Here is a 72,089-nt window from a genome sequence, read left to right as displayed (position 1 = left end):
ATTAGAAAGTGATGATCTATTTGAAAAAGTGAAGTTGGGTTTATGCAAGTTAGTTGAGGATATCAATGCAATAAGAGAGCATTTGTTGAATATTCTTGCACCATCACCCTCCACTCAGTGCAGTGTCACTGAAGATGAAGTATGTGGCAGCAGTAGATCACTTGATGCCTTCCCCCTTGTACTTGATCCACCATGTGCACGAGCAGTTTGATGACTAAGGACTAAAAGGAGAAAACCTTCTTGGGAGAAAGGGCAAAAGACTTCTACACAAAAAACACAGTCGGAGGAAAGGCTACCCACTGGAAGGCAGTATAAAGTTTGCAATAAGAGCGGACATGACAGGCATAATTATCTAGTGAGGGCGAGTGGGATGTAAGTGCTTGTTTGCTTTATGTTTTGGATATAATAAACATAACTGTCTTTATTTAGTTTTAGTTCCCATTTATGTTTTGCTTTATGTATTGGACTGATAATACATCTTTATCTTACAGAGCCACTGAGGACCTCGAATCAAGTTGAGGTCATGACAAATGAAAGGGCTGCAATTGCATGGAGGATATGACAAATTGCGGGACTGTATTTGCATGGAGGATATGGCAACTTGCAGGGCTTCATTAGCACATATGCATAAAGGATTTTTTGTATTGACTAATTTTTGAAAATTTGGAGATATGTGAATACCTCTTTTTACAATTGACTTTCGGGGTTATGTGAATATTGAATAGTCATATAATTTTGGAGCCATGTAAATGACCTATTTATGGGGGCATGTAATGGACCTATTTTTAGGGGCATGTAAAGGACCAAATTATGGAGGCATGTAAAGGACTTATTTTGGGGTCATGTAAATGACCTATTTCTTGGGTCATGTAAAGGACCGATTTATGGATAGTGGAATCCATTTATAATGAAATGTGGGTTTACTTGGATGTGACCTATTTATGGGGCATATAAAGTACTTTTTTACAAAGGCCTTATTTTTTCATGTATGATATTTATGTATGCAATGTGGGTTTACATGGATAGTGAAATGTATTTATATCCAGATAATTCTCACTTTATTTGGTATGTTGAGTGTTTGATGTATTCATAAAAAATTTATTACACTGATGACCTGCTTTAGATAACCAGTTCTCTCTCATAGGCCTCAGATTCTCTCTCTCTCTCTCTCTCTCTCTCTCTCTCTCTCTCTCTTTCTCTCTATACCAAATAAATGAGCTTATATTGTTCATTGTAGTTGATAACCAGATCTCTCTCTCTCTCTCTCTCTCTCTCTCTCTCTCTCTCTCTCTCTCTCTTTCTCTCTCTCTCTGTATGTGTGTGTGTGTGTGTATGTGTGTGTGTTTATATGTGTTTTTTTTTTTAAAAAAAAGACAGAAACTGAATAATACCAAAAACCAAAGAATTCCATTCACAAAAGATTGCCATTAATTAAACAACGACCAATTAAAATCATTTACAATGAGGTTCAACACCTTACAAAATTTCTGTGATTGTGGTTTCCTCTCCTGTTTTTGGTGATTTATTAGGAAAACAAAATATAGGGTTTCATTGATACTCTTCAATTTGGGATCTACTAAAAAATTTTGAGTTGGTTTTTTAAAAAAGATGGGTTATTCTTGATTTGGGGTTGGGGTTTATTCAAAGATTGTGGCTTCATTCGAGCAAAACAAATCATAAAATGAGGATACAATCTAGAGGTCAGTCACCTGATTGATGCTCAAGAACTTTGCTGTTGTGGGCAGCATATGTTGTTGCCAAAAGCTTCGCTGAGATAAGCGAGGGCGATCTAGAGGAGAGTGCAAAGAGGAGAAAGCGAGCGAGAGAGATGCGAGCTTTGCAAAGCAGAAGAGAGGGTGAGCGAGAGAGAGGCAACCTTTTTGTAAAGTAGAGGAGAGGATGTTCGTTGAGTTCGCATAGCTTCTCGCGGAAGGGAGGGTACTCATTGAAAATATGTGAGGTTTGAAGCTTTTTTAGGCCATCACGGCCTTTCATTTCTTTTAAATTAAATGGACAGCGGACATGGGGTAGGCGAAATCACTGTTCTTATTCGCCTATAGGCCTTCAGACGCCCTTTTTTATATTTGTTTTCTTCCTTTTCTTAATAGGTTATGAAGAAGAGAGAGTGTGTGTGTTTGTGTTTAATTTTAGAAAAAATATAGATGGATTTAAAAATTTTACTAGAATTACTTTTTGGCCCATATTTTATCAAATTTTACATTGAGGATCAACTTTTTCATGTTCTTTTATTCCAATTTTGCCACGAACCCAATGTTGCAAATATAAGGATGCAATTTTTTGGATATTTTTATTATCTTTTTGGTTTTTGGGGCATTACAAGGCCTTGAATATCCGACCCATTATGGGGACATCCAATAGTGCAAGTATCCGATCACCCAATACGTAGCATTTTCTTTTTAAAATACACTTGTTCAATGTTTCTAGAATCACACTACATGTGAAATATAAAATAAATAAATTGGGTCGGTTTGATATCTCTAACATTGGTCCAATCCCTGATTATGCTAACTAACCAAAATTTGGGTTGTTACGATGTCTGAGTTATTAAACCAACCCCATTTCTTTTTTATTTATCTCATATACGGTCCAATATGGAGAAAAGGGAAATACATACTTCGAAAGACAATGATAACCACTGACAAAGATGATTACGTGGGAACAAGCCTAGTTGAGTTATATGAGAGTAGGGATCAATCGACAATGGTCATAAGTGTTCGATGAAATTGAGCAAAGATGTTGTGGCCAACAATATATGATGCTTTTTAGGTATTATAATGAAGGAGATTTAAGATATAGTTTTCTTTGTTTGATGAGTATTTACAACCAAATATGGGAAGAAATCCTCTTTGATTTATACTTTAACGTAAGCAATTAAATTTTGATCAAGCAAGGTGGGGGTCTGTCGAATTACAACATATAAAAAGATGAATGTAGACGATAAGATCTTCTCTGCATAAACCGTCACCAAAAGTGCTTGAAATCACACAAAATTCAAATAGAAACTAGGATATAGAAAATAAACATAAAATAAACTAAAATTAAATAAAAGAAAGGAAACTAACTTCAACCCACTCTGGCTGGCCTGGAATACCCGAATACCAAGAGTTGGGACACTATATCTGGCCCATGATTTACATATTCTTTTGCTTTCTCATTTTTTGAAGAATTTGTATCTAGGGCATGTTCATTCTAGGGTTTTGGTTCTTAGGGTATAGTCTTCCTAGGGCTTATAAATTAAAGCTTTTGAAAATTATAGAGAATAAGGGTTGTAGAGAATTGGTTTAGGCTTGAGTCTCCTAGGGCTTTCTAGGGTTTCTTGGCTTTAGGCTTTCCCTAAGCTCTAGGGTTTGTAAGGTTTGTTCTCTCCAAAGGGATTTTACCTCATAGAGTTTTAATTTTCTTGAGGTTTTTGGTTGTGAAATATGGGCGGCTAGAGGGGGGTTTCGTAAAGGCTTCAATTTGGGTCTTAGTTTAATTAGGATAAGGAGTCCTAGGCTTATCTTTAGAGTTCTAAATCTATTAGGATTAGGCTTCTGAGGCTTCTAAATGGATCACATCCAAAGTCAAAAAAGAGTTCAGAAGCTTCCAGAAGATTAAAAGAGATCCCCACAACCCGGTCGCTAGAATTTATGTAGTCCAGTATGTCAACCACTCGCCCCACGTCACTAAACCAGGCCCAACTCTAGATGATTCTGAAGGCTGCCTGGTCAAGTCCAAGGGCAGTCTAATTGAATTTGGACTTGTTTCAAGGGTCGTGGCTGTTTTCTAGATAGATATATTCATATTAGATTTGTTATTTTTAGGATACTTTGGTCAATGTTCCTAGGTTTTGTGGTTTTTCTAGAGGTTATGGACTACAGTCTGTGGTGTACAAGGCTAGCATGGTCCATATGGTTCAGATTTATAGGTTTAAGGTTTTTTAGGAATTAAGAAAATTAGTCAATTTTAAACTCAGTGTAAAAAATGACAGGAGAGAGAAATAGTGTGGTCTAATGGAATACAATGATCAGAGTTTATTCGTAGGGTTCAACATAAGTAGGCTCCAGAGATTTTGTGAAAGATGTATAGGAACGATAGTGCTAGGCCGAATGATGTGACCATTATAACTATTTCACCAGTTTGTGCTCATTTGGGTTCTATAGACATTAGGAGATGGATTCATACTTGTGTAAAATCCCTTGCCTCATGCATGTTGATAGTGTATCCAACGCTATTATTGACCTTTTCTTTCTTTTTTTCGTGCAAGTTGTGGAGAGTTAGAGTACCTCAACAGCCATTAATTATGGAATGTCTCAAAGAGATGCGGTCTCTTGGACTGATATGTTATCGGGGCATGCTGCTCATGGACATGTCAAAGATGCAATTTCTTTGTGGTGATGAATGTGAAAGGAAGGTGTATATTGTTTATCGGGTTAATAGAGAAAGTATATATTGCAATCAGTATTTATGGGAAAGGTTGATAGGGTATATGTACTTTATTATAAGTTTAGGTATAGTTTAGGTATCTATGATTTAATTTCAATTATTGTCATTTGTAATTTATCTATCAAAGACGAGTCTCTATATTCATATAATAAATGGACACAAGGAGTCTCTTAAAAAAAACATGAGTCTCTTCACAATGAAGGGGAGAAAATCGAACTAAATGGTTATACTTCAATTATGTTTTTAAATGGTTGCACTTTCGCATATAGGGATGCTGCAAATAGGTCAGACATTGCATGGATTTAGCCACATTATGGCTTTTCGGGCGATTTGGGTGTCTAGAACAAGCTCATGAGCACATTAAAGCCATGTCTATGAAGCTAATTGCTGCCATTTCTGGGGCATTTGCATGTGCTTGTAGAATTTATGGAGAGCTCAATCTTGCAGAATATGCATCTAAGAAACTAGTTGAAATTGAGCCTTGGGATCGAGGGAATTATATTTTGCAATCGAACTTTTAAGCAGAGAAATTGAAGGAGGTAGAGAAGGTGAGAGGAGCGTGCAAAGGGCACCTGGTTGGAGCGTGACTGAGGTGAATGGTGATGGAGGTCTTTGAAAGAGAAATAGGCTTGGAAATTTCTTCGACATTTTCTCTTTGGAGTACTCGTAATTTTCTTTGTACAAATATTTAGAACAAGCGAAACTTACATTTGTAAAACTGACCAATAGAAAATAAAGATGGTAGTAATAGAAATGACTAAACAAATTTCATTATCAATCGAAGTGAATTACAACATACCGTAAAAGAATGTAATGCATATTCACAGTGGATCATGCCCTGATTGTCTGAAAGTTCCCAAGTGAATCATGCCCTAATAGTCTAACTTAAAGTTACACATTAATAACAAAATCGCTTGACCTCACACATCAAGTTGCACTTAAGAGGAGCAACATCCATTACAGTCCTCTACTTGATTCCAACCCATGAGTCTCGGTTTGTGGCATTTCTCATTATTGCATTTTTCTAATTTCAATTGCACCTTATTGTTGACCCATATCATTTTAAGAATGGACTTTGTGCTACTTGATGAAATGGAGAGACTCAATCTTTTCCATGAATTTTATACCTTCCAGAAATTTGCACATCAAGCCAAGGTATACATAGATTCACCGTGACCCATTTTGATTGCTTTCCTCAAATATTCGTCACCCTCGTCTTTTTTCGTCAAGCTAAAGATCTTCCTCTACAAAACACACAAATATACATTTCTTTTAATTTTTTAGCACTATTTTAGGTACTGCATTTTAAATAAAAACAAGCAATTCATGAAGATAAATATGATGTTTTGCGGATCAAGTTGAAGTTATCAGTTCAATGGCTTTTATTACTTTCTGAACAACAAAATCCAAAAATATCTTAAAAGGACGAACTTGCATTTTCATTGTAATACACCAATCTTGTACTTTAACTTTCACTTTTATGCAACAATCCTGTACTCCTATTGTTGTAAAGGCATCTCACAAAAAAATGAGAGTCTAGTTATATTCAGTGATTTGATTGGATTGTTGGGTTTATGTGGCTTTTAAAGGCTTGATGAGTGATTGTCATGAAACATTTGATATAGTGGATCATGAACTTAGTGGGAGTGTGATCTCTCATGGATCATACTATGCAAACGATATTTGTAGATATTGGATTGTGCTTGACGGCTAGGCAAGTCGGTTGAAAAAAACCCATGTTACTCGGGCACAGAGAATAAACCGAGAAGGGTTCTAATGGGTCATCCCTTGATGAGGTCGGAATATATGCCCGGATTAATGAGTCAAAGAACTGTGTGACGCTTGTATGTGATGGTAGCCAACAAAGACGGGAGCCAAAACCTCATCCATATACCATCACTCGGCATGCATATTGATAGACCGTTTCGAGAAAGCAAATAAGTCACCTTTTAGGGTGAAGCATATGCATGTGTGAAAGATATCCCTATAAGCCATAAAGCTGAGGTCGCATCAGGTCTAGGTGACATTTACTCGTCTCTAAGGGCAACCTGAAATCCACAAACTGAGATTGCGACCCCTTGACTCATCGGTCAGGCTTTGGTGACCTACTAATGAGCCCCTTCTTGAACTGTGGGTCATGGGCAATGCGGGGTCGGTTTGATAAAGTAAGTGTAGTCTGTAGTCCATAATTGAAGGTGGAGTGCCCTATTATTGATTTAATTCCTTGACCATATGGATCATTTTCCCATCAAATTAATTTAATTATGTTTCTTTTATGGTAGATACTATTTTAAAATTATTATTTGAATTTTAATAAATCTCTGGATATTTTATTTATAAAATTTGGGTTTATAAAATTAAAAATATTGATTTAAATATTTAACTAATATTCTAAATTTTTTTTTTTATTATTCTTAAATATATGAAATTTTGGGGGGATGGGGGGCATTGTGCATATGGGCCCACTATAACCAAATTTATGGGGGCCCAAGTCGCTATCCCATGAGAGGCACGCCTTATGGATTGGTTGATTTTGATTTATCTTAAGTGCGTTTGAGATGATAAGTTGATATGAGCTTTTGATATGGTTTATCTAAATAACTTTGAGTTGATAAGTGTGCTCTATTTTTAAAAAATTTGAGTAAAAGCTTCTTGAAGTCCTGATAAGGCTTATGGATATATTAGATAAACACAATATTTTAATTATTTTATTTGATAGGATAATGGTCAAAGGAAATGGGAGATACTGGTTAAAGCACATTCGGTAGCATGTTGATGGTCTATCTATGGAATTGATGGTTCAGATCTTTCACACCACAAGTCACCCTTGATCGACAGTTAAAATTCAATCTTGTGAGGTAAGCAATGGGAACCCTTGACCCAACATTATAGAGGACCTCTCTCTCTCTCCTATCACACGAATTCCTCTCTCCCTCTCCTTTTCTCACGCATCTCTCTCTCTCCTCTATCACGTGCCTCCACGTCATCCTTAAAGAGGCACGCTCCATTTATCCTTCTCTCTCTCAACTTTATTATGAAGCACGCCGCATCTATTCTCCCCTCCTTCTTTTTGGCCTCTTATAAAAGGGGGGAGCACGTTTCTCTCTCTCGAATGAATTCCAATCTCTCCAAATTTTGTTCAAAGACCTAGGGTTTAAGAAAAATGGAGGCGGGAGATTTTTTTTTGTCTCAGTACTTTCGGGATTGATCCCAAGGATCTTACGAGTGTACAAGGGTTCAAATGAAGTGCTTGGCCGAAATTAGCTTTCCTGGTTGATATTGAACGAAGACCGTCAATCCCGCTCTATCGGATGGTGGTGACTCGTTGTTTAATGTAATAGGCCCGATTGAGGTAATCTCCAGTATTCTCTTTTTGTTTCTTGCATATTTAATTGTACAATCGTTATATTCTCAAGCACAAGAATTGTGGTTATTTTCTTTGATTAAAGAAAATTGGTTTAATGGCATCAAAGTTTTTAACATCTTGGATTTGTAAGTTTTTATTTTCTTTGAAGCAAGAGTTATTATAATAAGACTGCTTGTAAGTGATCTTTGCCAAAATAAAATAAAAAGTGAGAAAAATATATATATATATCTGAAAGAAAAATCACAGTGGTCGCACTTTCAGTGATATCAGAGCAAGGTTGATATTTGATGTTATTAGATGTCTTTTCTCTTTGTTAAGTCGAGATCAAGCTTGGGAATGAGATATAAGAAAGCTAATAATCTTTGTGGTCTAGTAATATACCCTTACTAAGAATTATTGAAATATTCAAAACATTGAGAAATGCACTCTGCAGAATGGGTATTATGTGCTATTCTAGAGTAGTTATATGAAGAAGATAATAATATATTTTTTTTATTGCATACTTCAGTGATTTTGTGTATCTTTGACAGTAGGATCTATCTACAAAATTTCAGTGGGAGATCCAAAGGGAATTGAGAGTTATAGACTCATGAATGAAAGGTGTCAGTTCTGAACCTGCAAAATCTAGGAACTGTCTAGTGAGTTCCGTGATTTTTACCACCAATATATGATATTTGTTTTAGCTGAAATTTGGGAATAACACATAAAATTGAATTTATTTTCAAACAAAATTAGTTTTATCAAGAAATTCCTGGTGGTGTGAAAGATATGATCGATTTATTGAAGGGTGCACAAGTACTATTTTCTGTAACCAAAACTATTTCAATGACTTAAAAGTCATGATTTTACTTTCATTTTTAAAAGAATGTTTTATGAACCACACCAGGTTTCTAGACTTCCATTTTAAGTCTAGTTTCTAATGAAATTTATTTGAGAGATAAATATCTATGGGAAGAGAGGAGTAAAAATTATGGACTAAAGATAGTTCATCCTGAATTTGCTGCAATTTTGTTGTAGTCTTCATTGAGATTTAAATAACTATAAATTATCAAGCCTACTTACCAATGTGATATGAGGTTTGTGGAAATATATGTGCTACCATTATGTGTCTACTTTTAAGCAAAATTAATTTGAAAAGAAAAATCCATCAGGGTAGAGAGAAAATGCAATTTACTAGACATTATTCATCATGGAATTCTGCAGTATGATTTATTTTATGATGTATATGTCGCCTTATTTATTTCTTTTAAGGAATGTATTATTTGGGATTCACACCATGATGTTATGATTTGGTTTTGAGTCTAGTTTTTAATAAAGATTTTAAGTAGAAATTCTTTAAGGCTTGGGAGAAACAATTTTTTTATTGAGAGATGTTCAACCTGATTTTCTGCTGAAAAATTACATTGTGATGTAAAAGTCACTAAAAGGTAGACTCATTGAATGGTGTGATTTAGAGATGGAATTGAGAAATATTTTATATTTTTTAATCTATTTCAGTACTCAAAAGGATTCGGAGAGAAACTCTTTATGAGTTGAGAGATATTATATTTTTATCATGGGATGCTCATATTCTATTCTGCAGTAAATTAAAAGATGTAGCAATGTTAAGGCACATCTTTGGATTCACAGTAATTGAGACATTTTTAGGGCTCATTAAAAGGGTTTTATAGTATGTCATGCGTATGGTTTATTATAATAAAACTTCAGAGAGAGGTAATACAGAGTTGGCAAGGTATGACACTCTATATGAAGAAGAAGAAACACAATACCTATAAAAGCATCTTGGTTTTTTTAGAAATGAAGGGATATATAGAGAGACTTGGAGGTAGCAAAGAAAAGCTAAAGATCAATGGGAGAATCAAATGTGATATTTGAAAAGATAGGATGAAGAAGACGTTTTTCTTCATAGTGTTTTACAAAGAAGAATCTAAGTGCCAAAGAGATAGACACATCGTGACATGTGAAATCGAAGATCAATATATTCTCCATCAATGTTGTGCTCTTCTAAGATCAATAAATGATTGTAAAAACAATGAATCAAGAAAGCCCAGGTACCACACTATATAGTTTTGAGGTATGAAATCTATCTCACATTACATGGTAAGGCCATATAGGAAAAGATGATTCAGTAACTTTTTATATGCTTCAGTTATATATTTTGGCTAATTGTTTTATGACTAAGTATGGAGTATATGGACATTGAGTGATAGGTGCTAATAAATTTGAAAGAGTAAGTTTAAGAATATCATGTGTTATAGTGCTTCATTATACTACGAGTACGAACTACTTAAGGTAGTGATACATATGGAGATGTGATTTGATCAAGGGCTTTGAGCCCTAAGTATGAGACACGATATATGCGTATGGCTCATTCAAATATGTAAGCACGAAGGGAGTATTATGATGGAACTTTGTCTTAGTGTCCATCCTCCCAATAAATGTCCAGTAATATGATGTGTTGCATGTGATGATGATCTTTTCATAAGGTCTCGATATTTGCCAAAAAGGAAATTTTCGTCAAGATTTTGATAACCATTCTTTAGTCATGATTTGTTTTAGATAAAATTGTAATATGGATTTTATGACTTGTTTTTGTAGTTGTAAACATGACTTAGTAGGTTAATGCGATAAAATGACTTTTGAAGACTAAACATGTATTTTAATATTAAATTGGATGTTTTGCGAAAAACATAAGTCTATGAATGTGGTTTTTTACAAAACCCCATGCTCTTGTTAGGTCCACTAAGTCTTTATAAACAAAAACAAAAAAAAAAATGACTTAAATTGTCATACTATTATCTAACCATTGCTTGTGATATATATACCAAGGCAATTTTTTTTTTAAAAAAAAGGAAGAAAACCATTATGCCTTCAAGGTATTTATAAAATTGGGAGAAAAACTGTCATGCACATGTTTTTAAATACTCATATACCTTGACTCATGCTTGTAGTTATTTAGAATCATCGATTACCTAAGGCCTTGAACCATAGAGAATGTTGTAGGAAGGTCATCTTGCTAGGCTTCCTTGACAGATGTTATGTTGATTAAATAACTTGGTTTGTATAAATTTACTACCAAGATGACTAGTGTGGTTGAACCTTTGTGGTTTATAAAGGTTTTGCATATTGTGAAACCAATGGGCAGTGAATTACTTATTGCATGAGACTTATTATGCTACCTCATGATATAAGCATAAGAATGTTGAGAATGTATATATTGTATGTGTATTAATTGAATGAAAGCTACTGCAGTCTCAAGTTTTTTTTAGCTGTTTGGATATTCAGATATACAGATGCAAGTTATCTCAAGGATCCAAATGATGTGAAGTCTACATCTGGATACGTGATCATCTTTGGAAGGAGTACAGTTTCTTGAAAATCAAAGAAACATGATGCAGTGGCATTGTCCATCCTGGAGGCATAATACCTTGCGTGTTGTTTGGTGGCCAAGGAGGCCATATGAATTAAAAAATTTCTTAATCGACTTGACTTTCAACCTGTACGTTGTAAGGCAGTAAGGATTTTCTGCGACAACACAATGGGGATATGCGTGTAAAAGGGGGTTATGATTCCATAATAACTCTAAGCGTATAAAACTAAATATTTCAGTGGGAGCATCTAGTGTTTGACATGCCAGCTAGAACAACAGACTATGGTGTTGTTCACCTATGGAACCTAGATGTGTAGCTCTGGTTGTATGGCTACAGAAAGAAGCGACTTGTTTGAAGAACTCCTTTGAGCACATGAAGATACGACCTCATACGATGACGATACGTGATGATCTTCTGTGACAGCAGGTCCATGATTTGCGCTGCGATAAGAAAGATGGACTCTGATGACTTTCGGGATGAGATTCGAGCAGCAAAGAGAAAGAGACATTGCCTTTATAAGTCCTTTTGTGAAAAGATTGATAATGAAAGCCATAATTAATGTATTAAGAGATATTGTAATTGGGAGAGATAGATGGGGATGAGAGAAAGTGAGAAAGAGATAATGTAAAGCCTTCAAAGGTCAAGTGGGAGATATTAGGTTTATGTGACTTTTAAAGGCTTTATGAGTGATTGTGATGAGACATTTGATATAGTGGATCATGAATTTAGTGAGAGTGTGGTCCCTCGTGGACAATACCATGCAAACAATGTTTGCAGATACCAGACTGTGCTTGACGGTCTAGGCTAGTCAGTTGAAAAAAATCGTTACTCGGGCATAGAGAATAAACTTAGAAGGGTTCTAATGGGTCATACCTCGATGAGGTCGGAGTATATACCAGGATGAGTGAGCCAAGGGACTGTGTGACCCTTGTGTGTGATGGTGGCCTACATCGACGGAGGCCAAAGCCTCATCCATATACCATCACACGACATACATATTAATAGACTGTTTCGGGAAAGCAAGTAAACCACTTTTTAGGGTGAAGCGTATACATGTGCGAAAGATACTTTTATGCATCATAAAGTTGTGGTCGCATCAGGTCTAGGTGACCTTGACTCGTCGCTCGGGGAGAACCTGAAATCCACAGACTGAGACTACGACCTTTTGGCTCATCGGCCAGGCTTTGGTGACCCACTAATGAGCCACTGCTTAGATTGTGGGTCATGGTCAACGTTAGGTTGGTATGATAAAGCAAATATGGTCTGTAAACCATAGTTGAAGGTAGAGTGCCCCATTATTGATTTAATTCCTTGCTTATATGGATCATTTTCCCATCAAATTAATTTAATTATGTTTCTTTTATGGTGGATATATTTTAGTATTATTATTTGAATTTTTATAAATCTCTAGATATTTTATTTATAAAATTGGAGTTTATAAAATTAAAGATGTTGATTTAAATATTCAAATAATATTCTAAAATTTAATTTTTATTATTTTTAAATATATAAATTTTTTGAGAGGCCCATTGTGCACATAGGCCCCCTATACCCAAATTTATGGGGGCCCCACGTCGCTATCCCATGGGAGGCACGCGCTATGGATTGATTGATTTTCATTTATTTTAAGTGGGTTTGAGATGATAAGTTGATATGAGCATTTGATATGACTTATCTAAATAACTTTGAGTTGATGATAGGTGTGTTCTATCTTTAAGAGATTTGAGTAAAATCTTTCACAAGCCATAGGACTTATGGATATATTAGATAAACACAATATTTTAATTAATTTTATTTGATGGGATAATGGTCAAAGGAAAACGGGGCTAATAGTTCCAGCATATTATATAGAATGTTGATGGTCCATGTATTTCATAAATGGCTCAGATCTCTTACCCCACAAGTCACTCTTAATCGACAGTTAAAATTCAATCTTGTGAGACAAGCAAACACCTAATATTATAGAGGATCTCTCTCTCTCCTATCACACAAATTTCTCTCTCGCTCTCCTTTTCTCACGCATCTCTCTCCTCTATCACGTGCCTCCACATCATCCTTAAAGGGGTACGCCCCATTTATCCTTCTCTCTCTCAACTTTATCATGGGGCACACCCCGTCTATTTTGCACTCTTTCTTTGGCCTCTTATAAAAAGATGGAGCACGTTTCTCTCTCGAATGAATTCTCATCTCTCCCAATTTTGTTCAAAGACCGAGGTTTAAGAAAAATAGAGACGGGATATTTTTTTTTGTCTCAAGGATTGATCCCAAGATCAGTGCATAATGGTTCCATTGAAGAGCTTGGCTGAAATTAGCTTTTCCGGTTGAGATTAAACGAAGACCGTCGATCCCTTGCCATTGTATGGTAGTGACTCGGTATACGGTGTAATAAGCTCGGTTGAGGTAAACTCTGGTATCGCTTTTTGTTTTTTTACATATTTAGTTGTACAGTTTTTATATTCTCAAGCACAAGAATTGTGGTTATTTTCTTTGATTAAAGAAAATTGGTTTAGTGGCATCAAAGTTTTTAAGATGTTGGATTTGTAAGTTTTTATTTTCGTTGAAGCAAGAGTAATTGGATTTGTAAGTTTTTATTTTCGTTGAAGCAAAAGTTATTGGATTTGTAAGTTTTTATTTTCATTGAAGCAAGAGTTATTGTAATAAGACTAATTGTAAGTGATCTTTGCCAAAAGAAAATAAAAAAGATGAGAAAAAGAAAAAAAAAATCTTCAGGCAAGATCACATTGGTCGCACTTTCTTGGATCACCATCCATTCAATAATTGGATGGGATTAGAGAGACTGACTGACAAATATGAAATCTTTTATGGTGATCACATGCCGGCTCCACCACGGGGTTTATGATGTACACTGATGACTATGGATCACCTTAGTCATCAGAACTTTGGTCATTAACTCATTATCACCTTCAATACTCAGGACCATGGGATCCTCATGGCCCCAAGGACTTTATTTTCTCTATTCATGGGGCAAAGTCGGGGCACATTATGGTCGCTTAACTTTCGAAAGTTAGACATATACACAATACATAGTTAGAGGCTATGCATTTCAGTGTTTAACTGCCCCATTTACTCGTGCTTAGGCACTTGCTGAGCCGAGTATCCGGTTGCAATTCTGGCATTATGAAAAAAATACAGTAAAAAATTCTATAAATTGGTGGGATCAATGCGTAAAAACTATATATACAATTAGGATTTTCTTGTCAAAATTTCTTATTTTTGTATTTTACTTTTTTGGATATTTTGACCAACTATAAGGAATTTTTTTCAAAATTTGTAGTTTTTATATTTTTTAGATTATTTGGAATTTTTATTTTATTTCACTTTTATAATTTTTATTTTTTTAAAACATTTTTTATTTTGAAAAATGTTTTAAGGTTTTCTGGCCCTTTGCGTTACTCCAGGTTGTGTTATTCATGCTCGGGCGATGGTAGAGTCTGAGGCCCAAGCCGAGTCTACAAACATTAATGCATGACATATCATCGCGGCCATCTTGATTACAACCGATGGTGGATATGGTCTGTACACCCTATACGCTATGCGACGTACTCTCCCTCTTCTAGGCGTCGTTTCCTATTTGTTAGTGAAGAGAGATAATCACCACCAAATCGCATTTTTTTGTTGTTGAAATGGAAACTAAAGAAAGACGTACAAAAAGTAAGAAAAGTTACACAATTAATGGAATCAATGTTCGATTACACGGACCAAGCTCGGAACCCTAGGATGATCCATGTAACCCGGAACCGATTTCGAGTAACCCAAAAAACGGGCAATGCCCTTGTCACGGCCAAAAATTATTAACTTTGATGTTAGTTCGCTGGTTTAGGTGTTGTGGTTAGGGATTAGGAAGGTAATATTGTTTTTACTTATGCTACTTGGGTAAAAACATAAAACCATAAAGAACTTTTGGTTCGAAAATTTGTTGGCAAAAAATTTAGGTCCCTTTTATAATTTCCGTGGCAAGAAATTTAAGTCTACTTGGTTAAAAACATGTAAGCATAAGGAATTTTTGGTTAGCAAATTTTGGTGGTAAGAAATTTTGGTCACTTGGGGTCAAAACATGTAAGCATAAGGAACTTTTGGTTAGCAAATTTTGGTGGTAAGAAATTTTGGTCACTTGGGGTAAAAACATGTAAGCATAAGCAACTTTTGGTTAGCAAATTTTGGTGGTAAAAAATTTTGGTCTACTTGGGGTAAAAGCATATAAGCATAAGGAACTTTTGGTTAGCAAATAATTTTGGTGGCAAGAAATTTTGGTCACTTGGGGTAAAAACATGTAAGCATAAGGAACTTTTGGTTAGCAAATTTCGGTGGTAAGAAATTTTGGTCACTTGGGGTAAAAACATGTAAGCATAAGGAACTTTTGGTTAGCAAATTTTTGGTTGTAAGAAATTTTGGTCCACTTGGGTTAAAACATGTAAGCATAAGGAACTTTTGGTTAGCAAATTTTGGTGGCAAGAAATTTTGGTCCACTTGCGGTAAAAACATGCAAGCACAAGGAACTTTTGGTTAGCAAATTTTGGTGGTAAGAAATTTAGGTCCCTTTTGTGAGCAGAAACCCGCTTTGGGTGACACTGGTGGTGCAAAGGGGAGCAATAGCCCGTTGGCTTACGACTGTGCTGATGCAGGTGGTGCAAAGGCGAGCAGTAGCCCGTTGGCTTACGACTGTGCTGATGCAGGTGGTTCAAAGGGGAGCAGTAGCCAGGTGCAAAGGGGAGCAGTAGCCCGTTGGCTTACGACTGTGCTGATGCAGGTGGTGCAAAGGGAAGCAGTAGCCCGCTGGCTTACGACTGTGCTGATGCAGGTGGTGTAAAGGGGAGCAGTAGCTCGCTGGCTTACGACTGTGCTAATGCTTGTGGTGCAAAGGGGAGCAACTCCTGCTTTGGGAGCTTAAGACACTGTTGATGTGGGAATTTAGGACTCTGTTGATGCAAATATATTTATGTAGGCTTTTCTCCTATTCTTGTGTGCATGTTTATCGGGAAGCTTATGTAATGGCATTTATGTAGGCCTTTCTCCTTCTCTTTTGATGACTGATTGTCTTGCTAAGGAGGACATTCTTGGATTTATGCAGGCCTTTCTCATTTTCTTTTGTACGTGTCTATCGAGGGAAATCAATGTGTGATGATTGATTATCTTGTCAAAGGGGACATCATTTTTTATCTGAGCCAATTGTAATTTCATTTTAGTCTTTTTTAATAAAATTTTATAATTTCTATAAAAAGAATCATTAAAAATGAAAAATAAATTCAATTAGTATGAAAATTATGTTTCGAGTAAACTTAAACAAAACACATTTAAATAAAGTTACATTTAAATAAAGTTAGAAAAGTAGTGGAAAAAATGGATTTTGAAAAAGACGGTTGCATTTTTAAATAATCAAGGGGAACTTTAGAAACAATCCAAAATGATAGAAAACATTAGAAAATAAATTACAAATGAGTTTCTTTTTTTTTTTTAGATTTTTTAATTTTTTTCGACATCATGGTACTTAAGGGGCAAATATGGACATTGATGGAGAGAGATTAGGACCACCTGAATATGACAAAAGAAACTTTTTTTTTGGAAAAATATTGAAAAGAAGAAAACGACAGGTAGAACCATGGAAACAACTGTAATTAACTACTCCCCTTTCATGTGAAAGCAAGGGAGAGATATATTACCATAAAACTAAAGCAAACCAAGAGCAAGAAAATATGCCAAGAAGCATGAAATAAACCATGAAACATCAAACTAAACTAAGAGGAATCGTGAATTTAAACCAAAAGCCATGAAATAACTGAATTTAACTAGAACCTCAAATCATTCCAAGAACAGTGAGATAACCGATGAAACCTCAAACTAAAACACAAAAACACATGAATCTACATCAAAAACCAAGAAATATTTAAATTTAACTAGTCTTTTATATAAAATAAAAATTTGAGAGATGGAGATTACCATTCCTATAAGGTATTGAGCTTCAGGGTTTCACTCATCTACACATCGTATGAGTTCGGTTTGTTTTTCTTTTCTTGCTATAGGCTTTCAGCAACTACCTCCCTTGAAACGCACAACCATCTACTTAAAACGCGTTGCGCGCTGCAGAACAAAGGTCATTTGAGAGGCCCTTAAACCTCGGTTATCTGAGAGGTCCTTAAACCTCTTACACCTAAATACAAGAACAAGAATCATACAAGTCCCTCGTACACTCCCGCGTACACCTAAAAACAAGAACAAGAATCATACAACTCCGTCTGCACCTAAAAACAAGAACAAGAATCATACAACTCCGTCTATCAAACAAGAACAAGAATCATACAACTCCGTCGGTCATCTGAGAGGCCCTTAAACCTCTTACACCTAAAAACAAGAACAAGAATCATACAACTCCCTTTTACTCTTACACCTAAAAACAACAACAAGAATCATACAACTCCCTTTTACTCTTACACCTAAAAACAACAACAAGAATCATACAACTCCCTTTTACTCTTACACCTAAAAACAACAACAAGAATCATACAACTCCCTCTTACACCTAAAAACTAGAGCAAGAATCATACAACTCAATGCATTCAAAACAAGAACAAGAATCATACAGCTCAATATATTCAAAGGGCGGAAGACAGAAAGAAAAAGTGAACAAAATTTACATAAAGAATTTAGAGAGAACAAAATTTACATAAAGAATTTAGAGAGAAAAACTCTTGTATTAGTGCTAACGACCAGGACTTTACTATGATCTGAGCAACCATTTCATCAAGTAGACAATCGAAAGGTTGCTTGCGCTTCACAACCATAATGCAGCAACAAGTGACTTGAAAGTATGTAACGAAACTTTATTTAACAAAATCAGACCAGGAAGATAACTTTTATTTCAATAATTCTTCAACCTGGATTTCTGGTTGATACTCTCTTTCTTTCTCTCTATGACTCTCTCTGTCTCACCCACTTACAGAGTTTTCACTTTCCTAATCCTAACTCATCCTCATTTTAATCGCAATGAATTATTATTTGGCACATGGACTCGTAACTTAAACCACAAGATATCCTCTTGTAATATATTCTTCAAATAACTTTGGAATTTTCTCAACCTTTCAATTGTCTTTCTGTTGATTGCTCAGCGTGCTAAAGAATATGTACTCTCTAAATTCTGTATGTAAATCTTATTTACCTGTTCTCTTCGCCTTCCTATCTCAGAATTTGTTGTGGAGTTGTATGATTGTTGTTCTTCTAAGAGGTTTAAGGGCATCTCAGAAGACCCTTCGGTTTGGCAATAGTGATAGAAATATCGGCCAGTTCAACTCGGAACAAGCTAGTTACATCAGAACCAGGCACTTGCCGATCCTGGTTAACTCTGGTTTCGGGGGTCCACTCAGGGTGTTGGACTCCCACCCACATTACCAGTATAATAAATCGGGCCATTAGGTAAAAAGCCTGCCAATTATTATAGGAAAAAGTTTATATGACGTTGCAACCTTAAAATCTAGAACTACAGGTGCACCTCAAAAATCCTCGGAAAAGGTTGTTTTAATGTTGAAAAAACCTCTAATTGATCATCTCAACATCGAGATGTATGAAAATGAGAAAAAAGATGATTTTGAGTCTCAGAATACATTATCTAGACCGTCCATTTTCAAGATTTTTATATGTTTATAGATCTATTTGGTTTTAACCATTTTTGGAATTTAAAACTTCATAATTAGATATCAAAATAGATTTTGAGATAATCTTAAGTATTTTTTTCACCAAAATTACATGTTATGATAAAATTTGGAGATATGCCTTATTTGGATTGTTTAAGGTTGCAACCTTATAGAAACCACACCTGTTATTAAAAAACCGGGCTACAGGATGAACTTTGAACATGGCCTTATGGGTTCGATTTTGGGTGGACTTTTCGGCTATTTCAGACCATTATTGAAGGAAATTATTGTTCTAAGGCTATAAAACTAAGATCCAACATAGAAAAAATCATCTAAAAAAATTTTGTGGCCATTTTTGGGTGGTGTTAGTTAACATGTTCTAAAAACTCCTCCAAAGAGATGATTCTCCTTTGTTTTTTATTGCTTTTTGTAACAATTTGTGCATTTTGAAGATTGTTTATCACACGATCAGTGTCATAATTTGGCCGATTACAACAAGTTTCATGCTCGATTTTGGTTGTTTAGGTGTGAGACTCAAAGTCTGAGCTCTAAGTTCCAAAATATTCTTCAAAGTAATGATTTCTCCCTCATTTCTAATGTTTGTATGTAAGAATTTGTATAATTTGATGATTACTGAGTTCATCACAAGATCGATGTGCTAATTTGGTTGATTACAACAAGTTTCGTGCTTGATTTGGCTGTTTAAGTTAAAGACTTAGAGTGAGTTTTGAGTTCATAAAAATCTGCCCAAACAATTATTTGTCCCTCGATATTGATTATAAAAAGTTTTGTGCTCGATTTTGGCTGTTTTGATATGAGACTTAGAGTCCAAGTTTTGAGTGCTGAAATATCTACCTAACTCATGATTTCTCGCTCATTTATCATTTCAAATATATTTTTATATGAATTTTTTATTGCTTGAGTAATTGTTTTTCAAACTATTTTGCTGAAAAAAATTAGGATTTTGACAAATATATATACTCTTGACACATTCAGTATGTGGAAAAGTATTAAAGAATTTTCTTTAATTTTTTGTAATTATCTTCAATTTTATCTCATGAATTTGCAATTATCAAGGGAAAATCTTGGATTTTTCAATTTTATCTTCGATTTTTGTTTTAATACTATAAAATCTAAACTTTGTTGCATGTTTTTGTTCTCCTTAACGACTTAATCTAATAATATGGTAGTAATTTTTATTTTGTTTTTTGTGAATCAGATTTTTTATGCAATATTATTGTGATATTTTTTTAAAATGTTAGAAGGTTTGTTCGTATACTTAGATGCATTGATGTGCAATCAAATAATGTTAAGTTTTTATCGACATTATAAAAAATTGTGTTGCTTGTATTTTTTCGATATGATCTTAATGTTCCAAATCTGAATGATGAGATGTTTATTTATGAAGTTTTGCAACTTGGTTTGCTTATTTCCATTCTTTTTATTTTTATTCTTTATAACTGGATAACAACATAGCATATAAATTTGGGAAAGGTTTCAATGCTTTCCCTGCAGCATAGAAGTTCTATCTTCCCCCTACCATCCGGCCATTCAATTTTGATCAAGCGAGCCACTCACCATTTGATCTTAGATTCGACGTCTCAAAGTATTTTATTTTTAGTTTTTTTTTATACAAATTGTATGAATATGAAATTTGGTACGCGCCATCTTCTCATTGGGGCACACCTATAAAAAATATTAAAAATAACTTTTCGATAAAATATAATGACCAAAATACCCCTTAAATCTTTCAGGGGTATTTTGATCATTTTATTTTATTAAAAATACTTTTTTATATATTTTTTGCTAGTACAAAAAAAACATTAAAAATAAAATAGTGTAAAGACATGACATGTGATTGGAGCAATCTTAGCCCTCCATTAAGAATGGACGGTTGGATAAGGGGGAGGATAGAACTTCTACACTATAGGGGAAGCATAGAAAGCTTGCCCTATAAATTTACCGATTAGGTTGTTCAATTTGACAGTGACATGAAAATCAGATCATAGGTTGCTTAGAAGCTCATCACATAGAATTCATACTTGTAGTCTTTTTTTGTTGACATGAAAATCAGGTCATAGGTTGCCTAGAAGCTCATGTAGTCTTTTTTGTTGACATGAAAATCAGGTCATAGGTTGCCTAGAAGCTCATGTAGTCTTTTTTGTTAACATTTTTATGTTGTTCTTGATTATTGATTAGTGATGAGTATTGTAACTCTAAAATAAAAGAGGTTAACAAAATCATAGAAAATATAAAAAAATCCAAAAAAAATAAAAACATGAAATGTATGCTCAAAGTAGGATTAAGCAAAACACTTCAAAATGATGTTAAAAAAGTAGTAGAAAAATGGATTTTAAAAACCAACTTGTGTGTGGGAATATTTTCGAAATAATCCAAAGAATGGGAAAAATGTGAAAACAAGAATATATAGCCAAAACCAATGTTTAAAAAGTCATTGACCCGATCCGGAATCGGGTATTGTCCAGCCAGTCCCAAATCCACTTTAAAAACAGGATCCGGCCGATTTGATACAAGAGCCGGTATTATGAAGTCACACAACAGACACCATGACATCACCCAACGGACACGTCAAATATTGATGTCATCAAACGGTTAATTTCTAAGTGAGCCCACCGAAAAGGAGAGGAATGGTTGCAGCCACACAATAACCGTTCTTGTCACGCGCTTACGTACAACATGAGTCCAATTCCTTTTATATTGCCATTTGTTCCCACATCTCTTCGATGTGGGACAAATCCTTTACAAGCCCATTTCATTTTTTTTTTTTTTGACAATATTACTATCACTTTATTAATATAGTAAAGAGAAAATTACAAATTTACATAGAAGTCAAACAAGTAAAGTCTCAAAGATAACCATTTCCCCCAAATCAACTCCTTTTTTCGCCAAACCATTTGCCACTTCATTAGCCTCTTTGTAAATATGTTGGAAAGAGACATTCAACTGTGAAGTGATATCTACAACCTCTATCCATTTATCTCATAGCAACCATGGAGATTTAGTTTCCATTTTGCACCAGTTTATGATATTAAGCGAATCCCCTTCCACAACACAAGGTACACAGTTGAATCTTTGAAGAAGAGTGCGGAGTCCCCGAAGTATTACTTACATTTTCACATAATTAGTAGTATTCAAACCACAAGACCCTACATAACATAACACAATAACCGGGCGGTTAGCAGTTAGATTGGGTGATTTTGCGATCAATGCTCAGAACCATCGTATGGCCTGTTGACTCACCTGGTTCTATCTTTCTAACACTATTTTGTAACACGTTTCAAGGGAGCTAGTTATTGAAAGTCTATGGCATAAAAAGAAGAACAAACCCACAACATACCTAAAAGGATGTGCAGATTCATGAAACCCTCAAGTTCAATACCCCATGGGAATGGTAATCTGTATTGCCCTAAATTTCACATAAAAAAGACTAGTTAAATTTAGATATTTCATAGTGCATGGTTTAGATTGATGTTTGTTATCGTGTTAGTTTAACGTTTTGTGGTTTATTTTATAGTTCGAGTTAAATTTGGTTATTTTGATATTTTATATATAGGGGCACCTATGATAGACTCACGCACATAGTGTTTCAAAAAGTACTAGGCAACACCTAGGTGGTCGAGGAGGGTCCAAGCTACCAAACGCCTAGGCAAGCGCCCAGAATCTAGGTGGCCCAGTAGAAATTTTGTTTTAGAATTTTCTCTCTCTAAATAGCCTCTAGTTTTAGGTTTCAAATTAACCCAAAACCCACAATTTTACCCTTTTAAAATTAAAAAAACCAAAAAGTACCCTCAAGGAGCCACATTTCCGCTCCTAGGCGGGGCGCAGGGCCTGGGCGGGCGGCCACCTGGGTAGGCTCAAACGGGTTCCCGAGCACCTAGGCAGGCGCCCAAGGATATCCACCTAATTTGGCAGCCTAGGCTTGGGCAATGCTCCTGGGTCTTTTGGACCGCCTAGGCGCTAAGCGGTCCACTTTTTAAAACACTGTACCGACATGAGTGTGAAAGTTGGGCAACTTCTTATGAGATGGACTCATCTCTATAGTGCCATGAAATCAGGATATAAACTCAAAGCCCATAACAAGTTGGCAATATATAGATATTAGAGTGTCTATGTCATTTGTATGTTGTGCTATTGTTATCGATAAGATCCTTGGTTCAAAACTATAGAGCTACTATAGAGCTTGATGTACTTTATAGTGCACAAACTAGATGGATGTTCAAACCGAAAGATATCTTCATGGTGTACAAATGACATATACTGCCTAAAGTTTGCATATTATTTTCGAATAGTGGAGAAAAATAGTATATTTTGCTTTGGAAAATAATAAGTGTTATTTCAAATAATGTATTTTATAATATAGTGTTTAAAGTATGTTTTATCTCATTTGTAGATAGAAAAATAGTAAGTTATTTAACGCACATTAAAGAATCGAATAATGAAAGTCTTATTAAATATGATTTTATCACACGAAATAGTTGAAAAGACTCTTTCTTCATAATTAGGGAATTGTGTCCTCCTATTATAAAACCAAGTTTGTTTTGAGAATTTTCTCACTCTGAAAAGAGGAAACTCATGTGCTAGAGATCTCACCATACTTGTGTATTTATAATAGCAATATGGTTTCACAATCCTCTATTTTTTTTATTCCAAGGAAAAATTTACCTGAAGAACTTAGATGTATAAAAACTTAGATATGCACTAATTCATATCAGTAAGATACACACCAATTCATATTAGTAAATGACAAATATTTTCTTGTGATAGCAATTCATTCTTGCCTAGACTTAAAGGGATTGGATTTCCTCCTTTTGATGCAAATATATTTCATTTTGTTTCATTTCACCACTATTTCCAACATAATTTATTACAATATGCAATATTTTCATTACTTAAATTCCCTTTTTGTCTACATCTATACATATTAAGGTAAAGATGATCAATTAGAGAATTTTCAACTTTGGAGAAATGTTTTACATAAAGTTATTAAGGTGCATCTTACTTGTATAGTACAAGACTGACACCCTACATAAACATTTTTAGCCAGGATAAGGCTGGGATGATGATGATAACGATGATGAGGATCCAACATAAATATTATCCTTATAAATAACTAACATGGAACTTTCCATTTTGCCCTTTCTTATATATATAAGTTAGGAAATACAAATGAGGAATTTCCCAAACACAAAAACGCAGGGCATGCTGCTTCACGGACCTTTGCCTATAAGCCACAACCAGTCAAGTACAACTCCCAAAAATGAACCCACAAGAATGCAAAGAACCAAGATATTCCCCAAGGCATTTTGTTCAGGTCCCTGAAAAAATAAGACATTTTAAGCTTTCAAATATTTGACTTTGAACAGTTTTACATAATATTTCAAAAATGATGTCTAATCTATTTGATGTTCCTCTTTTTTTTTTTTTGGGTAAGTAAAGAGTAACAAGTCAGTGGGGACTTGGACCTCCTACCCTTTGGTGAGAATGGATTCAAAAGCCTCGTCATGGGGCTCGGAAATACTACCGACAAAGCCTAAACCACTCTCACCAACAAAAGGTGGTAAATCAATGGGGATTTAGCCCTTACCTTTTGGTGAGAATGGAGTCATAAACCTCATCATGGGGCTCAACAATGCTATTGCCAAGGCCGTAAGTCATTCTCAACTAATCTATTTGAGGTGTCAACTGGAAAATGACATTGTTAGGCCAAAAAGAAGGTGGTTTGCAAATAATTAATTATAGGATGCATGCAAATTCTCCTGTTGCTTACTTAACTGACCGAGTATTCTACTTGTCTATGTGTGACAGAAATAGATGGTTGATTGACCAATTTTACAAACATTATATGAAAGATAACCAACCTTAGAGAGAGAAATGGGTGATGGACCAATTTTACAAACACTATATGAAAGATAACCAACGTTAGAGAGAGAAATGGGTGATGAACCAATTTTGTAATTATTATATGAAAGTTAACTAGCCTTGTAACCCTTTGGTGCTGCGGTGAGTACGCACACAGTAAGATAGCCATTGCTCAACCCCAAGAGGGCCACCAACATGATCATCCAGCCTTGGTCCCCATACTTGGCCGCGAAATAAAATGCTGGGACCAATAAGAAACGACTAATAGTTGCTATCATTAGAGGACGCCTTGATGTAATCTTCAAGTTGTTTATCAGTGGAATATACCTCCCAATAAGATCAAAACCATTGAACATTGCTATCAAAACGAGTGCATACCTATAGAAGAATAATTTCAAGTTAACAAAGTTGCCTTTCTCAGTAAACCTGCATTTCAGACGTCTTCTACTCGGTCTTTGATGAAAATGGAAATTGTTTTTCTTTTGATTAATTAAAAGCAATCTACAGAAATTTACTCAAGTGAGTATGAGTAACTCGCCCAAGTCTATAAAGTAAAAATAAATAAAGATAAAAACTATTAATATATATATATTATGAGTAATGATACTATGTGACCCTCCCACACACCTTAAAAGATTACTATTAAATTTTGACACATATCCCTAGAAAAGTTATGACATGAGTATGGGAATTGGGTGATTGGATTTGTTAATAACTTTTCTAAAGATCTGTATCAAAATTTAATAGTGATCTTTTGGGGTACTACTGTCTGAGAGGGTCTCATAGTATCATTACTTATATATTATAACCTCACTTTCGTAGACATTAAATGTAAAATGGCATGCCAATTAGCTGTCAGCCCTTTATAACTCATTACCCGAGGGATCTTTGGTACGGTCCTCCAGGGTCATATAAAGTATGTAATATAAGCAGCGGAAAACCAAAACTCACCTCGCCTATAGGTCAAGTCCCAAAGTACTAATCAAGAGTTACTTGGACTATAATTCTACATGGAATATGGTTCACAGGCAACCATCTTCTGTTATTCTGTTATGTTTTGTTGTTAACAGCCATCTTTTGTTTCTCTGTTCCGGTTTGTTAACATCTATTACATTCCAACCTAATCAACAAGGAACATAATGCCGATTTTTGTGTGCGCAGAAAAGAGTTACTTAAAAAGATTTTATTGCCCAACCATGAACAGTATTGAGAAGCTGATTCTTGCTGATAACGTATTATGCGGGATCTATGTTTTTGTAGAGGGCAGGGTTTTAGTGGGAAGGCTGAGAACAACAGTATGTACCATACATTAGAATAGGAGTGTCCCGGGGCACACCTATTCCAATTCGACCAGCTTCCAAACTCCATATTGGAGATGGATTTGTAATCAAAACTTCACAGGTCTGTCATCTTGAGCACCAAGATCAAAAAAACCCTAAACTTCGAGACTTAAGAATAGTTCATCTTATACACTTTCTCGGACCAATCTTTCCATTTTTTCTAAGATCAATAGATCTACATTCTTTTTGGAGCTCCAACTTCATGGGTCTGCGGCTGAAATCTATTTGCAGAGATTTAACATGTGTTTTGGGTATTTAAACTCTTGAGAAGCAGGGGAGACAAGAGTGCATAGGATGGACTCACCAAAAGCTTTTCGTTTAGAAGAAGGCATTACAAACACAGGCTAATTGAATTAAGATAAAACATACCATGAGCCCAAACTGTGAGAGCCAGTGTCCTCAGCCAGAAACCCAGGGAAAATGGACAATGTGAGCACGTATATGAGAGCCGTATCAAGAGCGTAGTCTATATTCTGAAACAATAACTCTTTGTTGTTAAGACGCTCTGCATATTTTAGATCTCCTGCAACCTTCAATAAATCCATGATTGGTTCAGAAAGCAAGCCTTACAATGTTCAAAGACATTAAGATAGTGAGGCACCACGCAGCACAAAAGTTTTATGAATTTCTGCGGTTCATATATACATAGGAAACTACATCATAATCTGACGGAATATGGTTTATGGTACTCACTGTTCATGGAGAATAACAGACAATAGAGAATAAATGTACATTGTTGAATGTCCTTGTTAGCCCAATTAAGATTAATCTCCACTATCCATCATAAAAGAATGGATGGTCAAGGCCCTTTTGGAGGTGTGGGTATGCATTTCATAATGCAAAAAGCATACAAAAAGTGCGGCATGCAATCATAATCATCTTCTGTTGACAATGACTGGTTGGGATTAACCATTCGTTGGCTCAAGTCTGTCGAAGTCCACTTGAGAGGAGGAATAGATCATCTCAATCATCCACAATCAATAATGGATAGCACGACTGCATACAGCATACTTTTACGTATTATAGCGTGGGTGTGTTGTGTGTGCACATAAGCACAATGTGGAGAAGCACTTACTCCGAAGCTCTGCTGAATTTCGATGCCACCTGCAGCTAGGTCGGCTGAGACAGTCTTTGATCCTTCTGAAGCTGCCTTAGAACGGTAGTACTTCACAATTGGCAATCTCGGGAACAGAAATGCATAGACAAGAAGGCATAGCAGCTCAAACAACACAGAGATAGCGAAGAAAATAACTGCAACAGCAAATCAGTCAGAACCATATCTTTGATTTTCAGTATCTGTACCACTATCTCTTCAATGTAAATATGTGTTAAAAAATCCTAAAGCCAACTAAGTGACTCAAAGCTGAGTTAAAATAGCTGAGTTTTCCAATCAACCTGTAAAAACTTGGGTGAGTTTTGGAACCAAGTTCTTCAGTTACACAACTACACAAGTTGCCAAATTGAGTTGGTTGGTAAGCTTTCATGAGTTGATAACAAGTTTCTAATCTCCGTGTAAATTAAAGTCGATGGGGCTTCTAGAGTTAATTCCAAACCCGTTATGCAACAAGTTTTAAGAAGGGTAATTGTTAACACCATAAGGACAGGCCACACCATCAGGAGTCACAAATGGCACATATTTATGCAGACCAAAAGAAAAAATAATACCAAAACAGCTTTTGGAAGAACTATTTGAACTTTGAGGTACAACAAAACCAATCCATGAATAACCATCTTAGAATATCCAAGAAGGAACAATTGATATTACTTGCTTCAGTGACATGGATAAGGCACTTTGTACCAATGGCAGAAGATCCAGTATACATAGAAGACCACATTTAGAAAGAAGAGAATGAAAAAGGACAAAATGGCAGTACCTAGTACAAGAGAACATCATGGGGCCTTATCATTGTCAAATTTGCAAACTTGTGGACAAAGTATTTATCAAAATACTAGTTGTAAATTCAACCGATTCCATGATATCGTAATAACTTGAGTGAAGCGCATCAAGTTTAGTTTTCACGAGCATAGAAAGCATGGGCACATGGAGTCGCATTTCATTTGTTAAAGAGTGGATACAGCGAATGAAACCCCACACATGAAAATTGAAGATCAATTGTTTGATATATTTACTAAAGCACTTCAACATGATGGTTCAAATATCTTTTAAGCAAGCTGCAAATGATAGATCTTCATTCACGAGCATATGGAACAATTAAGTACAATTGATGCTTACAGTTTCTTACATGTTGGACTACAAATTAAATTGATCCACACCTTGAAAAGTTCATCGTGATAGTTTGCAGCACAAAATTTAGACTAATGCAATTTGTAAGGTGAAATATGTTGCTTTGGGATACAAAATGATTGTTTAAATCTATTATTTATACAATGTTGGTTTTTATTATAGGTTAGAAATGGAAGCTTTTTTAACCATATGCTCATTTGGTCTTATTTTTTATCATGTGACACAATGAGCAGAAAGTAGTTCTCCGATTTCTTATTTTAAAACTAAAAATAAGCTACACAAGTGGCATAAATAGATGGTCAAAGGTAATTTAAACCTCATGGTATCTCAAGTCACTTAATGGACAACATCAGACATAAACTCCCAAGATATAATTTTGCTTGCGTGGGTATATTTAGTCATATATCAGATCGTGTAAAAATTCCTAGTATTTATTTCACTCAAGCACACCTTATATTCCCATGCAAGTAGGGACATTTCATGCAATCAGGTAATCTTTCAACATCCTTCATGCAATATGGCCATTTTTACCGCAAGCAGTCATTGAAAGGATATAAGTTCAGCATCACTATTATTTCAATTACACCAGAGTACCCAGATCATACAACAGAAAGTGAGTACACAATTCCAATGGAACTACAAAGTGCTGAAAGAAGGAAGACTTGCAAACTCTAAAATTAATGAAAGTGAGAACGCAAAATTGAGAGTTGAGTCACAGCGTGCTAGGGTGTCATGGTATGGTATGGATAAAAGTCTCAGTATTCTTAAATTGGATTCGGTAGGATATATTAATTATGAATGCCAAGTATGTATAAGAATCTGAACTTTATTTCGAGATGATTGAAAATTTCTATCTTGAAGCTTATTTAATGGAAGGATGGGGGAAAGAATTCTGTGATCAAGCCCTCTTTAGTGCATTCTGATGAAGAATAACATGTAGAATATATTTAATATAGAAAAAAGTGAACATAACTACTCTGTGCATATTTTCAGCCAAAAGATTAAGGAAATACTAATTTTATTAGCCCTTCTACTTATCTAGAAGGAATGGTTGGTGCTGCATAGCATGGTTTGCATCATACCTTCCAATGCAGCCAAAGGATGCCAACTTTTTATTTTGCCAACAAGCTCCACAAATAGAAGAAAGAAAGTAAACCGAAACTATCTAGTGTTAACGCATAGGTTTAACGTAAAAATTGTTTGAGGTTTATCAGTTTCCATCATCATTTTCTTAATGTTGCGGCAGAAACTGAGAAGCACTGAATTGCACCAGTTATGTTATAGATGCCAGTCCTGATCCATTTTGAATAATTAAGAACGTATTGGATGTACGCTATGAATTGAACAGCGACAATTTCTTTTGGAACTACCCAAAACCAATTTATCTATGTAATTTAGGTGTATGTGCATACTTGCCCCTTTACGTAGACCATCTTTGGTACTTTCAAAAGCAGCTTTAGTGATTAATCTCAAAGCCGATGTAAGAACTCCAGATGCAGCTAGGCCAGCTAAAAATGACTGCATTTTACAAGCAAAAGAAAACTTAAAAGAAGTTCTAAGATAGTACACGAATGTTGTAGATAAATTCATAAAAAAAACATTTTCATTACCACAGATATAATTATTTACCTGGACAAAGTCAGATCGCATGCAAGAGAGATCCCCAATCATTCCTCCCTGGACATGAGCACCAGCAACCCCAAAAGCTCCACTAATAATGCATATGCCAATATAAGGTCCTATCCCTCCTTTCCCTGATGTCGCCAAATCTAGCTGACAAAGAAAACAATGTCATATTAGAGTGAAAGTACATAGACAAGATGTCATAGCTGAAAACATTTGGACAATTCAACTAGACACCAAATTGAGAAACTATACTATAATGCAAATAACTATGGATTACACTCCACTGTCTCTTAAAAATGGACTTTATGTCCTTGAACCTCCATCAGTTCAACGGTTGGTCACAGCCCAATTGACTAATTTTATATAATTGAGTTTTAGTACATATTTGCAAATGTATTTGCGGATCAATAAGAAGAATACTCACCACCGGAGCTAACAAGGAACTTATGAAAAAAAGAAAGTATCCAGTTAAGTTGCGGCATCTGGTATTGATCTTTGCCTCATTGTATGTCAATATCGCAAGCGTTCCAAGTGCAAAAGGTTGAAATACAAGAGGTAGTACTCGTGTAGGATGATACTTCTGCATTAAGCAGCAAAATAAGTTTACTATCTGAATTAATTCATATAATAAGTATAAATATCAAATATTATGAGCACTATTGGAAGATATCTGACATATTCTATTTCAATACCATGATTCTTAAAAACACATATAATGAACTACAAATTTGAAAAAGAAAAAGAAAAAAGTCATCAATTGACAAATAAAAATATTCAAAACACAATAAACATGCTATCTAAATACTAAACCGTCAAATAGCTAACATACTAAAAACCTTATGATGCCATTTTATCCTCGGGAACACATCACATGCATCTTCACACTTTAATTTTCCTAATATAAATTAATGCAATGAAGAATTTAAAGAGCAAATTCAGAGAACTGAAAAATTGATTGAAAAACAATGAACATTTACAAGCAAAGCTTTATAGCTCTCTACTTCTCTAGTTTAACTAGGATTCTAAAAACAACTAATAAGCAAATTTCTAATCTGGCCCTTATTTATAATAAAAGACCTTCTAAGAAGCCAAGAAATCTCAATTTTAATACTTGTCTGAATTAAAACAAAAATTTGCAATGAAAGTATTACCTTGATAAAATAAGTGATTCTATAAGGACCTTAATTGCTTTTCAAATTTCCTCTTAAATCATAAAAACTAAAAACATCCTAAATTACTTAAAAAACAAAAAAATAATCCCTAAAAATCTAAATGGTGCTGTTTGTATAGAGCCGAGTGCCTAAACAATCAAAGTAAAGCGCACCTTCAAATAGTGTCGAGAAATGTGGTTTCAATACTGGAAACCTTTGTGATAGCCTTAAAATATATTTTCATCTCTAATACAAAATTTGAAGCTTTAAAAATAGTATAGATCGAGCACATCTATGAAAACCTGAATATTGATGGTCCAAAAATACGTTACAAGATGGACTATTTCCAAAACTTTAAATCCATGTTTTCTCATGTCCATGCATCTTGATATCGAGATGATCAATTTGAGATATTTGGGCATCAAAACAGACTCTTCTTGTGAAATTTTTGAGGTGGGCTCTAATTTGATTGTTTAGAGCCTCGGCTCTATATAAACTTTTTCCAAATCTAAAACCAACACATTCCCAAAATTTAATAAAAACATTTGAAGTATACCACGATGAAATCATCATCTTCAACACTAATATTGTACCTTGAATCTGGCACCTGTGAGTCATTGGCCAAATAAAAATAGAATGATTATACATCAGAACTGAGGTTATGTAATGAGCTGACCAGCACATAAACTCTGCTTTGAACACCTCGAGGAAAGGTCCAATAGATATTAATTGAATAGTTGTTAAATTGTGCATATATATGCTCGATTCACCCAGATAAGCCTTCTGGGTTTGCCTTGTTTAAGCTATATAAACCCACTGAAATTGCTTCAATCTATCTACGTTATCTTGCTAGAATAGCCTTGGTGCAGCCCTAGAGCAAACTAAACTGAACTTCATTATCGAACTCGGTATTTCACCCATAGCTACCACAATGAATGGAGACCCTGGGGTTTCCTAGTTCGCCTCACCCTCAAGGGTTCCTTCATTCTTTTTAAAATCTAATATCTCCTCACTATCCACAAGAGAAAATGTCCTAATTTCCTCAACTTCTTCAAGAGGTTCTTTGTCAAAAATTATTAGTTTAGCCATAGGTCGTGTTATTCATCCTAGATCAAACCAACTAAGGGATCAAAGAAAAGTGATTAAAACTAAAAATCGGAAGACTGCCTGCAATCAAAATTTCCCCATTTTGGCTCTAAGTCGATGATAGGATCATCTTTATCTACCTCGTCAAAGATAGGTTTAAATAATGACTAGTTATGTGAAAGATCCTCGTTCCTCCCCTAGTTGTGATGCAAGCTTCACCATTTCTATGCTTATGGAACGAATTCTAATCCGCGAACTCAAATCAGTGGGATTCAGATCTAACTTTGTCATGAACAACTAAACACTAACCAAACCGGTTGGATGCACTTTGTGCATTAGATCCTTGAATCTCCTTTTATTTGAAAGCTTTTAATATATTTTGTATGTTAGTTCCTCAATTCTCCTTTCAGATCATTGAATTCCTTATCATGTAACTTTGTCATCATTACGACACAAACTCAACCTTGTCTAGTAACCATTACACACCTCTAGTAGCCATCACACAAACTTCTAGTGGATATCTATAAGGACCCTAAATACTCTTCCAAACAGCCCTTAAAATCCTAAAAAAAAAAACTAAGAAACCCTCCTAAAAAACATGAAAATTCCTAAAATAAGCTCTACAAATTCCAAAAATTATATCCCTAAAATTTAATAGATTCAAAAATAAGAGAGGCATCATGTTCAGCATCAGACATATTATTTGAAAAATTACAAAAAGGATAAAAGAGAGTTCAGATGCATTGTTACAAGTCCTATATGTGTATTCATGTAAAATATTGAGTCTAGCCCAAATGAAGAATACATTAAGATGTAATTTTATTTTATTTTGCATGAAAAGTGGATGCGTTCCTTCATAAATTCGAACACAAGTAAATCTAATCGACAACAAAAATGGAAAACACTAAAGTTTCACTGCATACTTTATTGCTTATCCAATCAGCAAATCAATTCAGCAGTAATTGGGATTCTCACATATATAGTTGATTTTGGGCTATTATATGTGGATGCTGGCATTAATAAAATTACCGGATCATGCCATTATTGACTTTGCATTATTTTTGTTGTGAAACCTTGATATAGGATCCCTTAACAAGCATCTTGGCTGTCTTAGCTACGTATTTGCCCAAAGGGTTTCTATATATTCCATCTACTCTAGTCCATGCTCTCTCTCTCTCTCTCTAAAAACAAAAACAAAAACAAACAAAAAAAGTATGGAGGTAACAAATACCATAAGATGCTGTTGTTTGTACAACTAGAGTCTAATATCATAAGGGAAAACTAACCCAACTTGAAACCACTGGTTCTTCCCAATCAATGAGATAGAGCCTAGCACATTTAAATTTAGTTGATTCAATAATTTGTTGTATAATTTCATAAGAATTATGTCATCCAAAAGGCACTAAAAATTTCCAATAAACCCTGATATATCAAGGAGTTTCTTACAGTACAACCTAAAGACTAGAAGCTCATCACAATTATGTAATGAGAATAGCATTTTCATTCCATACTAGCATTCCTTGTCACTTACCGGGAACAAGTGATTATAGTAATCTTCAATTGTCAACATACTGTTCCATGAAAACAAACATCCATTACCAAGAAGCCAGCATAAGGCAATTGCAACAAACTTCCCCTGCAAACGACATGTCATAATCAGTCTATTCTTCTCACTTATCAGCAATATCTAAACCATGTCAAAGCATGAACTTCTTACATTCAATTTATAGAATTTGAATCAATACAAAAACTTTTAAAGTAGTAATTTGAGAAAGCAACCGACTTTTATAGATCATTCTCAATGGAAGTACCTCAAGCCTAAATCGAGTCGCATGCTCATGATTTCTGGTTTCCATGGCAGCTCTCTTTTAATGACTATAGTGACTGCAAGAAAATTTGCATCACAATACAAACAAATAGAAGTCCCGTCTCAATCTGTTTCTATTTAGCATGAATCAAATGGTACAACTTTGAATAAGCACTTGCTCATGTTGCATGTACAATTAAATTTAAGATTTCTACAGTGAGCACAAGACCAAAAGACACTCCTACAACTTGCAGTAAACTCAACAAGAGAATGAACGGCTGTAATCAAGTAATCAACAAAAGAAAGGAAAAGATGAAGAAATAATCTATAGGAGGCTTTGTTCGGGGTATTTAAAGCTGATATTTTATTTTGAGAGGAGGTTTTTCAAGCATGACAAACTAGAACTGATTTGTAAAGCTGGATGGAAAAAAATGTATAATATTTCAAATAAAAGTACAGAACGAATATATAATGATGCATTACAGACTTAGGGTTTACGAATAGTGAACTACACCTGACCTCAACCATCTCTATTAGACGATGGATGGATGATGTGAGCCATTCGTCAGCTCAATGTTTGCTTTGGCAGGGGAATGCATGTCAACTGTCCATATATGTGCACCACATTGGATATCATTAATCATATAATTTATGCTGATCTAAATGAACCAACAACAAATGATGAATCATTGAATTTGAATCTCCCAGAAACTACTTATCTGTTTCCTTGTAGCAATTGTAATATAATTTTTTATAGACAATGTCTTTGAGATTTGTAGACAATGTCTTTCCACAATCAGAACTTTATTGGTTTCTCATATTCTCAAAACATAAGAGAAAAAGAAAAAACTAATAACAGGACAGTTATGCCCTTGTGTCAGTTTGTAATACGGTTAGGATACTGATTAAAAAGGAACTGGATTTTAATTTACACGATGAAGAACCCATAAATCCATTACTGTTATACAGTAGATCCGTATAAATTACTATTCTGCTGCCCGAATAATCCCTGCCCAAAACAGCCTCAAACATGGACTATAGGTGTCAGATTGTCGAACCCAATTTAATACAAAGTACAAAGCTTTTCTCAATAACTCAAATAATATAACAAATTGGGAATTCATCCATCCCTAATTAATCCAATTGCAAAATGTTTAATGAAAGCATTAGGTCTCGAATTCCTTTTTGCTTTGGGTAGGTCAGCAGTAAAATCGAACTTAAGCTGTAGAATTGTAATCAACAACACCGAACCAAGCAAGGCCAAGCCCGATTGCTATAGTTTACTCCCAAATTCCTGATAAAGCAAATTTCACATAAATGCTCTATTTCCTACATTCAACTGATTTTAACATAGTAAGAAATGGGACCTGACCAAATGGTCCATTAAGATGAAAACCACCAAAGCTTAAAAACCCCGCTTGGGTTAGGGGCCGAGTAATTCGGGTGAGCTTGAGTGAACACGCAAATAGTTCACAAAAAATTAAAAAATTCCTTTAAAAAATAAAGATAAATGCACAAAGAAGTTACATAAAGATTGAAATTCAAAAAAATTGCATAAAATATTGGACTGTGGAAATTTTTGATTTATAGCTTGAAAAAATATTTGAATTTTTCGAAATAGGGGAAAATAGGAAAATAAAATTGACAGAAACAAAATTCAGAAATCATTATAAGAATATGAAATAAATAGAAATACATTGATTAGTGAGTTACTAATACTGATTTTTATACAAATAATATAATTTATACAACCTCGGGTTTGTAAAGTCGGCCTCAGAACCCTGCCGAGGCAATCACTCTGGACGCGGACTAATCTTCCAACATTGAGAACCACAGTGAGTTTTTTCTTGCAAAGGATTCAACAAACAAGCACTGATCAATAACCAAAAATGGGACATTTTGATGTACAACAACAGTACTGAAATTCATTAGCAAAGAAGCATCAGTAAAAAAATCACAATTTGATGTGCACTAACAGCGGTAAAAGCTATGGCCCATAAGGAAAAATCAAGAAGTTTGACCTAAAAAGATAGTTCAAGTTCCTAATCTTTTATGCAACTATATATTATTATATGAACAAGTTACCCACTCCCCATGCTAAGTAAATCGATACCCACAAATTCCGGAGCTGAAAATATATTAAAGAAAGAAAAAACAGGGCATCTGAGAAGCACAAGGACTCCATTCCAATTTTTTATAAAATAAACCGAATCCACAGCAAAGATCTCAAGAAAAAAAACACATACATACACACTTAGCGCTATAGATACCACGAAAGAAAAAACATTAAACACCATCAAATTCAAACATGTTCAGTGAGAGAGAAAGAGAGAGAGAGGCCTGCATTAGATGCTCCCAAGCGATGCTCGAAAGGTGTTGAGTAGCTAACTGGAGTTGCAGTGTCCCCACTCAAATGAAATGAAGAGAGTGAAAGAGAGAGTGATGATTTACGAAATCATGAATCTGTAATAAGCATCCGGACTACTACTTTCAGTAGAAGTTTTCTATTCAGGAATTTTGGAATTAATATTTGAAACATGGGAAGATTAAACTTCAAAAATTAATGTAGATTTTGAATTGTCTCTTCATTTTGGGTAGGTCCTGTTTTAGTATTGGACATCTCAAAATTTTGTTTGGTACAAGGTGGGTAGATCATGGAAATCGCACCCTTTTAAACTTCAAGAGGACGCCTGAAAAAGGCGGGAACCTTATTCGAATGTTACCAACGCGTCCTAAACGGAAAATATTCGAATCCCACCCTCGGGAGTAGAGTGTTTATTTACTTCCTCGCTAGAGTACCGCCTACAATTAATTTTAGGACCCCAAACTTCCAGGATAGAGCTTTTTCAACCCATAAATTAACTTAAAAAAAAACGAAAGAATTAACCTAAATGTTCCCTTTTACATACTGTTCAAAAACAAGTTGTACCTCTTACACATTTGAAAAAAATAACGTCTCCACGTTGAATAGAGTCTATGTAGTTTTCCAATAATCAAATCTAAACGGTAGAAAACTCAAATTTTATTTTTTTAAAAAAAATAATCATCTAATAATGCTGGAATAGTTCCTAAAATTTCAGATTGAAAAAGTTTCCCCAAGAATGTTTTTTTTCTGACGGAGTCGAAACAAACTACGCTGCCGAAGTAGCATAGTTTACATGCACCCAAAAAATTGGTAGCGTAAGAATAATTTGACGAGTGCTTAAAAAAAATTTCTTGTTGGGAAAAGTGGAAATTGTAAGCATAAAATCTATTGACCAGTCATATTCTCGTCGAAAATGTTTGCTAAATACCATGTATACGATCTAACTACCATGTTTGCTAAATACTTTTTCTTTGAAATCTCAATCGTTTGTCCGTTCTACACGATCCGATGACCGGACGAGATCGGCTGACAAGTGTAAATGACATTTTCCGGTTCTTTTTTTTTTTTTTTTTTTTGAGGGGGCATTAGGACCTTCAAATTCCGTATATGAATAGTTTGGGTTTAATTTTGGGTAAATTGTTAAGGGAAAATGGTTCATGCTTCGATAGAGATGAAAAACCTTTACACGAAGGGAAAAGTTTATATAGTGCCGAAGCTCTAAACAATTAAATTCAAATTAAAAGCCTACCTCAAATTAAATTTCATTTGAGGAGATTGTTTTGATGCCCAAATATCCTCAAATTTATCATCTCGACATCAAGATGCATAGACATGATAATGGATTTCAAGTTTTGAAAATAGTGTATTTTGTAGTGCATTTTTGGACCGTCAATTTTCAATATTTTCAAGTTTTCATAGATTTGTCGATGTACAATATTTTTAAGCTTTAAACTTTATAAATAAAAATGAACTATCACAAAGATTTTCAATGTTGAATCCACATTTCTCGACACTATTTGAAGGTAGACTCTAATTTGATTATTTAGAGCCTAGGCTCTATACAAACCGTACCCTTACATAAATCATTTGAAAATAGTATTTCAAGTTATAAAAATGGTGTATATTGTAACAAATTATCTAGACCATCTATTTTTCTTTAAAATAAAGTGGTCTTAGATCCAAAATTTTTTGTGCCATTTTTTGAGTTTTAAATTTTATCGTGGATGTTAGATAGACAAGGGACCGCAGAGTAATAGGTGAGTCACTTACTCACCAAAAGCGTGTCTTACCCAAAAAACCCTTGTAAAACTAGTGGTGGCCATCAAAAGTAAGTTTGAAAAAAATCGACTACAAATTTGGAAAAGCATTATGCATTATTTGGTTCTTCGAAGAAAACTTTTGTGTATTTCGTGGGAGCTGAGGTCTTTCTGGTTGCAGACTATGGACCTGGTGGCTCCTGGTGGCTCCTTTTTCAGTCTCGTTCTGTCATGTCTATCATGAGGCGAACTCCTTGGCTAACTCTCTGGCTAAAGGAAGGGCCTCTTTGCCTATTCTTGTTGTTTACTCTGATATAGTTTCCTTTGAGTAGATTTCTTTAATAAAGTAAGAACATTTGTTAAAAAAATTTGGCTACTAGTTTTGTATTTTAGGCTAGAAAGGTTTTGGGCCCATTTATGTATGGCAAAATAGTTTGACAGGGCTGCAGCCCTTTCAAAATAAGTAAAGCCCCAGCTTACAACTCATAAAATATTTCAATTCAAGCATTAGAACACCTTGTCATCGATCATCTCGGCTTGAGCATTATGGTTGTGAAAAAAATAAGTATTTCAATATCTGGAAACATTGTATATTGTAATAAATTATCTAGACCGTCCATTGCACCTTAAAAATAAGAGCTCACTCAGTGTTAGAAATTGATTTTAGAACCATCATAGATATTTTTGTTGCTCAAAGTATCTGAGGTGAGGCTTTATTCCATTTTCATAAAGGCTAGGCCCTACATAAACTTCCTTGATATGCACCCAACAAGAAGACCTGCAGTTCAATGTTTGGACCAGTCTCATTTAAATTAAGCGCTTTTTGGGTCACTTTTGATAAAAAAGACCGTTTTGGGTAAAGTTTCAAAGAAAATATCGTTTTCGTATACCCGGTAAAATTAGACCACCCTTCATACCTATAGTACATTTTCCTTGCTTCTTGATGTTATTTTTGTTAGTTTTTAAATAGAGATTGTCCGTAAAGAGACCATTTACTTTTTATACAATAAAGTCACAATCATATTCTTGTCTTCTAAATTTCAAAATGAGTGGATGTAATAGTGTCATTGAATATATACAAAGTTCCAAACAATTATTCTCGGACTTCGTGACTCACTTCAAACTATCCAATTTAACATTTAATGAGTGGGAATAATTGTGACCTCATTATAATAAAGATAAATGGTCTCCTTGTAAACAATCCCTTTTAAAATACTACAGGTCTGGACTCCTAAGCTGAGTAACTGAAGGCTACCTATGGATAGGGCTGGGAATTGACTCCCAGCCGATTGACCCAACAAGGAACTGGGTTTGGGCTTAACAGGTTGGGTTCTGGTCTGGAAGCACGGACCGAGTATGAAGCAAGTTGTGCCCGGCTCGACCAAGGTTTTAAATTACCCTTTACATCACACATACTAATTGTAGTAGTAAACATTTTCTACAAATTAATAGGCCATGCATAACTCTTGGCCTTGGGCAGATAAAATTGACCTCTTATCTAGGCCACCGACTTTAGTGCCTCAAAACTATGTCATGATGTATTGATCATTCTCAAATGTTATTTTTCTTACTCGTTCTCTTATTAGATGACCTCTCTCTTCTCTCCTATTTTTGTGGTTCTCCTATATAAATCTTGGTCCTACACCTAGGTTCTTGGTTTACTTGGCCTTGAACCTTTTGGTTTTCAGGGTTGAGACGGTTTGAATGGTCTAACTAGTTGTTAGACAAAGCATAGACCTCATTTTTTGGACAGCTCTTACACCTATGGGGGGTCTCAATCCCTAGTTGTTGCAGGATAGCACCTGAGGTAATACTTTAGCTGTTGAGGGTGGTTCTAGCAACACGTACCTCTTGACCAAAGGTTTCCCCATGGTGGACCACTTGGTTATTAATCTGATAATTCGGATTGCTAACTATAGACTGGCTCACACCAGAGACGGACCGACTCTGGTTTGAATAGGTCGAGGGACCTTTGAATACACAATACTTTCAAGCTGGCCTTGGTACGAGTAGGTCCAAAGAACCCCCGAATAGATACCACCTTCATTGTGCATGGGTGGGACTGCTAGGTCCAGATGAGGCAGTTAACTCCGAAGCAGACTTCATCTGAGGGAAGACTCGACCATGATACACTCTAACCTAGTAACCTCTAGTCAATAGATTCTAAGCACACCGATCAAAAACGGTTTTTGAAAGATTTGACCTATGTCACTATAGGTAGACTAGGTTGAGGATCTATTTCAAACTAATAGAACTTTTTCAATTTTAGAAATGCTGCTGGGCTTGATAAGTACCCACGTAAGACCGAGCGTATTGTTTTGGAGAAAACATCGACTTCCTATTGTGGATTTCACTTAAGGGTGAGGATTCTAGAGAGGCACTTATCTTAAGGCTGATGCTCATTCCAACTGCCCTGCCTATCCTAGGAACTAGGTGACCCTCACGACTTTAATGCTCGCTTTGAGATTTTAGAAAACAAATTAATTTGATACTTCTAGGATGAAAGAAGTCAAGTCGGTCGCCACGGCGGGTGTATGCAGTTGTGTGTAAAAGAGAGCTTAGTGGTGATGCAAATCAGTAATTTTCACACAAATACCTATCTAAAGAGTGGAAGACTGAAAAATATGTTTAACTCTCTGAACTAGAGAGCATGAATAAGTGAAAATAGTGAAATACAACAATAAAAGTAAAAAAAAAACAATCAATCAAGGAGCCTATTTGGCCAAAAAGAGGCTCTGGAAGAGGTTCCAAGGGTCTCAGTTAACTACACTGCACAATGTGGGGTGGAACAGTGATATTCCGCATCGCACGATCTAGCGCAGAGCAGTCTTAGATCCTAGATGGATCCGGGATGTGCCGGGGTGCTTCCTGGTTTTCCTGCTACCCTCAGGAATATCTTTTGACATCACATCAAAGGCTTTCTATAGACGACTTTGATGTGTCTACAGCTCAACATGGCCCACGAAAGTGGGCCATGTTTAATTTAAAATATTGGCCGTAGTTCACCGCCCTTCTATTTCTTATTATCATTTACCTATATAAGTTCGCAATTTCGACCTCAAAAGGGTTAGCACTCAAATGAAACCCTAACCCTAAACTAAGCTAAATCGCAACCCTAACCCTAGTTTTAGAAACCCTAAATCTTAGTTCACTATAGGAGCCAGAAACCTTAGTTTTCCAATCCATTATGATCATCCATTCCATAAGAAAATTCATTCATTAATTCCATAATACCTTAATTGGTAGATTTTAGAAGCTTTTTAACCTTAATTCATTCAAGACCAAGAAAAGTCATTCATTTTCAAAGGAAGATGGTTCCATTTGTCAAATAAAACTCTGATCAAGAAATCAATTCTAGGTGCCAAATCGGAGTTCATTTATTTTTAGTTTTATTGTGTTTTTTATGATTTTCAATATTTTATTATGCTTCCCACATTTATTTAGTTATATACTCGTGATTTTAATGTGATTACAGCCAACACTACCTACAATCCAAAGAGGGTTTGATATTTTAAGTGAGATCTGATACGACTAATGTGCCGCAAGTAGAAAGATTTTATTTGATTTGAAAGGTTTTTTTACTTGCATATTCTGATCAAAATTACCCAGCTAATTGATTTTCTGAATTTCTCCTTCCTTTTTAATTGAAAAACTTGCCTATTTTGAGGGTTTTGGGTTTCTTAAAGCTAAAATTTATGGGGTTGGGATAATTTTGAATATGTTTGGTCTAGATTATGATGTGAAATGACTATGGATCATAGTGTATTAAGCTAGTGAGGTCCTTACGGATGAAATGACTATTCTAAGGCTTTTCTAATGATTTAAGGGTAATTTCTACCCCTTTAGATCTAGAAATTCAAAGAAAAAATGTCAATTTCAAGTTGGGTATCTACATGCCCGAGATACTAATAATCTGTCTATCATAGAGATTTGAAGTGATAACTATTCCTCTATGGCAATTATGTTTCCTGGAGTTGTGTGCGTAGGCGTATGTATTTTCATGCCAATGAGGTTTTGATAGAAACCTCGTAACCCAAGCTGGAAAAGCCGGGCGATCTAATCGCTAATTGCTTAGTTAGATTGAAAATAGCCAGTGGGTGGCAGTTTTGCGTAGTTTTGGTGATCGATTGGTATTTTAAAAAATAAAATAAAATAAATAAATATAAATTCTCAAAAATAAGGAATTTGATTTGTAATGCATTTTTTTAATATTCTTTACATTATGATAAATATTAAAAATTATGGTCATTAATACTCATTTTTAAATTTTCCAATATTTTTCGTAAAATTGTAAAAATACCCCTTAATACAAATCGATTAGTTAAAATGCATTTTTTTCATTAATTTTCAACTTCATTCGAATGTGTTTTGTTTTAAACATTCTTTATATGCTTTTCATATTTTAGTAAAACACAATAAAAATTGTATCTTTTTAAATTTTTTCAACACTCTTTTGACCGCCCATGACTTGCCCGGCAAGAACAGTTGAATCAGCCGGTTTACCGGTTAAGCGGGTTAAACTGCTACCGGGCACATATCCGTTTAACCATTCTGGTTCGATTTTGCAAACACTAGAAAAAACTGATGGACTTTCTAAGTTTTGCCCAAAAGAGAAGGGAAAAGAAAAACTGCTAGGAGGATTTGAACTTAAGTAGAACTTTAGAGCAATACCCCGGGAACACCCCATTTCATCTTTCGTGTTTGCAATTATATTAATGTGGGGCATTCAACTTGTTTTGAACCCAGTTTTTTTTCTCCAGGGTGCAGACTATATGCAAAAATCCATGATAGATGGCCTGATGTCGGTTGGTTCTTTGTTTGCACACAAACGTTGACAAATGAAGGGACTGATATTACGTACACTTCGAAATTTTGAATTAGAAGGATGAAGGATCAAAATAATTGACTTCCCACTTTTTCTTTGTTTAGTTTTAGCTCAGATTTTAGGGCCCAACAATCAGATAGCTTTGGGCATGTTTCCATCAAAAAAGAGCATTACTTATCAACCAATATTCTATTCAAGGCAGGACATTTGGCTGAAGTTTTAAAAGTCTTTTTAAGAAAACAACTTTACAAATATTTCTTTTAACAATAAGAAGTTATGAGATTTTGTTTTTGACTTTGGCATTCCCACTTTTATGTAGGAAAAAATGGATCAATTTGCCCCCTTTTCTAAAATGAAAATCTCAAAGCTTCGTATCCTTCTTTTTTTTTCTCTTCCCTCCTACCAAATCCTTTGTTTGAAAACCAAGAGATTCTTCCCTCCTTTCATATTCTTTTTCTAAAGAATATGAAAAGGGAAGAATGGGATGGGGTTTCTAGAGAGAGAATGGGTGGAGCCAAAAATAATATTGGATTTCTAAAGAGAGTAAGAGACGAGGTAAGACTGGGGTTAGGTTTCTAGAGATAGAATGCCAGTAGATGCGAAAATGAGATTGGACTAAAAGACATAGAATATGAGAGCAGACAAGAATGGGGCTCAGCTTCTAGAGACCATGTAATAGTGCAGAAAAACATGTTGGGCGTTTAGAGAGAGATTGTTAGAAGGAATAATGAGTTGGTTGTCAAAGAGAATGTCAGATAGCTTAAAAAATTTGGGCTTTTAGCGAGAGAAAGAAATGAGAAGGAATAAAACTATGGGAAAAAATTTACAAGATGAGAGAAATTGAGGCCCCAATAATTTATTGTTAAAAGTGTGGGGGTAAAATGACCCATTTTGCCCTCTAAAAAAAAGTAGGCGAGCTGAAGTCAAAAATAAATTGTCAATTAATCCAATGTCCTAAATATAAAATCTAATAAGGCTTTTTTCTTAAAAATCCCAAGTTTTAACTATCCACTTACTGCTTTCGCTTATAAGTCCATCTATTTGATCATCAACAGCATAGCGGATTTATTTTAAAAAAGTGTGTGGTCTAATGTGCTGCCCTTATTTATTTTTAAGAAGATAAGTAAAAAAAATTCTAAAGCACATGGCAAAATCAGAGGTACTTTTCTTATTAGAAAACCCAAAAAGGAATATAGAGATAGCAATTGTCGTGCAACTGCCACGATGATCACATTCAACAGGAATTATATAATTTAAATTACTTACATAAGACTCTCTTTCCCCTTTCCTTATATATAAAAGTTGGGAAAGACAAATCAGAGAATTTCCAAAGAAAAAACAAATGTACATCACCAACCTTTGCCTATAAGCCACAACCAGTCAAGTACGGCTCCTGAAAATATACCCACAAGAAGGGACAGAACCAAGATGTTCCCCAAGGCATTTTGTTCAGGTCCCTGAAAAAACAAGACACTTCCATCTTTCAGATATTTATGTCAAAATAACATTCAATTCATTTGAGGCGTCAACTGAAAAGTGGCATTGCTAGGCCAAACGTAAGGTGGTTTGCAAATAACTAAATATAGGATATGATATGACTGCAAATTCTCCATTTTTCTAACTGCACTGACTGAAAGTATGCCACCAAGTAGACAGCCTCACCTTGTTTCTTCTTTGGTATTCCCACTTGTGTGTGTGTGTGTGTGAGAGAGAGAGAGAGAGAGAGAGTGGATTGACCAATGTTGCAATCATTATCTGAAAGATAACCAACCTTGTAACCCTTGGGTGCCACAGTTAGAACGCTCACAGTAAGATAACCATTGGTCAACCCCAAGAGGGCTGTCAACATGATCATCCAGCCTTGTTCCCCATACTTGGAGGTGAAATAAAATGCAGGGATCAATAAGAAACGGCAAAGTGTTGCTACCATTAGAGTAGGCCTTGATGTAACCTTCAATTTGTTGATCAGTGGAATGTATCTCCCAATAAGATCAAAGCCGTTATACATAGCTATCAGAACGAGTGCATACCTATAAATGAATATTTTCAAATCAGCAAAGTTGCCTTTTGCAGTGAATCTCCTTTTCAGGCACGTTTTATGCACATTAAATGAAAATGCAAATGGTTTTTCTTTTGATTAATTAAGAATTACTTGGACAATGGCTCTACATGGAATATGGTTCACAGGCAACCATCTTCTGTTCCTCGGTTCTTTTTTGCTGTTAACAGCTATTGCATTCGAACCTAATCAACAAGGAACAGAATGGTGATTTCTATATGTGCGTAAAAGAGTAACTTAAAAAGATTTTACTGCCCAAACACTAAGAGTACTAATTGACTCTCAAAAATATATATATATATATTATGAAGAGTACAAAGTAGCTGATTGTTGCTGATAAATGTTAAGATAAATGTTAGTGGGAAGGCTGAGGAGAACTTTATGCATTACACATTAGAATAGGAGTGTCCCTGGACACACCTATTCCAATGCAACTCATCATCATCAGATCCTTTTCCCAACTATTAGGGGTCAACTTCTTATTCCAATGCATTATGGAGAATAATCCAAGAACTTCACAGATCTATCATTTCGACCACCATGATCATGAATCTGAATTTTGGGATGTAAGAACAGTCAATCTTATACCCTTTTTATGGACCTTTCTTTTCACTTTTTCAGAGATCATTTGATCTACCTTATTTTTGGGGCTCCAGGTTCATAGATCTGAGGCACAAATCTATATCCAGTGATTTAATGTTTTTTTGGGTCCTAAAACTCTTGAAAACCAGGGCAGATGCATGAGTCACCTGGGCAGACTCACCAAGGACTTCTCGTTTAGAGAAAGGCATTAAACACACAAGCTAAGGTCTGTCGAATAAAATAAAACATACCATGAGCCCAAACTGTGAGACCCAGTATCCTCAGCCAGAAACCCAGGGAATATAGACAATGTGACGATATATATAAGAGCCATATCAATTGCGTAGTCTTTATTTTGAAACAATAAATCTTTGTTGCTAAGACGCTCTGGATTTTTTAGATCTCCTGCAACCTTCAATAATGATTGGTTTAGAAAGCAATCCGTTCAATGTTCAAAGATAGTGAGGTACAAGGCAACAAAAGTTAAATGAATTTGGGCAACAAAGAAGTTAAATGAATTGGGCATTCATGTGGGTGTGTGTGTGCACACGAGTGTGCACATGCACATGAGTAAGCATAATTTGGAGAAGTAATTACTCCTAAGCTCTGTGGAATTTCGATGCCACCCGCAGCAAGGTCAGCAGAGACAGTCTTCGATCCTTCAGAAGCAGCCTTAGAACGATAGTACTTCACAATCGGCAATTTGGGGAACACAAATGCATAGAGAAGGAGGCATAGCAGCTCAAACAACACAGAGATAGCGAAGAAAATAACTGCAATAGGAAATTGGTCAGGGCCATATCTTTGATATTTGAAATTTGTACCAGTATCTCATTAATGTATAAATCAGTGCTCAAAAGCTCAAAAAGCCAACTCAGTAACTCAAAACCAGGTGACTAGCGAGTTCTCCAATCAACTAGCAAAACCTTGGGTGAGTTTTTGTACCACATTATTCAGTTACATAGCTCCACAACTTGCCGAAGCAAGTTGACTTGGAGAGCTTTTCTTAGTTGATAACAAGTTTCTATCTTTGAATGAATTGAAGTTGACAGGCTCCTAAAATTAATTCCGACATGTGTTGAGTAGTGTAATTGTTAACAGCATGAGGACAGCCTAAACCATCACTAGGAGTTACAAATGGCACATGCCTCATGCAAAACTACGCAAAAAATAATATCTGATTACTGATTTGGAAGAACTATTTGAACTTTAAGGTACATCAAAACTAATCCATGGATAACCAACTTATAATATCCACGAATGAAACAAGTGATATTACTTGCTTCTGTGACATGGATAAGGCACTTTGTACCAATGGCAGAAGATCCATTATTCGCCAAGAATATCACATTTAGTTGGAAGAATATGAAAAAGGACATAATGGCAATAACAAGTACAAGAGAACTGCAAGGCCTAATCATTGTCAAATTTGTGAATTTAGGATAAAGTATTTATTGATTGGGAGCAGTAATTACAACCGACTCCACTATATTGTGAAATCTATGAGTGGAATGCATCAAGCACACTTTTCATGAGTACACAAAGCACATGGACATGGAGTGTCATTTCATTTGCTGCAAGAGCTCTCTACCCATGAGGACTGAGGAACAGTTGTTTGATATATTTTAAACAAGCTGGACAAGATAGATCTTCATTCACAGCATATGGACAATTTAAGTAAAATTGATGCTCACAGTTTATTATATATTGGAATACAAATTAATTACATCCGCATGTTCAAATGTTCATCTTGATAATTGTCAGTAAATGCAATGTGTAAGGTGAAATGAGGTGATTTGGGATACAAAATAACTGTTTTACATCTATTATTCATACAATGTTGGTTTTTATTATAGGTTTAAAATGAAAGTGTCTTCTTCATCTACTCCTTTACTCCTATTTTTTTTATCAAGTGACATGATGGGTAGAAGCAATTTTACCCTTTTTATTTTTAAAAATAAAAAATAAAATAGATGAGCCTAGAGGCGGCATTGACACAAAGTTAGAACTTTGGAGGAATGCTATAGAATCTAAAGGTTTTAAAATTAGCCGGCCTAAAACAAAATATATGGAATCCAAGTTTAGTAATAATAGGATGTAGAGACGAAGAAGTGGTTTAAGATAGCCAAAAAAATAACTACAAGAGATTATTTTTATATCTTGGGTAGATAACCCAAGAGAATGGAGGGATTGAGAAAGATGTTGAGTATAGAATTAGAGTTGGGTGGGCAAAGTGGAGATGCCCATCAGTAGTTTTATGTAATCATCGTATATCAATGAAATTGAAAGCGAAGCTCTATAGGAAGGTTGTAACACCAGCCATGCTTTATGGTACGAAATATTGGGCGATCAAGAAACAACATATTCATATGATGTGCAGCTTAGATGGGCATGTTGAGATGGATGAGTGGCAAGACAAGAAAAAATAGAATTCGAAACAAATACATCCGAAGGAACTTAGGAGTGGCTCTAATAGGTGATGAGATGAAGAAAAGTAGACCTAAGTGGCTAGCTATGTGCAACGTAGACCTAATACACTACCCGTTAGGAAGGACATTAGGTTCAAGTGGAAGGCTCTAGAAGGGCAAGGAAAAGGCCCAAAAGGGCATGGTTGGGAGTCGTGAGAAGAGATATGGTGACTTATGGTCTAACTAAGGGTATGACCCTTGATAGAGCAGAATGATAGAACCAGATTCATATAGCCTATCCAAATAGTTGGAATAAGTCTTGGATGATGATGATGATGATGAAGAAGAAGAAAAATAAAATAGACAAATAGAAAAAATAGATGGTTAAAGAAGGGAGGGGAAATAGGTTATTTTAAAAGGCCATGGCATCTCAAGTCATTCTAAGGATAACATCAGCCATAAACTCCTATTATCAAATTCTGGTTGTGTGGGGGTATGTAGTTATATATCATCTCATGTAAAAAATCCCTAATATTTATTTCTTTTCTCAAGCACACCTTATTTAGTTATATATGAAAAAGGAAAGATCGTATAGCACATACGTAGTTATATATCATCTCATGTACAAAACCCCTAATATTTATTTCTTTACTCAAGCAAGTCATGCAATATGTCCATTTTGACCTCAAGTAGTAATTAACAGAAAATAGCAAGTGCAGCATTACAATTATTTCATTTACATCAAAAAACATGTATCATACAATGGAGAGAGAATGTTAAGGTGCACGCTTCCAATGGAACCACAATTACTAAAAGGAGAGAGACGTGCAAACTCTGAAAATAATGAAAATGAGAACACAAAATTCAGAGTTGTCTTATAGCATAGTAGGGTGTTATGGCATGGCATAGGATAGCAAATAAAGTCTTTAGGATTCTTAAATTGGTCCAGTATGATATATCTTTATTTGGTACCGCTCTCGCACCCGCACCATTAATAATGGATGTCAAGTATGGAGAAGATTCTAAACTTTATTTGGATACGATTGAAAAATTATATTTTTGAAGCTCTTTAATAAAAGGACGGGAGAGAAACAATCCTGTGATCCAACCCTCTTTACTGCTTAATGAGTTCTGACAAAGAAATAACACCACATAACATATTTCATATAGAACAATTGAGCATAATTACTAGATGTCATACTTTCAGCCAAAAGATGAAGGAAATAATGATTTTATTTTCCCTTCTACTTATGTAAATAGCATGGTTTGCCTCATCCCTTATCAACTTAACCCAAAGAGCACCAACTTCTAATTTGTTAATAACTCAATAAGCTCCACAAACAGAATAATATAAACAGAAATTACCCAGGATAAATTTAACTTAAAAGTCACTAGATGTTCATCAGTTTCCAACCCCCATCATTTTCCTTATAATGCAGCAGAAACTGAGAAGCACTTAAGAGTACTAAATTGCTCCTATTAATGTTAAAAGATGCCAATCCTGATCCCTTTTGAACAAAAGAGCATGCATTGGATATACGAATCGAACAAGTACAGTTTCTTTGGAACCACCCAAAACCCATTTATATTTGTAACTTTAGGTAGAGGTGCATACTTGCCCCTTTACGAAGACCATCTTTGGTATTTTCAAAGGCAGCTTTTGTGATTAATCTCAAAGCCGATGTAAGAGCACCAGATGCAGCTAAGCCAGCTAGAAATGACTGCATTTTACAAGCAAAAGAAAAACTCATAGGAAGTTCTACGATAGTAAAAGAACATACCAGAGAAAAAGGAGACTATTTTCATTACTAATGTATAATTATTTACCTGGACAAATTCAGAACGCATGAAAGAGAGATCACCAACCATTCCTCCCTGGACATGAGCATCTGCAACCCCGAAAGCTCCACTAACAATGCATATGCCAAGAAAAGGTCCTATCCCTCCTGCCCCAGATGTCGCCAAATCTATCTGATAGAGAAAACATTATTGGATTAGAGAGATAGTTATTACATAGAGAAGAGGTGGGAGCGAAAAAGCATTTTAGGACAATCAACTTGAGACCAAATATGTTGGGAAACTATAAGGCAAAGAGCCATGGTTTATAGTCCTCTGCCTCTTAAAATAGACTTTATCCCCTTCGCTTTCCATCATTTCAATGGTTGGTTATGACACAATTGACTATTTTTATATAGTCAATTGACACTTTTTACACAATTGACTATTTTTTACATCATCATCGTTATAGCCTTTTCCCAACTAATTGGAGCCGGCTACATGAATCCTGGTCTGCCATTTTGCTCAATTAAGGATCATACCCTCAGTGAGGCTATTAGTCCCCATATCTTTTCTCACTACTTCTAACCATATCCTTTTGGGCCTATCCCTTGCCATTTTTTAGCCTTCCACTTGAACTAACTCACACCTCCTAATAGGTGTTGTACTGGAACTGTGTCACACATGGCCAGCCCACCTTAGTCTACTTCTCTCATCTTATTACCTACTGATTCTACACCACCTAAATTCTCCCAAATATATTCATTTTGAATTTTGTCCATTCTTGTCTTATCACTCATCTATCCCAACATCCTCATCTTAAGTACATTCATTCTATATTGTTTCTTGACCGGCCAACATTCTGCCTCGTAAAATAAAGCTGGTCTCATAGCTGTCTTATAGAACTTAACCATCAGCTTCATTGGTATGCGTCGATCACATAAAAATCAGGTTGTACATCTCTACTTCGCCCACCACACTTTAATTCTATGTGCAACATCTTCCTCAATCTCTTCATTTTCTTGGATTATCAACCCTAGAGTGCGCTCAATCTCTAATTGAATCTCTGATGCAAGACAAAATTATTCTCACTTTTAGTTTTTATTCAAGTTCAGATGATATATATTTTAAGTTTAGCTTTAGGATTTTGTTTTCAGGCTTTTAAGTTTCTTAATGAATTCTAGATATTTTTAAATATATGATTTATTTAATATTACTGGTTACTATTTACAAGTATTGTTCATGGATATTATTCATGGGTTACCGTTCATAGGGCATTTCTGAAGTTTTTAAATTGTCTAAAGGTATTTTAAACTTTTTGTTTAAGTTAGGATATAGGTGTCAATTTCTTACAGATATGGACAATTATTGTCCTTTGAACATTGAATAAAGATTACATAAGAGGTGCGTGGGAGCCCTAGGAGGCTAGCACATGATGTTTTACAAACATTATCTAAAGACAACAAAGCTTAGGCTTCAAACCTTAATCTTGGGTGAGGAGTAAACTTTAGGTTTTCTCTAAATTTGTGCATGTATTTAACTTTAAAATCTTGTTGTTTTTACTATTCTTCAAATTTTCCAGCATCAATTTGGTATCAAAAGTCAAGTCTTTCAACAACGAAACCAGGAAACTACAATTAAATGTAGGTTGGGCCAAGTTTTGCCATATCAGCCTATATCTTATTGATTTCAGCCCATTATAATTTCAGTGAATCCATAATAGCGAGAAGGAGCTATAAAAGGGTGATTTTTACAGATCCACTTTGTGATCCTAGAGATAAAGAAATTGAGGGACTTAAAAGACAAGTTCAACATCGATGCAGCAGTTCGCGAGTATCTATCATGGGCAAGACAGTGATTTTTTCGCCCAGGAAGATCTCGATTTTAACTCTTTTCACTCCCATACTCCACATGAAGAGTCGAGTGAGGAAAGTGATAGTAAAACATGTGGAAAGCCGCTCTAGGGTTTTCAATTTGAAGGAGGAAATTATTGATTTTAATGTATCTAAAATCAACAAGTCGTAGCTTGGGTTGCAATCTGCCACCAATCTTCAATACAAACTTAGATGAAGAACAAGATCTTGTAAGAGATCCAATCTATGATATTGAATAAAATTTTGTAGTTGAACCGTTCTTTGGGAAAAAAAAAGATGGATGACTCCAAGGAGAATCAATAGGTGAAGTTTTTGATTTAGTCATTGAATCCAATGTTCATCTCGAAGATGCACCCATGGTATGTACGAGGGTTGATCCTAGCAAGATTGTATGACCAAATTGATGCAATTTCATCTAATTTATATGGCTAAATAGACTCTATCGGCATAAGTGACCATTTCCTGAAGGTTACTCAAAAGTATTTATGAATATATCAACTGATTTTAAAGCGCCACCTCAATGCATGATCAATGTATTTTGCCTGGGGCAATGAACTACAAGTCCAAGGATCGAAGCTTAATGTTTGGGTTGAAGAAGATTGTGGAACTAATGGGAAATTCATCTTAGCCTACTTCAAAACTCGAGTATGGGTTTTTTCCTACCAGGAAAGAATGATGAAGGAAAAATTATTTTTATTTGAAATTTTTATTCAATTTCAAAAGACGAATATTTTAATTTTAATTCTACGATTTTTTTAGGGTTTTTACGTTTTTTTAGAGAATCCAGTGTTCTTTTTTTATACTTTTTATATATTATTCCTGGTTACTATTCATAGGTACAGTTCACAGATACTATTCACTGGTATTGTTTATAGGTTACTGTTCATAGGGGTATTTCTGAAATTCCTAATATTGTTTAAGGGTGTTATGGACTTTTTGTTTAAATTAAGACATATGTCAACTTCTTACTTGTTTGGACATTATAGTCCTTTGGATACTAAATAAAGATTATTTAATAGGTGCGTGGGAGCCCAAGGAGGCTAGCACGTGATGTTTTACATAAATTAACAAGAGAAAACAAAGCTTAGACTTTGAACCCCAGCTTGTGAGAGGAGTAAACTCTAGGGTTTCTCCAAGTTTTTGCATGTATTTGGCTCGAAAATCTTGCTATTTTTACTCTTCTTCAAATTTCTCTTCGTTACATTCCCAAATGTATTTGCGGATTAGTGAGAAGAATACTCACCACCAGAACTAATAGTGAACTACAGAAAAAGAGAAAGTATCCAGTTAAGTTGCGGCGCCTCGTATTGATCGTGGCCTCATTGTATGTCAATATCGCAAGCGTTCCAAGTGCAAATGGTTGATAAACAAGAGATAGCACTCGTGTAGGATGATACTTCTGCATTAAGAAGCAAAGTTAGTCTAGAATCTGAATTGATTAGTGTATGTGAGAAATATCAAATATAATGAGTATTATTGGTGGAAATATGACATCTTACACATCGTTACCACGATTCTTAAGAAAAGCACATATAATGAACTACACATTACAAAAAACAAAAAAAAAGGATTAAGCAGTTGTGTAATAAAGATATTAAAAATGCAATAAATAGGCCTTCTAAATACCAAAGTGTGAAACAGCCAAAATACAAAACACCTTATGATTACATTTTATTTTCACAAACACATAACATTGGCTTCTTGATCTTCTCTTCTGCAAATGAAATTAATGCAATGGAGAATTTCTAGAAATAAATCAAAGAACTAAAAATTTGATTGAAGATAACAATGAACATTTACAATCTTCATAGCTCTCTAGTGCAAAAACTCTTTTCAACTAGGAGTCTGAAAAAAAATTAATATTCAAATATGAAAAAAAATTCCCATACAACCTTTACTTATAATAAAATACCTACTTAGAAGCCAAGAAATCCTAATTCTCGTTGAAAAAATAGTCTCTTGGGTCGATAATCCAAGAAAATTGCGAGATTGAAGAAGATGTTGCACATAGAATTAGAGCTGGGTGAACGAAGTGGAGATGTGCAACCGGAATTGTAAGTGATCGCTGCATATTAATGAAGTGGAAGGGCAAGAGGCAAGTTCTATAAGACAACTATGAGACCAGCTTTGTTCTATAGGGTAGAATGTTAGCCAGTCAAAAAATAATATACCCACAAATGCGTGTAGTGGAGATGAGAACGTTGATATGGATGAGTGGCAAGACAAGAAATGATAGAATTCGAAATGAAAACATTTGGAAAAATTTAGGTGTGGCACCACTAGGAAATAAGATGAGAGAGAGTAGACTTAGGTGGGCTGCCCATGTGTGGCGTAGACCTAGTACAATACCTGCTAGGAGGTGTGAGTTAGTTATAGTGGAAGGATAAAAAAAGGCAAGGGGTAGGCCGAAACAGACATGGTTAGAAGCAGTGAGAAATGACATGCGGACAAATGGCCTAACTAACGTATGACTCTTAATAGAGCAAAATGACAGACCAGGATTATGTAGCTGACCCCAATAAATTGGAAAAAGGCTTTGATGATGATGACGAATAATTAAAACCTATAAGGACTCTAATTACTTGTCAAAAAGGGAAATGAATCATGAAAAAAAAATTAAAAAATCCTAAAACCCCTAAAAATAAAAAACATAAAAATAAGCCCCAAAAATCCCAATGAATACAACCTAAAATTTAATAATAAAAATTTCAAAGGGGAGTAATCATGTGTATTTTAGATGCATAGCATTGGAATGATTTTGGATCCTAAGCAACTGATTAAAACTAATCTTGGGATTGATCTTATTTTTTATTAGTTCTATTCTACCTTTTTGCTAACCATTGTGCAAAAAAGTGGACCGCCCAATGCCTCGGCGGTCCAAAAGGCCTGGGCCTAGGCCAAACTAGGCGGCAGTCTCTTGGCGGCCGCCTAACCAAAATGGAACCCACCTAGGCAGTCGCTCAGCGCCTAGCCCTGGGTAGCCATCCAAAGCTTGCGCCCCGCTTAGGGGCGAAAATTTTATTTATTTTTTGTTGTATTGATATTTTTTTAAACATAAAGGGTTTTAAGGATGGGAAACCCACAAGAACCCATTTTAGAGAAAAAGAAACCTCAAAGAAAACTAAATTTTGTGACTTTCATTGAATCAAAGTGTTTCTCAAAGTTATGGAAAACGGATCCAAACATCACCCAAGTAGATTTGATTTAGTTTTGGAGTTTTATAATCCTATTAGAGGGTGTTTTTTATTATTTTAGTACTAGAAAACATCTCAGAGGTAGGAATTTGGAGTTCAAGCAATCAAAGTAAGTGCAAAACTTTTATATTTTAAATTGCTTGTTTTATTTTGAGATGTCTTCTTCAGGATCTAGTTGAAGTGGAGATCTGGGTTGGAAATATGGATATTACCCGAATCCAAATGACAAAAATTGCATTTAATGCAATTTTTATGAAAAAGATACAAAAGGGGGCAAAAACCGGTATAAGAAACATCTTGCCAGTATTAAAGGGGAGGTTGCCCCTTGTAAAAATATTCTTGAAACTATTAGAGAGGAGATTAAATAATATATGAGTTTTGTAAACTAAAAACAGGAACAAAATCCTTGTCATTTGAATAGATCTATTTCTGCTACTTCTAGAAAACGTGATCCGGGTTGGAAGTACTGTTATAACCCAAAACCAAAGGATGAAAATTGTATAAGGTGTAATTTTTGTGAAAAATATACCAATGGGGGTATTAATCGATTAAAAAAACACTTTGCTAGTATTAAAGGGAATGTTGCTTCTTGTAAAAAGGTTCCTCAAGCTATTCGGGATGAGATTAGACAACTTTTGAATTTAAAAGTACCAGAAAATGATGAAAATTAGCCTTGTTCTATGGAAATATCTCCTCCAAGTTCTTCTAGAAGTGGTGATCCAAGTTGGAAGTATGGTTATAACCTGAATCCGAATGACAAAAATCGTATTAAATGTAATTATTATAGAAATGATACTAATGGGGCATTTACCGGTTTAAAAAATACCTTGTCGGTATTTAAGGGGATGTTGCCATTTGTAAAAATGTTCCTAAGGCTACCAGGGAGGAAATTATACACTATTTGAGTTCAGGAAAGCACAAAAGGATAAAAAAAAGGGTAGAGCAACTAAGACTCCTAGGGCGTCATCTGCACATACTAGTAAAAGGGAGGTAGAAGAGGAGGAGGAAGAGGAAGATTCAGAAGAACCAGAGGAGGACAAGCATTATATTGAAGAGGGAGACGACTCTGATGATGATGGCCGCGAATCTGATGCATATGATGAAGCTTACCCTATTCCTTCTGATGACGATGATCATGATGATGACAGAAGACTCTTGGTGTTGAGTGTGGAGTGTTGACTATTGTGGCCTAGACTGTATATTTTCTGAATTTTTGTATATTGTTTCTCTTATTTAGTTCTAGTTCTACTATCTAACTTTTGTGTGTACACTCTACAGTGTATCAGATTATTAGTGTATGCTTGTATGGTTTTACTGTTTTAGCATTGTATGAAAATATGGATTATGGTCTTATGGATTATCAAAATTCTCTTCTGGATTTCTATCTTTCTTTTTTAAACTGGGATTACGGCCTTATGGATTATCAAAATTCTTATAGATTATGGTCTTATGGATTATCAAAATTATTATGGATTAATCATTATTCAGTCATTAGTTTTTTTTTTTTTTTCAACTGGGCTACTCAGGTTCTGGGCGGCCTGGACCCCCATGGCCGTCTGGGTGCCGCCTAGCGCTTTATGAAACATTGTTGCTACCCATATTTACAAAACTATATTTCTCTTTCTATTTCATGTATTTTCCTGAGTCTGTGCAATTTTACCCAAGAAGCCAGAATGAAAAAACAAATGGCATTTTCCATCTCTGAACTTAGAAACCATTTATCGCCCTTGCACCCAAATTCCAACTGTCAAACCATTTTCCCCTTTGAACTGAACCCAAATGCCAATCTTTCCTATTTCGATACAAAACCTATTTTTCTCTTTATGGCAATAATGGCGATCACTAATTGGTGTAGTTTTATCATGGTTATTGTCTCCTCATAAATTCCATGGTGATGTGCTATAAGGTTTCCAACAGAAGAAGAAAATTAAAGCCATGAGTGTATGGAGATGGAGACCCAAAAGATACGAGAAGATTGAACCGATGAAGTTTTCCCATTTTTTGTCCTGTTTTTTCCTCCTAATCGAGGGAAGGACTTGCTAGAACTGCAAAGGAACAAATACAAACAGTTTCAAAAGAGTTGTAACTACGCAATTCAAATTTACAATAAATAAAAACAAACAAGTTAATATGTTCTTCTGCTTTTAACTAGAAAAAACAGCTAATGTTTCCTTGTTTCTAACTGGGGAAAAAACCATTGCTAATGTCCATCTTTGGAGTTTATGGGGTAGGAAAAGCCAGAAAATAATAGTCTATGTTCATACTCATCTTAAGAAGTAAACAACCACCCAAGAAACTAATTGAAGAGGCGAAAGACACCATAAAAACCATTGTCCCTGCTAATTTCCCTGCCTTTCTTTTTTTATTTTTGGTTTGAAAGCAAAAGAATATATTATGATATTGCTGAAAAAGATCGTGACCTGCAATCAGAAGGATTTTAAAAAAGTGCAGTGGTGGTTTGATCCTCTTCTAGGGGTATTTTTCTCCTTGTGCTGCATGCACAATTTAGGGGCAAAAATTCAATGCTCTCTTCATTATTATAACTCACATGCATATATAGGCATTACCCAACCCCGCTCCATACAATATTCAAATTAAGAAACTATAAAAAAAAAACTCCCCAAATCTTATTCGAATATTCTAGATTAGAAAGTTAACTATCCAAGCTGCAATCCTATTATTCTACCTAAGTTCATCCCTTTATTCTAGCCTACGGTTAGTGGTCAATCATTACCCCTCTTGATCGTTCACCTCCAAGTCGGCATCACCATCTGGCATAAACAATTGTTGGGACATACACTTGTGGTCTAGTGCGAACTTCTCGTATTAAAGCAAAGGCCCTTGTATCTATACTCCTCCATCTCCACATAGGTCAATTTCTTAATCTCAGGGTTTCTTAACTTAGAAGCCATGGATAAGGGTACGGTAGCCTCCTTCAAGTTACTTTAGTTCTTTCCTCTGTGCCTAAGGCATTGTAGTTCTTCCTCTTCCATATGTGCAAGGCTGATCATGGTTGTCAAGGTTGAGAGCTGGAACATTTGGACCTCAATCCCAATCTCTTCCTTTACGCCCCTGATAAGCGCCTGATCAAACCATTTTCCATCCACCTATCCAACCAATTCGCTAGTTGCCAACAAAGTGTCTGATATTCTCAAAGAGTCCCATCCACCAAAATTGGCTGCATCAAAATCTTTGTACTCCATGCTTCTGAAATGACCACATGTAGTGCTTTAACAAGATCCATGTCTTTCAATACCATTGAAACCACTACAAAACATCTCCTTCAAAGTGGAAAGATTCCAAGAGAACCTTTTGTTCCTCCCGCATGTTACAGAATTTGTTGTTCCTCCCGCGTGTTATAGAATTTGAAGAATTGCTCCACGCAATAAATCCCACCAGTTGGATCAACACGATTAAACTTGGGAAAATCTAGGCGAGTACCAGGCTTGGATTGGGGCTCCACCCTCTCCGGGAAGAAACATTCCTCCATGGGGCACATCTACCTTGGTCCTCCCACCCTTGATTGATCGACCATACCACAACATCTTTTGGCATCAAAGACGCTAATTGCTCATATTGAAGACACATAGCAGTGAGGTTCTCACATATCTTGCGCAGCAATCCCGAATGTTGTGGCACCTCTCCTTCGAGCTTTTCTATTATTACTTCCATTGCACATTCAGCAATCACGAATGCTGTGGTACCTCTCCTTCGAGCGTTTCTATTATTACTTCCATGCCTTGCACATTCAGAGCCTTCAGACTAGCTTTGGGCAAACCATGCTCAATGCTTTAATACCAAATGCTACATTCTTCATGGAAAAGTCCATAATCTGCAGTCAGAAGGATAGAAAAGTGGAATGGTGGTCTGATACTCTTTGAGGGGGATCTTCCACCTTGAGCCACATTCACAACTAAGGGACACAAAATTGATCTTTCTTTACCATTGTAACTCATGTACATGTATAGGCATTCCCCGACCCCACCCCATACATTATTCAAACTAAGATACTATCAAATCAAGAAACTCCCCAAATCTTATACAAATATTCAAATTAGATAAGTTAACTACCTAAGCTGTTGATCCCTTTATTCTATCAAAACTAATCTATTTATTCTAGCCTACTTCCCAACATTCCATTCCATTAAATCAACCTTATCCTCAGGGATGGAAATCTAGGAAGCGCTCACTCCTTACCCCTCTCGATCATCCGCCTCCAAGCTGGCATCACCATCTCGCATAAACAACCATTGGCTTAAACGTGGCCCAGTGTCCACTTTTCATTACAATTATGGCAAAGACCGCTGTCTCTATGCTCCATCTCAGCCTAGGTCAATTTCTTAATTGCAAGGGTTCCCGATTTAGAAGTCGTCGATGAGGCTATGGTAGCCTCCTACCAGTTAAATTGGTTTTTTTCGTTTGCACGCCACGTATTGTAGTTTTATTCCTCCATACATACAAGGCTGTTGAGGGCCGGAACGTTTGGACCTCTTCCCAATCTCTTCCTTTAGGTCCCCCGATAAACCAAATCAAAGCCTTTTTCATCCACCTATTCAACCAATTTGGCAGTCACTCAAAAATGTCTTGATATATTCTCGAAGGGTTCCCGTTTGATGTAATTTAGAAAGGGCTGCATAAAAATCTTTGCATTCCATGGTTCTAAAATGAACACAGTGCTTTAATAAGATCCGTTCCTTTTCTTGCTATACAATAAATCCACCCAGTTGGATCACCGTTATTAAACTTGGGAAAATCTAAATGTTTAGCAGGCTAGGATCGAGGCTCCACCCACTCCACTGCAAAATATCTTTTTGTGGCGCGCATCTACATCGGTCCTCCCACCTCGATTGATCAACTGTTCCTCAGTATCTTTTGGCATCAATGACGCTAACTGCTATATTGAAGACACATAGCGGCGAGGGACATACGTATCTAACACAGCAGTCTTGAATGTTGTTGCACCTCTCCCTCAAGCATTTCTATTTTTGCTTCCATGCGCCACACATTGAGAGCCTTCTGACCAGCTTTGGGCATACCAGGCCCGACGCTCTAATACCAAATTTTATGATCTTACTGGAAAAGTTTATAACCTGAAATGAAGGATAGAAAAGTGGGATGGTGGTTTGATTCTCTTTGAGGGCGATCTTCCTCCTTGTGCTACATGCAGAGTTTAGGGGCAAAAACTAATGTTTCTTCACTATTGTAACTCAGTATATATATAAGCATTCCCCAACCCCACTCCCATACAATAATCAGATTAAGAAATTACCAAATCAAGAAACTGCCAAAATCTTACTCAAATATTCAAATTACATAAGTCAACTAACCAGGCTTTTAAAATTAGCCAGACTTATGCAAAATATATAGAGTGCAAGTTTAGTAATAATAGGAGTACAAACGAGTAAGAAGTTAATATTGATGGTTGAGAAAAATCTAAGAGATTATTTTCGATATCTTAGGAATGGAGGGATTGAGGAAGATGTCAAGTATAGAATTAGAGCGGGGTGGATGAAGTAGAGATGTGCATCCGGAGTTTTATGTGACCACTGCATACCAATAAAATTGAAGAGGAAGTTCTAGAGGACTACTGTAAGACCAGCCATGCTTTATGGGACGGAATGTTAGATAGTCAAGAAATACTTTCATAGGAGTGTAGCTGAGGTGAGGATGTTGACATGGATGGGTGGCAAGACAAGCAAGGATATAATTCGGAATGAATATATCCAAAGGGACTTAGGGGCTACTCCAATAGGCGATATAATGTAGGAAAATAGACTTGGGTAGACGGGCAACGTGCAGTATAGACCTAATACAACATCAATTAGGTGGGCGATTTGGTTCAAGTGGAAGGATCTAAAAGGGTAAAGGGAAGGCCCAAAAGGACATGATTGGAAGTAGTGACAAGAGATATGTTGACTCATGGTCTGACTGAGGGTATATCCCTTGATAGAGCATAATGACGAAATGGTAATTGTGTAGCAAACCCCAGATAATTGGGATAAGGCTTTCATGATGATCATGAAGAACTAACCAAGCTACTAATCCATTTATTCTAGCTAAGCTAATCCCTTTATTCTAGCCTATAGTTTCCTAACATTCCACTCCTTCAAATCAACCTTGTCCTCAATTTGAAATCTAGGATGCGCTCACTCCTTACCTTTCTTGAGCATCGGCCTCCCAGGTGGTATCACCATCTAGCATAAATAGCTATTGAGGATTACACATGTGACCCAACCCAAAATTTTTGTCATACTTATAGCAGAGGCCCTTATCTCTATGCTCCTTCATCTCGACCAGAGTCAGTTTCTTAGTAGCATGGGTTCCGGTCTTAGAAGCTATCAACAAAGGTATGGTAGCCTTTTGCCAGTTAAATTGGCCTTTTCCTCTGCACCTAAGGCTTTGTAGTTTTTCTTTTTCCATACATGCAAGGCCGATTGTAGCCATCAAGGTTGTCAGCCATAACATTTGGACGTCGGTCCCAATTTTTTTGTTTAAGCCCCTGATAAAGCTCCCAAACAAGGCGTTTTTTTGTCCACCCGATTTGCCAATTGCTCAAAAATGATTTGATTTTCTCGAACATTTTCTGTCTAGCATAATTTAAAGAGGGCTGCATAAAAATATTTATGTTTCATAGGTCGGAAATGAACACATAGTACTTTAACAAGATCCATTGATGTCAGTGTCACATGTGCCTTTTCTTACCATTGAGACCACCGTATTGCATGTCCTTCGAAGTCCCAAATGTCGACTATACCTCTCCTTCGAGCTTTTCTATTTTTTTTTCTTCCATTCCCCGCACATATAGAGTCTTCTAACCAGCTTTGGGCACACCAGGCACTATGCTCTAATACCACATGTTATGATCTTGCTCAAAAAGTTTGTAACCTGCAATCATGAGGATAGAAAAGTGTAATGGTGGTTTGATCCACTTCGATGCGTTTCATACTAAATTTACAGGCAAAATGATGCAGGAGAAATTTGAAGAACAGCAAAAGAGCATGCTTGTTCACCCAAACACACAAAATTTGGAGAAACCTAAAAGTTTACTCCTCACCCATGCAAGGGTTCCAAAAGCCTAAGCTTTTCTTTCTTTTCAATTCTGAAAAACCACATGCAATGACCACTTAAGGGCCCCTAGCACCTCCTAGAACCTCTTAAATAATGTTTATTTAATTGTTCAAGGATAGTAGATGTCCATACGAAGAATAAAATCATCCAAAAGTCAAACAAATCAAAAATTTGTAACGACAGTTTTACCCGTCAACAGTACCATTAAACAATACTCATGAATAGTAACCTTTACATAATAAATATGAAATTATAAAAGAAACCTTAGAATCCAAAATAACTTAAAAGCCCTAAAAATAAACCATAAAACTAAAATTAAAAAACAAATCCTTTGAAATTGAATAGAAATTAAAAATAATAATGGTTTTATTCTCTATCATTCTCCCCTAGTTGGAAAAAACTCATCCTCGAGTTTTGAAGTAAGTTTAATGAATTTCATTAGTTCCACAATCTACAAGCCGCTAGTATTGAATGCAATCTACATGAAAATCAAGAACGTCTTTCAAATCAAGAACCCTAGAGTGACGTTCCCCATATCTAGGTCTTCTATCACTTTCCTCTCTACTCGATTCTTCATCCCGAGCACGGAGGTGAAAAGGGTTGTACTTGACATCTTCTTGGGCGGAAAGATCACCATCTTGCCCATGAATAATGCTTGCAAACTGTTAAGGTAGCTCTTGAACGTGCCGTTCAGGTTTCTCAATTTCTTCATCTTTAAGATTACGAAGTAGGTTTACGAAAGTTCCCCTTCCACAGGCTCTTCTCGCTTCCATATGTTTACCGAACTCTAGGCAGAGAATCAACAAAAACTTCACTGAAATCAACAATATCTAGGCTGATTTGGTAAAATTGGGCCCAATATCAGCAAACCCTAGACTTGGCTTTAATTTTCTAGCCTTGTTGTTGAAGAAACCCTCAGCTTTGATACCAAATTGATGCAAGAGATATTTGAATAACAGCAAAAGAGCAAAGTTTTTTAGCCAAACACATGCAAAATTTAGAAAAACAATAAAGTTTACTCACCCAAGCTAGGGTTCCAAAAGCCTAAGATTTTCTTTATTTTTAATTCTAAATAAACACGTGGAATGACCAATCAAGCTCCCCACGCACCTCTTAAACAATGTTTATTTAATTGTTCAAGGAGATTAGATGTCTGTACAAAGAATAAAATCAATCAAAAGTCCTAAACTAATCTCAAATTTGTAATGACAGTTTTACTCCGTGAACAGTACCCAGTGAATAGTACTCATGAACCCTAAAACTAAAATCAAAATATGCATTATTTAAAATTGAATAACAATTAAACATAAGAATAATTTTCCCTCCATCACAAAGACTTGATATTTTCCTTTTTATTGTAACTCAAGTGTATATATAAGCATTCCCCAACCCTATTCCCATACATTATGCAAATTAAAAAACTACTATATCGGGAAACTCCCCAAATCTTATTCAAATATTCAAGTTAGATAAGTAACTACCAGATAGCCAATCTATTTATTCTAGCTAAGCTAATCCCTTTATTCTAGACTATGGTTTCCTAACAAAAATTTTCTACCATTGTGTCTAATTTAGTTTTTTCTTTTGTAGCCACACAAGGTGCTGGTTTTGAATCCCACAATACAAATTAGGTCATCTAAATGCTCAAATAACGTCTTCCTCTCCTTTGCTTACATAGCTCCAACAACCTTACAACATTTGTACCATAAACAACCTAATCTCGATGAATGTAAACAAAGCCTTGAAATCACATAGATGTAGCCATTGTTTTTTCCATTTTATCGAGAAAGCCTTACAAAAATTTCCCAAAACGACATAATTTACAGGTTGATTTCTACACAATACGAAACATCAATTTCGCTTATGCAAAGGTCAAAGAGAGGATAGACTTTGTCCTTGAAGTATGGCGCTTGCTAGGGTAACCTAGTTGTGTTTGAAAATCCATCTATGGCTGCAAATGACTCCACTTAGCACACTGATAACCCTAGATGAATCGAGGAAGAGAGGCTCGTTCGAAGGAGCCCTTTCTTTTGAAACCTAGATCACCCATGCCATTACTTTCTCATCTTTTTATTTTCCTACTTTTTAGTTGGAAAGGGGAAAATACTTTCTTGGATAGGATCAAAAATGTTTAGGGGCATTTTTGATATTGAAAGAAAAAATAGTTTCATGAATGGGAGAAGAAAACAGGATAAAATTGGAAATATTAAAATGCAAAATCAATCTCAAGATTTGCTTTAATCCAACTGTTGAGATCTAAAATCATGCCAACACTGTGCATCTAAAATACAACTGATCATTCCCCAATTTCAAAAATAAGATCGATGTCCTGCACCAAACTCCTCTAATTGAAGAAAACATGTTCTCGAGTTTTGGTGCATGCCAAGATGAATCTTTCGCTTAAATCATTGTCTTCTTTAACTCAAACAATGTGCCTTGATTCTAGGACCTGTGAGATATAGGCCAAATATAAATAGAGTGGTTTGCATTGAAACTGCGACTTTGTAATAAGCTGATTAGCTGACAAACACAAACAGTTTTGAGGACACCTTGAGAAAAGGGTAATTACAATGTGGATGGATTAATTGTGATAAATACAATTGATTCAGCGACACAAACATGTTGGAATTGCCTCATTTCAGTAACATAAACCACTGAAACTGCATCAGTCCAACTCCAGCCACACAACCTTGCAAGGATTGTCTTGGTTCAGCCCTATAACAAACCAAACCAGCAATTTCATTATCGAACGCTATATTTTTTGCCCGCAGCTTTTGTGATAAATAGAGACACTAGGGTTTCCTAGCTCATCTTGCTATCAATCTCTCCTTTACCATCCACGAGAGAAAGCGTCCCAATTTCCTCAACTTTTTCCAATGGTTCCTCATCAAAAATTAGTTCACGTACAAGATCTTGTTTTTCAACATAGATCATACCAACTACGGGATCAAATGAGAATTATTTAAGCTGAAAATCAGAGGACATACTGGCAATCAAAGTTTCCTCATGTGGCTCTATGTCGAAGATAAGATCATTTTTTTCATCCTCATCAAAGATAGATTTAAACAAGCATCAGTCATGAAAAAGATCATTCCTCCCCTTGTTGTGAAGAAGAGCTTCATCCATTTGTGGTAATGGAAAGAATTCTCATCCACGAATCCATATGATTCAGATATAAACGTCAGTCAGCATGAGTTGGATGCACCTTGTGCATTAGATCCTTGAACCTCCTTCTATTTGAAGGTTTTTGACATATTTCACATGTCAGATCCTCAGTTCTGCTTTTCAAATCATTGAATTATTCCCCATGTAACTTTGTCAACATTACGGCCACAAAACTCAAAACTTCTCCAGCAGTCATCGCACAAACTTGCAAATGGTCTCTCGGGGTCTTTGGGAATGGGCCTCTGATTCTAATAAATGCAGTGGGGAATTTACATAAAGTAATCAAAAACTAAAATTCGATTGAAAATAATAGTGGAAGCTTACAAGCCCAGCATTATGGCTCTCTAGTTTACTCAGAACTCTTAAAATAAATAGTCTTCAACTTTGAAAGGAAAACCCCAATACAACCCTTATTTATAGGAAAAGACCCTACTAAGAAGTCCTAATTCTCATTGAAATAGAAGTCTTAATTATAACAAATTTAATATAAAAATATTTACCACTGATAAAATAACTAGTACTTGAAGGACTCTTAACTACTTTTCCAAACAGCCCTCAAAATACTAACACTAAAAAACCCTAAAACCTGGAAAACAAAATGAAAAACACTAAAAATAACGACCAAAAATTCCAAGAAATACATCCATAAAAGAAAAATTCAAAAATAAGAGGCTTCTTGTTCTGCCTTAGAAACACTATCTGACCAATTAGGAAAAAGATAAAAGAGAGTTCAGATGCACTATGACGAGTCCTATATGTAAATCTATGCATCACTTTTGATTCAAGCCCGAAGCATTTTACTAATTAAGAATCAATCATTTTTCCTGTTTTTCCAAAAGAGTAAGTGCACTAAAAGAGAGTTCAAATGCATTATGATGAGTCCTATTTGTAAATCCATGCATGATTTTGATTCAAGCCCAAAGCATTTTACTCTTTTTTTGCAAAAGAGTTAGTGCACTACTTTTTTTTTGAAACTATCAGTTAATACACAACTTCATAAAGCCGTACACATTTTATTTAGTAAATCTAATCCACAACAACAATGGAAAGAACTAAAATTTTTACTTCTTTGCTCATAAGATCAGCGAATCAATTCAGCAGTCATTCGGCTTGCACGTACATGATTGATGTTGAGCTATGATATGTGGATGCAACCATTGATAAAATTACTGGATCAAGCCACTGTAGTTTCACATTATTCTTGCCAACAAACATGGATATAGCATCCCCTCACAAGCATCCAAGCAGTCTTAGCTATGTATTTGCCCAAAGAGTGTGTTATTACTCTCTCTCTCTCTCTCTCTCTCTCTCTCTCTCTCTCTCTCTCTCTCTCTCTCTCTCTCTCTCTCTCTCTCTCTCTCTCTCTCTCTCTCATCCAAAAGCTAATAATACCATGCGAGATGCTGCAGTTTCTATGACAAGAGTCTCGTATTATAAGGGAAAAACTAAGTCAACGTGAAATCACAGGTTCTTCTCGATTGGTAGGACTGTGCCTAACAAATTTTGTTGAGTCAATAGTATGCTATGTAATTTCATAAGACATCTAAGGCATTAAAAAATTCCAATAAGCCCTGATGTATCAAAGAGTTTTTTATAGTACAACTGAAAGTTCATCACAGTTCTGTAATGATGACAGCATTTTTATCCTATAATAGCATTCATTATAGCTTACCGGGAACAATTGACTATAATAATCTTCAATTGTTAACATACTGTTCCATGAAAACAGACATCCATTACCAAGAAACCAGCATATGGCAATTGCAGCAAACCTCCCCTGCAAACCACATGTCATAATCAGTTAATTCTTCTACACTTGTCAGCAATATCTCAAAACATGTGAAAGCATGAACTTCTAGAATATAATTTATAGAACCTTGAATCAATATGAGAACTTTTTAGATAGTAATTTGAGAAAGCAAATGATTTCTTCCATCAATTTTTATGTTTTGAATCAATTTGAGATCTTCCTCAATGGAAAATTGAGTCACACTACCTCAAGCCTAACTGAAGCCACAAGCTCATTAGTTCTGGTTTCCATGGCTGCTTTCTTTTGCGGACTCTAGTGACTGTCAGAAAATTGGCATCACAATACAAACAAATAGAAATCTTGCCCCAATCTATTTAAATTTAGTTGGGTTAATAAAGCCAATAACATGAATCAAAATTATTCAACTCTGCATAAGCAATTATTGATGTTACATGTACAATTCAAATAAAGGTCTCTGTAGTGAGCAAAACATCAAAAGACACTCCTACAACTTGCAGTAAGACCAATAAAAGAATGACAGAGTGTGCAATCAACAAAAGAAAGAATAAAGGGGAAGAGGAAAACAAACTCTAGGAGGCTTCACTAGGGGTTTTTAGAGCTCATATTTTATTTTGAAAGGACGGTTTTTAAACATGACAAACTAGGACTATGAGTTATAAAAGATGGGAAAGTATATAATGATTCACTACAGGGTTATGGTTTACAAACAGTAAACTAAACGTGACCTCAAACACCTTTTTTGACAATGGATGGATGATGTAACCTATTCCTCAGCTCAATGTCTGCTTTTACAGGGAAATGTTCATGTCAACTGTTCATACTACATCCACCATGTTGGATATCATTAGTTATATAATTTATGGCAATCAAAATAAAACCAACAACAACATGATGACTTGTAGAATACGAATCTCCAAGGCAGTACTCTCCTCTCTGTTTCATTCTAACAATTGTAATAAGAAAAAAGTCATTTCAGAATAACAGAAAAAAGTCATTTCAATATAAGAACTTTATTGTCTCTCATATTCTCAAAACAGAAGAGAAAAGAAAAAAAACTACGTGTCAGTTTGCAATATGCTAAAGGATGCTGAATAAAAAGGAATGGAACATTAATTTACACAAAGAAGAACCCATAAAGCTATCATTGTTATACAGTATAAATTACTACTATATGACTAATCGTTGCCAAAAACAGCCTCAAACATCGAAAATAGGTCGCAGAATGTCTAGCCTTATTTAATACAAAGTACAAAGCTTAGCTCAAAAACCCAAACTCTAGAACGAATTGGGTCACGGAGAAGAATTCATCCATTCCTAATTAATCCAATTGAGAAATGTTTAATGACTATAGTAAGTATATGGAATTCATTTTTCCTTTTGCATAGGTCAACAGTAGAAATCAAACTTACGCTGTAGCATTGCAATCATCAACAACTAATCAAGCAAAACCAGGTCCTGTTGTATACTAAGTCTCTAAAGTTCCTGATAATGCTAATTGCATATAAATGCTCTATAATCCAACATTCAACTGATTTTAATAAAAGAATTGGGACCTGACACAATAATTCCTTAAGACACCAGATAATATATAGAACGACAAAAGTTCAAACACCCAGCAGGGGCTTGAGGCTTGGTGCCTGCCTGAGCCAAGTAACTTGAGCAAGTCCGAGTGGACTTGGAAGTAGTGTATGAGCATAAAAAAAGGCTAAAACATGGGGGGAAAATTACAAATTTACTTAAAATAAACATAAAGGTAAAAAGCAAAAGAAGTTATATGGGGCATTCGGAGTCTATGAAGATGGACAAACGTTCTAAAAATATGGAATAAGGAAGAATTTGGGTTATAACTTGAAACAATTCTGATAAATTGTTTTAGAAAAAAGAAAAAATAGGAAAATAGAAACTATAATGAGAAAATTTCACAAATTAAGGAAAAAAATCATGTCCACATCATGTGATTGGTGGAAGGGTGCACAAGGCCATATCCAATGGACAAGAATTAGTCTTATATTTTATTTTTTATTTAAATAATATATTTATTTGAATTTTTTTGGTGTAGGTGTATTTTTATAAATATAATTAAGTTAATCAATATTTTAAATAGAAAAATGGTATTTTGATCATTTTTCTATTTAAAATATTTTTTAATCATTTTTATTCAATTCTACTCATAAAAATGAAGTTAATACCAAATTTTATATTAATCATTTTTAATAAAAAAAAATATAATACAAAATTCAATTTTGAGCCTTGGATGAGGCTGTTTCAATCTGAACCATTAAAAGGCGCTGGTGCACCTTTTAAGCTCCCACAGCCTATGGACGCAATACCAAACCCTTAGTAATATAAATTCCTACAGAAATCGCCTTGGCACCCTGCCGAGGCTGAGTTCCTCTGGACTCCGCCCAACCACAGTGAATTTCGCCTCGATTCAATCAACAAACACTGACTTGCCGAATAGTATTCTCGCAAACAAATAAAACAACGGAAAATGCAACATTTTGACATCCAATTACAGTCCTTATCTTCATAAGCAAAGGAACAACACGAATCAAATCACAACAACAATTTAATATGCAAAGCAGCAATAAAAAACATCGACCCACAAGGAAAAACCAAGAAGTCTGATTTAAAAGTTTACGTTCCTAACCTTTTAATGCAACCGTATACCATATGTTATACAGAAAAATTACCCACTCCCCATGCTAAAGCACGCTCAAAATATATTAAAAAAAGATAACAGGGGATAAGAGAAGCAAAAAGACCTCATTCTATTCTTCATCATATAAACCGAATCCATAACAGAGATCCAAACAGGAAGAAAAAAAAATGGAATGAAAAGAATATTAAACACTCAAATTCGAATATTTTCAGTGAGAGAGAGGGCCTTGCCTTTGACGCTCCCAAGCAACGATAGAAAGGAACTGAGAAACTAACAGAAGTTGCAGTGTGACCAAAAAAATGATGTGAAAGAGAGGGGAAGAAGATATAAACACATGGGTCCAAAGATAGATAGATGCAAAAGCGGAACTGCATTAATCCGGAATCAATGAGCAACCAGTCTACTACTTTTTGACCTACGATATCTTCGACACCAAACTAAATCCTGCAAAATGAATGGGAAAGTATATACTACTAAGAAAATTACCCCTTTCTTGCGTAAAATAAGAATGTTACCCCTAAAATGACAACGAATACCACACCAATTTTGGGTAAGGCTTCGAAATCTTTTCTATTTTTTGTGACAAGGGTACTTCTATTTCATTAAATATAAATACATTACCAACATAAGCAAAACTCGAACAATCAAATACCTAAGATACAATCAATTTTCAAACCGAGCGCTCCCCTTTTAGCCAAAGAGTCCACCCATTTGAGCCTAATGTTACGTGGTGTTTTCAGTTCCCTCATTCACCATTTGATGACATTTAAAGAATCTCCTTACTCAAAACATGAAACGGTCTGAAACCTCTATAACACCAATCGAAGTCCTTGTAATAGTGACTCAATCTCTGCAAAATTAGCGATAACACATGGCCTTGCATAACATACCAACACATCTCCATTTGGATCCCTTATGAATTTTCCAAAACCAGCCTACCCCGGATTGTCACAAGAGCTTCGTATCGAAATATTCGCCATACACTATTTAAGGGCGGACCAAATTGCATACAATTTTGGCTAAAGCACGTTTGGTATGCATGAAAAAATTTTGTAAAAGTATTTTCACATAAAATAACTCCCTAATGTAATTAGGTGTTAGAATTTTTCACACCAATTGATCCCAATGTATTTTTTATATATATTAACAGTAAATTAATGTGAAAAATCTCTTGCACTTAATCACATGCATAAGTTCTTTTATGTAAAAAAATTTCTATAAAAATATTTTGTGCCTTTGTTTTGTTTTGGAAGGCAGTAGAGCTGTGGGGTGACTTTCTAAATTGAATTTTCTATAGGTAATTGTAACGCCCCAAAAAGGGCTTGGATATAAATTGGTCATTTAAAAAACAAAGTTGGTGGTCACTTATTATAATTTTTGAAGTTTTGAAAGGAAAGAACGAAAAAGTACAAGCAAATCCGTAACGACGCTGTTGACTTGATGATGGGTGCCGATACTACGCGTCCGAATCGTCATGGGCCCACCGAAAATCTTTTACCTTCATTTGGTGTGTCAGCGGACTCGCCTATTAGAGACTAGGTGCACTTTTACCCTGAATCATCAGATGCACAATCCGATGGCTAATACCGTCGTATCATCATTCGACCTAGACGAAGCTTTTAATTAGGGTGCGGATTGTTTGTATAGAGCCTAGGCTCTAAACAATCAAACTAAACCGTACTTTCAAATAGTATCAAGAAATACAATTTCAATATTAAAAAATTTTGTGATAGCTTTAAAATATATTTTTATATTTATTTATAAAGTTGAACGTTTCAAAAATAATATATATCGACAGATCTACAAAAACTTGAAAATCTTATAACTTGAGAGTCCAAAAATACATTACAAAATACACTATTTCCAAAACTTAAAATCCATTTTTTTCTCACATCCATGCTTCTTGCAGTCGAGATGATCAATTTGAGGATATTTAGGCATCAAACAACCGTTTCTAGGGAAATTTTTGATGTAGGCTCAAATTTGATTGTTTTGATGCCCAAATATCTTCAAATTGATCATATTGACACATGAGAAAAAAAATGGACTTCAAGATTTAGAAATATTGTATTTTGTAACGCATTTTTGGACCGTCAATTTTCAAGATTTTTAAGTTTTCATAAATCTATCGAGCTACACTATTTTTTAAGCTTTAAACATTATAAAATAAAGATAAAAATGTATTTTAAGGCTATCACATAGATTTCTAGTATTAAAATCACATTTCTCGATACTAGTTGAAGGTAGGCTCTAATTTGATTGTTTAGAGCCTAGGCTCTATATTAACTTTTCCCAACACAATTTGACATCTATTAGACCCTCTTCTATACAACTAGGAAAATTGTTTCATACAGGCAAGACCGCATTCCTATATATGCGGCCCAGAACATGTAAAGCATTCATCTTAAAGATGGATGCAAGTAGGTGTTCTATCTAAAAACAATGGAAACTAACGATCCAAATGTTTTCTTACTAGAATTGTTTTTTTTAGTTTTTAAATTTTATTTATTTATTCATATTCATCATCTCTATGTTAGAGATTACGTGTCCTTAAAAATTTAAGTCCTAAAAATTATATTAGTATACAACTATTGCATGAAATCATTCCTCAAATCTAAAAT

General features: G+C 35.3%; 2 protein-coding genes across 17 annotated transcripts; both read right to left on the bottom strand.

Annotated features, from left to right (window-relative positions):
- Positions 1-21,938: 21,938 nt before the first annotated feature.
- LOC18426422 (equilibrative nucleotide transporter 3) lies at positions 21,939-36,607 on the bottom strand. 13 transcript variants are annotated; one of them, XM_011622212.3, is made up of 13 exons: positions 35,715-36,607; positions 34,477-34,566; positions 33,967-34,039; positions 33,687-33,791; positions 30,343-30,498; positions 29,922-30,065; positions 29,705-29,810; positions 27,123-27,298; positions 26,417-26,577; positions 24,827-25,085; positions 24,064-24,163; positions 22,186-22,254; positions 21,939-21,994 (listed from the first exon to the last, which is right to left on the bottom strand). In XM_011622212.3, the coding sequence occupies exons 3-13, from the start codon at positions 34,009-34,011 to the stop codon at positions 21,954-21,956; spliced, it is 1,362 nt and encodes a 453-aa protein (XP_011620514.2). In that variant the 5' UTR covers positions 34,012-34,039; positions 34,477-34,566; positions 35,715-36,607; the 3' UTR covers positions 21,939-21,953. The 13 variants fall into 13 exon arrangements, with proteins under 13 accessions (XP_011620514.2, XP_088714489.1, XP_088714487.1 ...); XM_088858363.1 differs by having other exon boundaries at positions 34,482-34,566; XM_088858361.1 differs by having other exon boundaries at positions 36,303-36,607.
- Positions 36,608-44,054: 7,447 nt separating this feature from the next.
- On the bottom strand, positions 44,055-70,202 carry LOC18426421 (equilibrative nucleotide transporter 3). Of its 4 annotated transcripts, none has more exons than XM_088858360.1 (10): positions 70,121-70,202; positions 67,032-67,104; positions 66,708-66,812; positions 52,852-53,007; positions 49,786-49,929; positions 49,574-49,679; positions 46,148-46,323; positions 45,802-45,962; positions 44,681-44,939; positions 44,055-44,366 (listed from the first exon to the last, which is right to left on the bottom strand). In XM_088858360.1, the coding sequence occupies exons 2-10, from the start codon at positions 67,074-67,076 to the stop codon at positions 44,259-44,261; spliced, it is 1,260 nt and encodes a 419-aa protein (XP_088714486.1). In that variant the 5' UTR covers positions 67,077-67,104; positions 70,121-70,202; the 3' UTR covers positions 44,055-44,258. The 4 variants fall into 4 exon arrangements, 3 of the variants coding, with proteins under 3 accessions (XP_088714486.1, XP_006833131.1, XP_020518170.1); XM_006833068.4 differs by lacking the exon at positions 70,121-70,202 and adding an exon at positions 69,699-69,906; XR_016049453.1 differs by lacking the exons at positions 45,802-45,962; positions 70,121-70,202 and adding an exon at positions 69,699-69,906.
- Between the last annotated feature and the right edge of the window lie 1,887 nt (positions 70,203-72,089).

The sequence above is a fragment of the Amborella trichopoda genome, chromosome 2 (assembly GCF_054954075.1).
Source record: "Amborella trichopoda isolate Santa Cruz 75 chromosome 2, AtrichopodaSantaCruz75HAP2 v2.0, whole genome shotgun sequence".
In the NCBI taxonomy this organism is placed as follows: domain Eukaryota; kingdom Viridiplantae; phylum Streptophyta; class Magnoliopsida; order Amborellales; family Amborellaceae; genus Amborella; species Amborella trichopoda.
Note: the sequence above shows the minus strand (reverse complement) of the source record. Positions and strands in the feature narration are given on the sequence as shown.

What these genes read in the sequence shown, in the direction of transcription:
- LOC18426422 (XM_011622212.3), bottom strand. Translation starts at nt 34,011, where the DNA reads ATGGAAACCAGAAATCATGAGCATGCGACTCGATTTAGGCTTGAG. An exon ending in CGACTCGATTTAGGCTTGAG is followed by an intron (nt 33,792 to 33,966) that starts GTACTTCCATTG and finishes TGTCGTTTGCAG; the next exon opens with GGGAAGTTTGTTGCAATTGC. An exon ending in GTTGTGGCTTATAGGCAAAG is followed by an intron (nt 22,255 to 24,063) that starts GTCCGTGAAGCA and finishes TGTGAAATTTAG; the next exon opens with GGCAATACAGATTACCATTC.
- LOC18426421 (XM_088858360.1), bottom strand. Translation starts at nt 67,076, where the DNA reads ATGGAAACCAGAACTAATGAGCTTGTGGCTTCAGTTAGGCTTGAG. An exon ending in GTTCACTATTAGTTCTGGTG is followed by an intron (nt 49,930 to 52,851) that starts GTGAGTATTCTT and finishes TTTCTCTATCAG; the next exon opens with ATAGATTTGGCGACATCTGG. An exon ending in AAATTCCACAGAGCTTAGGA is followed by an intron (nt 45,963 to 46,147) that starts GTAATTACTTCT and finishes TCATTATTGAAG; the next exon opens with GTTGCAGGAGATCTAAAAAA.